Here is a 72,089-nt window from a genome sequence, read left to right as displayed (position 1 = left end):
TCCATAAAAATCTGTTTGCACCTGTAGCCTCAGATTCTATTTTTGCTTTCCTACTTACAACTTCTACCACCTGTGCAATTAAAATATGCTTGAATTCTCTCCAACCAATAAGACTTCACAACCGACTCAACAGAAAGCTTCATGTTTCTGAAAATTGTATTGAAGTCGCCTTCATTGTAAAAGTGGTATTTCTAGTACTCAGGTGTCAGGAAATTATGAAATGCATCCACCTCCCCATTTCTACCCCCTTTTCAGATCATGGGACAAGTCATGTTATTATTTAGGCCCAAAGAGTCAGTCAAAAGCATAGCATTACTTCACAATGAGGACATAAGTTTAAAAAAAAAAAAAAAGCAATTATGCTGGTCTAGATCATCACCAAAGACATGAAAAGATGGTCTCTCAGTGGAGGAGGGGTCTGCATGCTTAGAGGTTGTACAGACATTAATGAACAATGGGGAGGATGGAAGAAACTTGGGAATTTCCAAGCATCTATGATCCAGCAGGATTCATTACAAGCACCAGGCAGGAGACCCTATCAGAAAGAACCTGGAAGGCTAACAAATAACTTAAATTTCCCCCACATCCTAACTCTAGATTGTGCCCAAACCTCCATGTCTCTTCCCATGGGTTGTCCCAATGGGAGCCGCTATAGGATTTTCTTCTATAAGACTGTAAGCTACAAATAGAAAGGAAATTTTCAATCAGACAGCAATCTTGGTTCCCTTTTTGCTATGGCTGCCAGGAGTCTTAGAGGCAACATTTTCGGAAAGATTATCTTGGTGGCTTCTGTTGCTAATTATGTTACAGAACAGGGTTTGAAAAGGTAAAGCCAATGGGTCACGTCCAGTCTGACACCTACTTTTGTAAATAAAGCTTAATGGAAACACCATCATAACCATTTGTTTATGAATAGTCTATGACTGCTTTTATGATACAAGTGCAGAGCTAGTAGTAACAAAGGAGACGACATGACCCACAAAGCTTAAAATATTCACTATCTAGCCCCGGATAGAAAAAAAATCCCCAAGTTCAAAACATGGACAAATCCTGGATAAAATATTCAAAATACATTTCTAAATAAGGTCTGATGTGGCAAGAAAGTTAGCCAAAATTGATCAGAAAAAATAAACTCACAAAAATAGGTAAGCACTTAAGCTAGTGGATGATCCAAGATTATTCTCTTCTCTCTGAAGATAAAGTATCATCATGGAGTAGGACCTATAATCAGCGACCCCCACAAAATGCCTCACCAGGCACACCAGCAAAGAACCTATCCCAAGAAATATAAACCTAGCCTCTCTTAGTCTTGTTTCTGGGAAAGGGAAACAAGTCTCCCTCGAGAATTCATAACCACAATCAACCCCAGGCAAAGGCTCGAATTCACACTCACTTTGTAGCATGAAAATACCCAAAGCATGAATTTAATTTAAACTAGCTGGGACCGGAGTATCCCCATGGTTTGGAAAAAGCCAATGCATGTCCTCTCTGGAGGAATGTTCCTTACATACATAGAAGGCTTAAATGTCCAGTGACAATGTTTAAAGGAACACGAGCTCATAATCAAAAATTACTTAACACATGAGAAAAGCTTAGAGGTAGTCAGCAAAGCACAAAATCAGTTCTACAAGTAACAGCAGCAATAATAATACTAATAATAGCTAACACCTGTATAGATTACTCTGTGCAAGATATCCTAAGAACTTTACGTATATTTAATTATTTAATCCTTAAAGCAATCCATTGAGTAATAATTGCTTTTAAACCCATGTTCCAGATGAGGAAAATAAAGTACAATGTCTTCAGACTTAAAATGGTTAGAATTAGAATCCCCTAAAAAATATATGTATTACATTTAAAGAAACAAGTGATTGAGATTATAAGTCTCAAAAATGACCAGGCATTTGAAAGAAAGATTCAGGGGTGCCTGCGTGGCTCAGTCGTTAAGCGTCTGCCCTTGGCCCAGGTCATGATCCCAGGGTCCTGGAATCGAGCCCCGCATCGAGCCCCACATCTGGCTCCCTGCTCCATGGGAAACTTGCTTTTCTCCCTCTCCCACTCCCCCTGCTTGTGTTCCCTCTCTTGCTGTGTCTCTCTCTGTCAAATAAATAAATAAAATCTTTTTAAAAAAAAAAAGAAAGATTCAAAGGGAACTTATTCAAATGAAAAATATAATAAATGAAAATAAAAACTTAAGATGAAAGCTAACTAACAGGTTAGACAGAGTTGAAGCAAGAATTATTGAAATGGAAATAGTCCCAGAATGAAGAGAGAATTACTCAATAGGAAGATGAATGCAAAAAGTTTTTAAAAAGTAAAAATAGGGATGCCTCTGTGCCTCAGTTGGTTAAGTATCCAACTCTTGACCTCAGCTCAGGTCTTGATCTCAGGGTGGTGAGTTCAAGCCTCACATTGGGCTCTATGCTAGGCATGGAGCCTACTTAAATAAATAAATAATAAATAAATAAAAATTAAAAAGAAAAATAACAATATAACACAAAGATCAAAAGTATGAATCAGAGGTTAAGAGATAAAGAAAATAGAGCAATGAGATTGAAGACATGCCTAATTGGAATTTTAAAAGGAGATAATGGGCTGGTAGATGGATAATATTTAAGGAGATAATAACTCAAAATTTCCAGAATTGAGGGAAGGCATGAGTTTTCTCATCCCTAATCTGAGTAGGATAATTAAAAAGAACCCCACACTGAGATACAGAATCTGCCAAATACCAAGTAACAGACAAAGCTTTTCAAGGTACCCAGAGAAAAACAGCTTACCTCCAGTGTCATGGCACTTAGACTGATGAATGACTCCCAGTAGCAATAATGGGATCCATTTAAAGTGCTGAGGTAAAAGAGCTTTCAACTGGGAATTTTATAACCATCAAGGCAATATTTAAAGAATAAGGGTGAGATGAAGACAGCTTCAAACAAACAAAAACTGGCTTATTCTCCAACAGAACATTACCTAAAGGAGCTTCTAGAGTATCTACTTTAGAAATAAAAGAAAAATGATTTCAAACAGAAGATTGGATATTTAATAAAAATAGTGAGCAAGGAAAATGGTAAACATCTGGGTAAATCTAACAATATTTAACTTATAAAACAATGATAACAATGATCCATTTGTGTCATAAAATATGAACAAGATACAAAAGATTATTAAGTAATAATACTGTATTAATACTGAGAATATTTGGGAATTAAGTATTTTAAATTTCTTACATTTGGGGGAAGAAATCTAACTTATTGACTGATTTTAAACTTTGTTAAATATGTAGCAAAAATTTCTAGAGTAACAAACTAAATAATACAAATAGAATGGTAAACTTCCAAAATAATAGCAGAAAACTGATGGAATAACAAAGGGCAGGGAGACCTCACTCATTACAAAAGAAAAATAAATTCAAAGCTAGACAAATGAAAAGTGTAAAATAAAAGAATGGAAATAAATCCAAGTATATCAGTAAATACTATGAACAGAAATGTACTAACCTTACCAGTTTAAAGATAAAGATAGTGAGACTGGATAAAAATGTAGCTAAATCATGAAGGCAAAGAAAAGTTGTAAGATAGATTTATAATTTACAGAGCAAATACCATTGCATAAAATAGCATCACACAAAATAAAATTTAAAATAGTATTATTAATGATAAAGGTCATATAATGATAAAAAGACTTAATTCACTAAAAAATACAACAATTTCAAATTTGTATGCACCTAAAATACCAGCTCTGAATATAAAACTTAAATTTGACAGAACTACCAAAAGAATTAGACAATTCCATAACATGAGATTTTAACATACCCATCCCAATAATTGACAACAATGGGGGAGAAAGTCAGATAAAGAAGACCTAATGGACTCATGTGGAATGCTATGGCCCCAAATTGGAGTCCATACATTGTTTTCAAGAATGGGTTGGTTGACAAAGATACAAATGTAGGACCCGAAGGGGTACGTGTACCCCAATGTTTATAGCAGCAATGTCCACCATAGCCAAACTGTGGAAAGAGCCAAGATGCCCATCAACAGATGAATGGATAAAGAAGATGTGGTATATATACACAATGGAATATTATGCAGCCATCAAAAGGAATGAGATCTTGCCATTTGCAACGACGTGGATGGAACTGGAGGGTGTTATGCTGAGTGAAATAAGTCAATCAGAGAAAGACATGTATCACATGACCTCACTGATATGAGGAATTCTTAATCTCAGGAAAGAAACTGAGTGTTACTGGAGTGGTTGGGGGTGGGAGGGATGGGGTGGCTGGGTGATAGACATTGGGGAGGGTATGTGCTACAGTGAGCGCTGTGAATTGTGCAAGACTGTTGAATCACAGTTCTGTACTTCTGAAACAAATAACGCAACATATTTTAAGAAAAAAGAAAAAGAAGAAGATAACAGGAGAGGAAGAAAAGGGGAGTATGTCAGAGGGGGAGACGAACCATGAGAGATGATGGACTCTGAAAAACAAACTGAGGGTTGTAGAGGGGAGGGGGGTAGGGGGATGGGTTAGCCTGGTGATGGGTATTGAGGAGGGCACGTTCTGCATGGAGCACTGGGTGTTATGAACAAAGAATGAATCATGGAACACTGCACCAAAAACTAATGATGTAATATATGGTGATTAACATAACAATAAAAAAATTAAAAAAAAAAAAAGAATGGGTTGGTTGACAGCTAGATAGTTAGAGTGTATTTATTTGGTTGGCAGCCAGATAGTACAAGTAAGTCTATTTAAGAAGATGAACAGACAGTTCTCCTAATAAGACATACAAATGGCTAACAGACACATTAAAAAAATGTTCATCATCATTAGCCATCAGGAAAATTCAAATCAAAACCACATTGAGATACCACCTTACACGAATTAGAATGGCAAAAATTGACAAGGCAAGAAACAACAAATGTTGGAGAGGTTGTGGAGAAAGGGGAACCCTCTTACACTGTTGGTGAGAATGCAAGTTGGTACAGCCACTTTGAAAAGCAGTGTGGATATTCCTCAAAAAGTTAAAAATAGAGCTATCCTATGACCCAGCAATTGCACTACTTGGTATTTACCCCAAAGATACAGATGTGGTGAAAAGAAGAGCCACATGCACCCCAATGTTCACAGCACCAATGTCCACAATAGCCAAACTGTGGAAAGAGCCGAGGTACCCTTCAACAGACGAATGGATAAAGATGTGGTCCATATACACAATGGAATATTACTCAGCCATCAGAAAGGATGAGTACCCAACTTTTGCATCAACATGGATGGAACTGGAGGAGATTATGCTAAGTGAAATAAGTCAAGCGGAGAAAGTCAATTATCATATGGTTTCACTTACTTGTGGAACATAAGGAATAGCCTGGAGGACATTAGGAGAAGGAAGGGAAAAATGAAGGGGGGTAAATCAGAGGGGGAGATGAATCATGAGAGACTATGGAAACAAACTGAGGGCTTTAGAGGGAAGAAGGGTGGGGGATGGGTTAGCTCGGTGATGGGTATTAAGGAGAGCATGTATTGCATGGAGCACTGGGTGTTATATGCAAACAATGAAACATGGAACACTACATCAAAAACTAATGATGTACTGTATGGTGACTAACATAACATAATAAAAAAGAAGAAGAAGAAGAAGATGCTGAAAGTAATCCTTGTGGGCAGTTATGGTGGCCAGAATTAAAGTAGTGAAAATGGAGACAAGGAGAGGTGAGGAATTTTAAAAACATCAAGGAAGAATACTCATAGAACCTGGTGATTAATTAAATGTCGAGTGTGAGATGGGAGGAGGAGAGAAAGCTTCTCTCAAAAGACTCTACTGTCTGAGTTAGGGAAAATGGGAGAAGAAGAGTTGGGATGGCAGGGGTGAATTCCATATAAAATGTAATAATTCTGAGTTCCATAAGGTACAGCCAATTTTCAATAGGCAGTTGGTTTTATGATCAAGGAGTCAGAAGAACTATTTGATTTGGAGATACTCTTTCAGGAATTGTTAGAATATGGATGTTAACCTTGAAATGAAATATTCGGAGAAGAAGATATGTCACAACAATGTGTAGATTTTTTAAAAACACAAAAACTGAAGAAATAGGTAGAAGATTGTATCAGTTATCTGTTGCTACATAACAACTTATTGGTTTTTATTTGCATACAGTTTGCAGTTTGAGTTTGAGCTGGGTTCATCAAGATGGTTTTTCTGCTAGTCTCACCTGTGGTCATTCATATGGCTACAGTGAATTGGTAACTCAAATCAATGGACTGATCTAAAATATTCTCACTCACCCGTCTGGTCATCAGTAGGCCAGGGTATGTTAGTTCCCTTTCGTGTGACCTCTCCAGCAGGCTAGCGGCAGCTGATGCTGTGGGCTCAAAGTTCCAGTTATAGTCAGAAGAGGACAAGTCCCAATGTGCAAGCAATTTTTAAGACTCTGCTTGCTAATTTCTCTAAATCCTATTTGCTAATTTTCCTAAAGCAAATCATGAGACCATGCCCAGATTCACTGGAAGCAGAAATAAACTCCACCTCTTGACTGAGGACCAGCGAGGTTGCATTGCACAGGGGCAAGCACACTGGAATGGAAGAGATCGTTGAAGCCATTCTTGCAGTCTTCCAGAGACCCAGAAAAGAACAACTAATTTGGAGAGTGTTAGGCAGAAAGACTGAGAGTTTGTTGATGAATAATCCAAGGGAGCAGAATTTGGAGAATAATATAGTGGCACCCTATGTCAAATGCTATAGAAGCCTCAAGAGAGATAGACCTGAAAAGAGGTAACAGGACTTCTCAGCAAAGAAATTGCTCGTGCTCTTAGCAGGGACAGGTTTTTTTTTTCATGTATACAACTAACTTTTACTTAAATAGGTAACATGTTTTGTAATGAATATGTCACTTATCCCCAGCTTTATTGAGGTATAATCAGTATACAAAAAATATACATAAATGATGCATCTGTTAAGTTTGGGCATATACACTTGTGTTACCATCACCACAAGCCAGGTAATAAACATATTCATCATCTTCAAAAATTTCCTTGTATCCCTTTGTTGCTCTCTCTCTCTCTTTCTTGTGTGGTAAGAACACTTAACATGAGATCATGCAATGGAATGTAATTCAGCCTTTAAAAAGAAGGAGATTCTGCCATTGGTGACAACATTGCTGGAACTGGAAGACATGGCTGAGTAAAATAGGTCAGTCACTGAAGGACAAATACTCATGATTCCTCTTCTATGAGGCATCTATGGGAGTCAAAGATACAGAAGTAGAATAGAAGGAGATGGGGCTAGAGGGAACAGGAACAGCTTTGAGACTGGTGGGGGAAGAAATGGCAGAGGGCTGAGTTGGAGCTGGGCAAGAGATAAAAGGAGAGGACTCCTTCAGGGACACCCATCTTAAAGAAGGAAGAGCAGAATGTAGGACAACTGGACAGTTTGTCCCTTTGTTCTATGGGATATACACAAAACCAAGCATGTTTAAGATTTGGTAGGAGAGGCCAAGGAAGAGAAAGAGAAGATGTAGACTGAGCAAAGAGAATAAGGAAAATGATGGAGGGCTCACCACTAGACGGGAAAGAGGAAGACCTCTTCTGCTGTGACAAGAATAAAGAAGGAAACCATTTTTCGGAAGTGTAAAGGTACCAACAGCAAAGAAAGATGTGGCCACACACCCACTTTCCCACTGTCCTTTGCAGTAACCTAGCACAAATAGAATCCAGACAACGGAGCATGAGTTTAATAATGAGAACAAACCGGGGTCCCGATCCTGACTTTCACACTCAGTAACGGAGCAGTGTTGGGAAAGTAATTTAACACTTCAGATCACCTGTTTTCCAGTCTGTGCATGGAATCATGATCCCAGACCCATACTGCTTGTGAAGAGCACATGTGATAACATATACGCAAAGCTTCAATTCTCTCCTCTCCTGTGCAGGCCCCACTCACCCAATGGGCTGCGTGGCATTAGGGAAATTATGACACTTTTCTGAGTTCTAGGCTCTTCATCTGTAGAAGTGCAGACTGGACTAATGGACTCCTCAGGCTCCTTTGGGCTTTGATGTTCTAAATATCTATAGGCCTCAGGAATGATTCCAGTCCATGAGCTTTCAGGCATTTGAAAGGAGGACACGTTTGTACACTGGCAGAAAGAAGGCCCAGAGGAATATCCTGAAAGTTTGTGGGGATCTTGAACAATGTTGTTCACATGCCAAATGTAGAGGCAGGAATCACAGAGCCTATTGAAGAAAGAAGGCCGAGTGGTAACTTAATGGTGACCTTTCTGAAGGAAGTGCTTTTCTAGAAGCTTAACAATTCCTCTCCGGAGCTGAAAACCCAATAGGCTGCCAGAATGCATTCCTTCTCTCATTTGGAAAATATTTACTGAGTGCCTGTTTTATGCCAAGCACTCTGTTAGTATTGGAGACCTAACAGAGATCGAAATAATCAAACATCATTGCTTTGAGCAGCTAACATTCTAGTAAAATATATATATCATAAAGTAATCAGTGCTCTGGAGAAAACACAAAGGAGAGGAGAGGGAGAGCCTGTGGATGGATGCAGGTGTCATATTAAAAGGGCTGTCAGAGAAGGCTTCATTGAGAAGGCAGTACTTAGGTAAAGGTCTGAGAATAAGGAGGGTAATGGACTTGTGGAAATAGTAATTGCCAAGGTAGGAATGTGTCAGGTATGTTCAAACCCCAATTCAGGAACATTTGCCATGGATACAATGCACATCACTATATGAGACTCCTCTCCAGATATTTGCAGGGAGCTCAGTTAATAATGTAAGAAGATATTACAAATCAGATAGATTCAGGGTCCCATGTCCCTCACTCCAGCTGTCTCCTTGCCACATACAGCCATGGATCACCTACAGTAAACCCTGAGATCTATACTGAACTACTGAAAGCCCATGTAGCCTCTAGACATGGTCTCCTCAGCACCCATACTTTTCTTATATTTTACTAGTTTCCTTTTCTTTTCTACAGGATAAAACTATTAGTTGAACAATCTTTTTTGTTCTGCTGGAAGCCCTTTCCCTATTGGCATTATCCAAAACAGATTTTAAGATTAAAGCTTCTTTCTGAAGAGAATAAATTCTACAACTCAGCACTGCTATCCCATCACCAAGATTATTTATTCCTACGTAGCAATGACCCCATAACTTGCAGTTTCTCTCTCTCATTCTTTCTTATGCCCCTAATTTTATTTTTGCTCCTGGGTGACATATTTCAGGCAATCTTCTGGAGCCAAGAAGAAGCTAATTTTGAGAAAAGGATGTAAAAGTGTTAAAACACATTCATTATGAGCACAGGAGTGTCTATTTAAAATGCTGATGTTCTGTTACCCGCATGATGAAATTGAGAGGCTATAAATCTGGAATGGTGAATTTCCCATCAAATTCTCACTACACATTCTGAATTGATCAGCCTAACGTGGTTAATTCTTGCCTCCATCAGGAATTGGCATTTCTTTCCTACGGCTCTTGACAGTTTCAAAGCTTTTCCATATGTCTTAATTTACTGTCACATGGTTCCTTCCCTCACATTGACCTCCTAATCACTAAAGTCCATGACATTCTGGGTTTTCCCTAACTTTGGCCTACCTGCAGCATTTGATGCTCTCAGACACTTTTCCCAGACACATTCTCTGTTGTGCACTCAGCAATGTGATTCTATCCAGTTTCTCCCCATCATTCACCTTGCCAGGCCTCAGTAGGTGTCTCTTTCTCAACATACTCAAGTTTGGGTGCTCCCCAAGGCTCTGTTCCAGCCCTTTGCTGTGAGATCTCCAAACCCTCTCACTGGGTCCCCTGTTGTGCTATGCCAAGTTTTCCCCCACAGCCTCCAACTTGATCATTCAGTCCCTACTGATCTGACTCTGGCTGTCCAGTTGTCAGGAACACCTGTAGCCCCAACAGGTCCATTTCATAAGCTATTCCCTTTGCAAACTTATGCTCAGACATGTTCTCCGTAACCCTTGCCAAGAGGTCATCACCTTCTCTTTTATATCCTGCTTCAAATCATACAGACATGTATTACTGCATAAACATGCTACACTGTAGTATTTTTCTTGCACTAGGGTCTTTGAAGTCATTAATGGTTTTATGTTTCCCTTGTGCCTAGCACAGCAGCTCAATAAATGTGTATTGACTAATGGAAGGAAGGTAGGCAGGCAGGAAAGAAGGAGCAAAGGAAAGAAGGAGGGAGAGAAGGAAAGAGGGAAGGAAGGAGGAAACATTTGACCTTCAAGCCATTCGGATTTTACACATTGAAAAAACAGATTCAGGAAATGCAAAACTTGCCCAGATCCCACTGTTAGAAACTGCAATTCCCATACTCAGATTTCAAATAACCGGCACTTGCCCCTGTGCCACAGAAGCTCCAGCCACTTTTCCTTCAGTTGTCCTGAAAAATGACATGGGCACTCTTTTTTTTTTAAAGATAACCCAAGAAGGATAATTCCCTTGATCTACAGCTGGGACAGGGCTTTTCACCTTCTTTCACCCTGCACTTCCCCAGCTTGAGAGGCAAAAAGTGTGTTGATCTCACCAGTCAACAGAAAGTCATCAAAGCATTTCTCAGAAAAATCCTACAGGATTGGAGGTGCCAGACATACTCAATCCCATAATTGTTTCTAGTGTACAATTCCAGATGAATGAGTCATGAAAGACTGTGAGCATGGCTCACTCCCACCACCATGGTCCCTGGGGCTGCAGGCATTCTTTACTGCTTTCAGAGCCTTCTGAGCCTTGCGATCTTCTGTGCTATGGAGGCAACCCCATGGCCAGATCCAATGGACAAGAGGAAGGCACTGGCACATTCTGCCCACTAGAGCTCCCCTTGATAATGGGTGAGCCCAAGAGGATGAGAATGAGGACAGGAAGCGAAGAGGGGCCTCACTCTGCCCCACCTTCCTGGCTGCCCACTCTGGCCTGCTTCAATGTGTAAAATGTGTCTCATAAAGAGTTGGCCAGGACTCCCAGTAAGCTCAGTCCCTTGCTGGTCAGACTCCTGATTGGGGACTTTAGCTCCCCATTGGCAGGAAGTGGCTGGAAGGGGAAGGCAGGAGGGCAAAGCAGGGTGCTGCTAGAGGGTAAAGGCTAAATTTTTAGAGCTCTGCCTCCCACCAGGCTCCTCCAGCTGTGAAGCCTGTGGTAGCAGGGCAGGTTCAGAGCTAGCTATACCTTCTAGAAAGGGCTTGCCTTTTGGTGGCAAGGAATGCAGTCATCTGATGGCCTGCAGCTACAGAGCCTTCTGATTCCACCTCAGTTTTCAAGCCAAGGCCGTGCTCTTCCAAGGTGACCCCATGCATAGTAAGTGTCCCAGGTCTTGGGCATTGCAGTTCAAGTACAACCTCCTCTAGTGCACAATCCTTGTTCCAAAGCTACATTTTGGGTTGGCTGAGATGCTGTGAGAACTGCATTAGGGTCAGAGTCTTCTCACCCTTTACTCTTTCACAGACTTTATACTCCAAACCCAACAAAGCTCTTGCGTTCCTGACTCTGTCTCAGCTCCTGCTTCCAGAAGAACCCAACTGACACAGAAGTCTTACTTGGCCTCACCAGTGATTTGTATTCTCTTATTTTCTCTTTGATGAAATTTTTACTCTGTATATTTGATGATGTTGTTTATCTGTCTATTACTATATATCACTTAGAGGTGCCGTGTGGCATAATTGGGGAGAGATGTGATTTTCAAATGCAACCTTTGAATTTGTTTACTAGAAGAGAAATTACTTCACTAAGATCATCATTCAGACAAATGTTCTAAACTCAATACCCATTGTTTGGTTTCCAACTGTGCATGTGTGAACACAGGCCTGAGCTCCAAAGGGCTACCCTTACAATGCACTTCCAAATTTTCTAATTGTCAACCCTTCTAGCTCCCTCCTAGAAAAAAAATATATAAAAGGTTGGGCATTTAAATATTGGTTCTTAAGATGTTACTGACCCAAACAAATGAGATTAACTACAAGAGCAAGTGGTTTTGTTTTTCTTTCTTTCTCATTGCTAGCTGGTTAGATAGAAACTTTCAATCCACAGTCCATTCTCACAAGAGCATTCCTTTGGTGGTGAGAAAGTTGAAGGGAAGAAGGAGGATGGAAAGTATCCTACGGCAGATTCATAACCCACCATTGTAATGGATGCTGTTGGGATTCCTCCCAGCATCCTTTACCAAGCCATGCTCCCATCCCAGCTGAAGTGAGTATTGGCAGCTCCCCCCTCTGAAGAAATGTCATGGGCTGAACTACAGCTGCCCTACAACCAGCATGGGCTACCACTAATGACTTAGCAATATAGAGTGTGAAAACTGGTCCCCTTACCTACAGTAAGTTCTTTCCTCTGAGTCAGTTCTTTGTCTCCTATAAAATCTCCCTACAAAATAATATCTGTGGTAATGGCCATGCTATTGGCGAGACTAGTAAGAAAATATCATTAAGTCTGCCTTAATTCACTTCAGAAGAAATGTTAATTTGATTAATCTAACCATTTAAAATATATCTCTTAAGGTTGTACTCTCTTCATAAGGCTAGGCACAGTAGGAATGTCACACTGTTGCTGACTTCACATTGTTCCAGTTTTCTATTGCTGAGTGACAAACCCCCCCACACACAACTGGGCAGCTGGAAACAGTGACGTTGATTTTGCTCATGAATCCACAATTTGGGCAGAAGCTGGCGAGGACAGTGCATCTCTGTTCCATGTGGTATCAGCTGGAGCTGCACAAAGGCTGGGGCTTCTGTTGGAAGATTCTCATCCTCACAATCTGGTAGTTGATGCTGGCTGTTGGCTGAGCCCTCCCCCGGGGACCGTGACTGGAATGACTACACACAGCCTTTCCTTCGGCTATGCAGCTCCCTCACAGCATGGTGACTGGCAGTCCCAAAAGGACCAGGCAGAAGCTCTGTCATCTTTTATGACAGCCTCAGAAGTCTCAGAGCATCATTCTCACCACAGTCACTGGCTCACCCAGGTACAAAGAAAGGAAAGAGCATCACTGAGCATCACTGCTCAGTGGAGATATTTCATTGTGAAATATCATGTGGGATGAGATATATATGGATGCTACCAATTTTTAGAAAATACACTTTTCAACAAGCAGATAAGGTGCACAACCAAGGCCAGCTGACCTTTATAATCACTGCCAGAGGGCAATGTGAGTTTGAGCCAGAAAGCAAGCGTGGGAATGAGACCAGAGCAGTGGCCTACCACTATGCTTAGCCTACTTGAACTAGAGCAGAGGGCCAGAGGTATTGACATTTTCACAACAGTCCTGAAGATAAGATGCCCACTGGTGTGGCAGGTCTATCAAGAGCTGCTTTCTCTCTGCTTCTGCAAGCAGAACAGAAATGTAGTAGCCATGTGACTTTTCTTTCTTTTCTTTTCTTTCTTTCTTCCTTCCTTCCTTCCTTCCTTCCTTCCTTCCTTCCTTCCTTCCTTCCTTCCTTCCTTCCTTCCTTCCTTCCTTCCTTCCTTTCTTTCTTTCTTTCTTTCTTTCTTTCTTTCTTTCTTTCTTTCTTTCTTTCTTTCTTTCTTTCTTTCTTTCTTTCTTTCTTTCTTTCTCCCTCCCTCCCTCCCTCCCTCCCTTCCTTTTATATAGGACAAATATCAAGTAATATGAAATTTAATTAAGGATTTTTGAACAGACAGATACATGGACAAGAAAATTGAAAGCCTTGTGAGATTTCTCATTATAGAGAGGCAGTTGAGGTTACTCATTCCTCTAATTTCCAGGATTACCAAAAGGAAAGCATTTGTCATTAACCCTCATGTTTCTTCACTGAGCCTATTTCTCTAGGAAATCAGATCACAAGGATCTATTTGATCAGTTCCATCAGTCCTGATGTCTAGGCAGTAGGCAAAGGAAAGAGAAAATGATTAGAAAGGGCATTGTCCTCAGTGCCAACAGGACTTGGGTCATAGGTTTACTGGGGAACCCTGGGCAAGTTGCTTAACTTCTCTGAGCAACATTCAACAAATATTCATTGAGTGCCTATGTGAGTCAGGCAATGTTCTAGGCACTGAAGATGAAACAAAACAAACAACAACAAAACATAGTCCCTGTCTTTGCAGAGCACACATTTTAGAAGTAGAACAAACAAAAAAAGAGACTATGTCAAATGCTGATGAGTGGTATGAAGAAAAAATAATACAGGATAAAAAGTCAAAACACGATGGGTGTAGGATATCAGTCAGGCTTCCCTTATAAGGACATGAAGAAGGGAGGGTGGGAGCCACACAGATGTCTGAAGAAAGAACACTGCATGAAAGTCAACAAGTGCAAAAGACCGGAGACCGCCTTGTGCTTGTCATGTTGAAGCAACAGCAAGAAGAAACTCCACAGAGGTCAGTGAGACTGGGGTGGGCAGAGGCAGGAGATGAGACTGGGAAACAGGAGGGTGGCCAGGTCACAGAGGACCTCATGGACCACCATAAGGACTGTGGGCTTATTGCAAATCACATGGGAAGGCACTGGATGGCTTGTGCACAGGAGTGACCTAATTAGGCTTCAACATGTTTGGTGGATCATTCTGATCACTGTGTGGAGGAGAGTAGGGAGGTATGAGTGGAGGCAGGGAGGCCAGTTTGGAAACTGCTAAAATAGTCCAACTGGGAGATAGTGTGGCTTGGACCAATGGGCAAGTAGGGAAGTGGTGTAGGTAGGGAGGAGTGGCTTAATTCTGGTTGCCTTCTGAATATGAGAGCCAAGGAAATGCTGATAGCACCTACATGGGAAGGCTGTCAGGAGAATAAAATGAAATGTGTATGCAAAGTGCCTTGCACACTGCCGTATTCTCAGCCCACCTCTGCCCTGCACCCTACCATTTCTTCCAAGTAAAGCAAAATCTCTGGAGAATTCACACAATCTTTTGGGCTGAGTAGAGGGAAGAGAGGGGAGATGGGGTCCCTATGTCAGCCAGCATGTGCATGCCCACCTTCCCTGCCACCATGTTGCCAAGGCCCTCCATGCCCTGGAGGGCCCTGGCTGAAAGGAGACTCACAAGTAATCCATGAGGGTCCCCTAGAGGGATGACAGGTGTTCTCCCCCACCTTGGCCTTTGCATATGCCAATCCCCACCATCAATCCTCCTTTGCCTTTGTTCTTCATCTGAGTACCCACTACAGGTCTTGTAAGATTCAGCTTATTATGAGGCCCCTCTAGGCCTCCTCTCTTCATTCTGAGTCAGAGCCACCTCTGCAGCTTCCCAGCACACTGGAGCTTAGCATCACTCTAGACTTCACCACACTGAATTGTCATTGTGGTAGAGTAGAAAATCCATCCACATTACTCTTCTGCACACAACAATGTGGTTTCCTCATTCTGTCAATAACTGATCTGTTCTTCCTCATTGGTAAGCAGGAAAAAAAAAACTAAATTTGGTTTAGGCTGTTACTCTTGGGTCTGATTCTAAATTTAAAGAATTTAGTGTTTGGTCTATTTAGATGACAGTGCTCAGACTCAGACTTCTGAAGCCCCTCCCACACGCTCCATCTCATCCCCTCTTGGTGCACCATCAGTGGGTGGGCTGTGTATGGTGAGTGGAAAGAGTGGAGTGTCCCTGAACTGACCAGGTGCCCCCTGAGTCCTCTCTGACTTCAGCTGTGGAGAGGCAGAGCTGGTCATGCCCTGAAGTGGTATCTCTTGAGGAGATGCTGGTCCCACCCCAGTCATCCTGTCAGTACCTGCTGCTGCATCTCTGGTTGGTTTGAGCTGTGGACTGGCCTCTCTCATGTTCTTCAGCATCTGGTGGTGCTCTCTGTCTGCCTGGTCCTCATCTGGGCTCTCACTACTCTCATAGACCCTCAGAGTCTCTGCCTCTGTCTAAATCTACCCCTGCTGTAAGGTCACCTTTCCTCCCCTACAGAGCCACCCTATGGTGGGCTCTTTCTCTCAGCACATGTACCCTCCGTCCTTGATTCCCAGCCATGACTCTGGGGAACCAAAGTGACTCAGGGATGCCAACTGCAACCTATCTGCTTCTCTGACCATTTGTCTCCTCTGACCATATCTCCATTTCCTGTCTTCTTCCCACATCTGCCAGGACTAGAAAGAGTAGACTATTCCCCCTGTCTTTTTGATCCGCAGACTTCTGAATTCAAAATTCTTTGACCAAGTCTACCAGACCTACTTCTTGCTGTGTTAAATCAGAACTAAAACAGTTTAGAATATTAACCATCTCCACAAAGCCTGTCCTTCAAGCCTATATCTGTTAGCTATTGCTACAATTAATGCTGCATAACAAACAACCACAAAACCTCAGTGTTACTCTCAATAAGCATTTATGAGGCTCATGGGTCTGGAGGTTGACTAAGGGTCAGCTGGTTGAGGCTGGATTCCAACAGGATAGCTCATCTGGGGTGATTCTACTCCATTTGTTTCTCTCCCCTCTCCTGGGACAAGCAGGCCAACACTCTTCTCAAGGAAATGAAAGAGGGCAAAAAGGAAGCCCAAATGTGCAAGCATGTTTCATGCTTCTGCTGGCTTCAGGTTTGTTAACATCCCATTGGCAAAAAGGAATCACATGGCGTGGAGAAATATACTCACCTCAAATTAGAGAGCTGTGCAAAGTTGGGTGGGTAAGGTTGTTACTGATAAAGGAGTGAAGAACATGAAGGGAAATCTTAAATATTGACTACTTTAGAAAGACCATTTTAAGGCCCCATTCTCATATGCCACACTGAGGCTGATGATTGTCTTGGGCCAATCTGATTGGTTATCCCTATTATGGAATTATCTATTCATCTGCATCTTTCCATTAAAGCTGTGGCCTCCTTAAGGGCTGTATTCTGTTTATCTTTCTAAGCTCTAAGTGCCTACATGTAGTATTTGTAGTGGATGTTATAGTTGCCTCACCATCATAAAGCCCATCCTCCCCTGTTGCATGATGGTCATATGCTTTGGGTGACAATGAGCACACTCTAATTTTTAGTGGCACTCCCTCTAAAAGTTCATATGGGAATATACCAAGGCTTTGGCTAATTAATAAATGGCATTTCCCTAGACACAGGGTTCAGAGTCGTTCTACCTAAATGAAGCTGATGATTTCTGTTGCCTTGTAGAAACTAATGTCAATCTGCTGAATATAAATGAGAAACCACATAGCCCTGGTCCACCAGCAGCCAAATTGCTAACATGAGGGAAGCCAGTCTAGCACAAAGCAGATCTGAGAGAACCACAGATAAAAGACTATGGAGAGTGAATTGTGCCCTATTATCAACCCCAGTCCCTAAATTTGGTTTAGGCTGTTACTCTTGGGTCTGAATTTTTCAGTTTTCAGTTAAATGACGCAATGTGCCTATATCCCCGCCCTTTGGCCTTCTCTATGCCTTTCATTCCACATTTTTCCCCAAAGTACAGCACCTCTATGTGTATTTAGAGATGAACATATTTATCTGTTCATTGTCTACCTTCTCACACTAGAATGCAAGCTCCATGTGAGTTGGACTCATATTTACTGCTCTATCCTCCACATGTAGAACAGTGCCTGAAACATAAAAATGTACTCAATAAAAATATGTCAAATAGATAAATAGATGAGTGAATGAATGCATTAGTAAATAAATCCAATGTTTAAGTCAGTTTGAATTTTCCATTTATTACCACTAAAAGAATCGTGATATGTAGTTCTAATATATGCTTGCTGAGTGTATGTGTGGATGGAAGAGTCAGAGCAGGAGACACAAGAGCTGTCTTCAATTATTTAAAGGTTATGCTGTGAAGAAAGCATTTGATTCAATCTGTGTAGTTCCAGAAGTAGAAGTTACATTAAGACACAACATAAGGAAAGGCTTTCTAACAAGTTTTTCAAGATGGAATGCACTGATACAGTAGATAATGAGCTTCCTGTCACTGGTGGTATAATAGGTAAAGCCAAGCTAGTAACTTGAGAGAGTATTCTTACAACAATAACAGGCTAGATGCTGGATCATTTTTAATACTGAGAATTTTAAATCATTTTAACCTTCCCTCCTAGGTCTCCAAACTACACTGCATCTTAAAATCTCAACAGGTGGGGATGCCTCCTCATTAGATATTTGTCACTTGCAAAATTTTCCCCTATCTAGTCCTACTTTGGCACTTTATAGCTTTGTGACTTTGGGAAAGGTCAGTTCACCTCAGGGAGCCTCAGTTTACTTATCTGCAAAAGAAAGGGACTGGGGTCAATAAATTAAATATCTCAAGATCATACTTGTGAGCCTTTATCTGTGGCTTGATGCTGTGCTATGAGCTTTAGCTTTCCTTGGTTTAATGTGATTTTCATACTAACAGACAACTTTACACTAAAAGAGACACACACTACTATTACTCTCTTTGTGTAGATAATGAAACAAAGACTCAAATAGGCTAAGTAACTCTTCCAGGTCACAGGACAGGGAAATTCTGGAGCTTGGAATTTGAACTCTTAATCAGGACTCCAGCTTGTCAAAGTAGAGTTTATACATTATTCAAGGCTGAGAAAACTACATTCTATAATACCTCAGTGGGCTCTTTCAGCTCTGATGGTCTAAGAATCCATACCTTCCTCCATTGGGCCACAAACTTAGGATTTAAGTCTTCAAAATCAACCCAAGACAGCAAGGAAAGCAGCCTCATCCTGTCCTGCTGGGCTCTCTGAGCTGAATATCTCCATGTATCCAGGGAGCAAAAATGATCCCTAAAAGTTTTTGGTTCTCAAATCTTCCCTATTGTACCCCAACCCTTTAAGATTCCTTAACTCTAAAGAGGCAGAATAAAGAGTACGCGCTGAGTCAGACTTTTCCAGTTAGGCAGGCAGAACCCATGTGTGGGGGGGGAGCATATTTGTATGTGGTTGGGGGAAGGATAATATTATTAGCATTCCCATTTTACAGACAGAAAAGCCTAAGTTCAAAGAGGTTGTAGAACTTGTGCTAGATCACCCATACCTAATGACAAAGTCAGAACATTTGAGCTCAGCATAACTCAGTCCAGAAAGCCCATTCTTCCTTTATCTGCCTCCATGTATGTGTGTCTCTTTCTTTCTTTCCATTTAAGTATTGTCCTGGAAGAAAATACTGGTTCAATTGCACCCTATACATATTCTTAGAGGAATGTAGTTTATCCTCCTAATTTGAAAGTTGAGAAAACTATTAGAGCAACCATTTGTCTACCTTCTCTCTAAATATCCTTCCATGCCTACCCCTAATACGTGGCCAGAGAAAGTATTGTGCAGAAGTTATGTAAAGTCCCTATTCTGATCTTTGATTAATGTATCAGTTAGCTATTACTACAGTGGTGCTGCCTTAAAAAACACAGAAGCTTAAGACAGTTATCATGTACTGTCATGAGTATACAGGTGAGTTATGGTGGCTTGGCTTCAAACTACAGCAGCTTGGCATTGCCTGACTTAGACCAAGTTCAGCCCGGTGGCTCTGCTTCAAGCTGCAAGGCCCTACTCCACTGTCTCTCATCCTCCTTGGACCAGCTAGATGGAGCATGTCCTTCTCAGGCACTAGACAGCAAACCCTAACACCCATCTGTTGTTTAAGCTTCTACTCACATCAGGTCTGCTAACATTCCATTAACCAAAGTAAATCATATGAAGAAACCCAAAATCAAGGGATGCCAAAGTACACTCTACCCATAAAGGTGGTGGGGTGTATTTGTTTGCAAGGGCTGCCATAACAAAACGTCACATACTGAGTAGCTTAAACAACAGAAATTTAGTTTTTCTCACAGTCCTGGAGGCTACAAGTCCAAGATCAAGGTGTTGGCTGGTTTGGTTTCTCCTGAGGCCTCTTTCCTTGGCTGGTAGGTGGCCACCTTCTCACTGTGTCCTCACATAACCTTTCCTCTGTGCATGCACACCCCTCGTGTCTCTTCCTCTTCTTCTAAGGACACCAGTCCTATTGTATTAGGGCCCCGCCCCTATGACCTCATTTGACTTAATTGCCTCTTTAAAGGCTCTGTCTTCAAATACATCACACTGGAGGTTAGGACTTCGACATTCGGATTTGGGGATGGACACAATTAAATCTATAACACAGGGTTAGTGAATTTTTCTGAACAATAATGCCTGGTCTCATTTTAAGTTTTTCCATAACTTGGAGTCTGACTGACCATGATTTCAAATTCTGACTCTACCACTTAATAGCTGTGCAACCTTAGGAAGTTTACCTATATTTCCTCACTTGAAAAAATGAAATAATTACAGTAATTAACTCATAAGTTTGTTAAAACTGAATAAGACAATTCATAAAAAGCAAACACAAAGTAATTGCTCAATAAATATTGCTAGTGTTGTGGCTCTTTACAATTAAGAAGCTTTCACTTTACTCAGGGAGGCTGTATGGGCTGTGGCATCAGCCATATGCCTTCCCTTTCAGGACCTGATTCTATCCTAGAGCAAACTTTATTCTCTCAAATCCATCTTGCTTCAATCTGTTTCTGCAATATGGTGACTCTCTAAAAAAATCCACTTAACATTTCTCTGCCAATAAATTAGAGGCCAGAAAGAAAGAAGATGGCATACACTTGCCTTTCTAGACATTTTACAGATGGCTGACTGCCTTGAAGCCATGTCATGGCTTCTGGGGTCTCAGCTAAGTGTTTGGTTTTCATCTGCCATGTAAAAATCCTATCAGCACAGAGAAGGACAGCACAAGCATTAACTAGGGCCCTTTGAGAGTACCTCTTGGGAGACCTTTTTGGAGTTAATGATGCATAATCCAAAAGAACTTGTAGAACTTTGCAGTCATTTCTCAGAATCAGGTTGGTTAAGGCTAAGTGCCATGAAGACCTCATTGAAATATCTTCTGATGTCCTCTCAACACCTTCTCAAAGGAGTCAATCATCTAACCTCCCCAGGATTAATTCTTTCAAAAATTTCTCTTAATTGGTGTTTCAAGTGGCTTTTAAATTCTCAGATCCCACCCAAAATATCTGTAGCAAGTGGTGGGGCCAGGGAGCTCAGTGAAGAACACCCACATGCATTTTTTCCTATTCTGCATATAGCAACTTATTTAGTGATCACAATATCCCTGAACAGTAGTTAATGTTTTCTGCTTTATAACCTAAAACAAGATGTTAAAATTAAATTTTGAATAAGTCACCAAGATACAACAGGTGTACCTGCCAAAGTTAGATACCAGACAAAATGCTAGATTTTTTTTTAAAGGAATGTTTGAGAACCATTTCCACATTGCTTGGCTCTGACAGAAAATCACAGTTGTGAAAAGAGGTTAAGATACGGAAAGAAAAGAGGATTTCATGTGAAATATGTCTTCAGAGCAATGATATTCAAAATGTGGTCTCCAGACCAGCAGCATCAGGAACTTGGGAACTTAGAAATATAAATTATCAGGCTCTTCCCTAGACCCAGTGAGTCAGACCCTGGGAGTGGGGTCCAGTAATCTCTGTCTCAATTAGCCTTCAGGTGATTCTGATGCAGGTCAGAGTTTGAGAACCGCTGCTTCAGATAAAGCTATGTTCCAAATACCCCAGGAAACTTCCCTAGATTGCCAAGAGCATTATTTGAGACCATCCAGGGAATCAGCATCAATTTAACCAGGGGATGCCTCACTGTCAGCCAACTTCCAAGCCACTTGGGGGTCATTGTTACGCAAGGCAGGAAGTTTAGGGAAGACAGAAAGAAGACTAGGCTGTTTGTGAGAAAACTTCTGAATTTACTAAAGACAGTTAGACTGACCTCCCCTTCTATATATGCCCTAATAAAGCTGGTCACACTAACCCTTTCTATCCCTGGAAAAACCAGAGACCTCTTGGGGAAGTCCCTGAAAGGGCCTGAGAAAATAAACTGACAGACTGATTTCCCTCTATCACTCAAGCATGCAGACTCAAGTTCACTGATGAGAAATGGCTTTGCCTGGACCACTCAGTCTAATATGTATCTCCTGGGGTTTGTGAAACTCACTGGACTGAAATATGACTCTTGTCCCTCAAATTATGGAGTGCAGGAAGCATGATCTGGCAAGGTGATTTAGTGTCCTTTAAAGTTGAGTGCATTGGTATAAGTGTGAATTCCCAGACTTTATCAGCAGAAAGGATATGTGAGTGTTTTCCATAAGCCCAAGGCATATGGCCTGCATAAAAAAGCCAGCATAGCTCCTCTTAGGACTTGTATTAGTTTTCTAAACCTGTATAATAAGTTATAACAAACTTAGTCGCTTAAAACATCGCCCATGTATTAGCTCACAGTTCTGTAGGTCAGAAGTTCAGGCATGGCGTGACTGGGTTCTCTACTCAGGGCTGCATTCATTTCCAGAGGCTCTGGGGAAGAATTTGCTTCCAAGCTCATTTAGGTTGTTGGCCAAATTTGGTTTCTTGCTGCTCTAGGATTCAGACCCCCATTTCCTTGCTGGCTGTCATCTGGGGCCACTCTCGGCAACTACAGGCTACCCACATTCCTTACCACAGGGCCTCATCTATCTCAAAAGCCAGCAGTTGAGAACCCCTCTAACCCTCTAACATGTTGTCTGTGGCTTCCTCTGTCTCTGACCTCTTGACCCAGATTTAAAGGACATGTGTGATTAGGTTAGACCAATCTGAATAATCTCCCTTTTGATTAACTCAGAGTTGACTGATTTCTTAAGTAATCAGTACTTAAGAAAAAAGTCAACTGATTAAGTAACATCAACTGCATATGCAAATATCTCTTTCCATGTCATGTAATAATCACAGAAGTCATACCCATCATATTCTCAGATTCACCTACATTCAAGGGGAAGGAATTACGAAGGGAAAGGGATCATTAAGGGTCATCCTTAGGATTCTGCATACCAGAAATACTGTCCAAAAACCAGAAGGGTAAGGGGACCCCAGCAAGTGATCGATGAAAATGAGTGCCAGGTAGCTAAAGATCTTTTGGAGGTCAAGAATTTTACAAAAGAGGAATCCAAGTAAAAAGAACTTCCAAATAGCTCATCAGTGACCTGTGAGAGAGAAAGTGGGCTTGAAATTCTGGCAGTGTCAGAGAGCAAGGAGCCAGAAAGGATGCCCCACCTGTCAGTTATATAAGAACTTTCTTGTAAACTCTTTTCCCCTCCACTCTCTATCAACTTTAACCCAGGCAAGGGCAAAACATGTGTGTAAGCTAGGGAAAGGGTAAATGCTGATACAGGAAAGAAGAATCCAGCTATCACATCCTCTTCCCCAAAAGGCAGGTGGCCACCAAATACAGGTCTTAGCTAGATGGGAGAAGCCTCACATTTGTATGAAGACTAAAGTATCAATTAATTCCTAGGACTGCATATTTTTTTCCACAAAATTACAATTGTAACTTTTCTTTTGTTTTTATTCTTTAAAGTACTTAAAGCAGCTATAGGTTTCCTAAGAATGAACAGAAAAGTCATGGGGACTTCTGAGCTTTAATCAAGTGGTAGGGAAAAGGCTTTCTCCAAGGAATAAGGTTTAAAAGGACAATGGGAGACAAAAGAAAATGAAGATGAAGATGAAGACAAAGACAAAAAAGAAGGAGTGGGACACATTTTTATCACATCCTAAGTGTCATGATTGTTCAAAGTACTGGTTGCATACATGTAAGGCAACGGGGACCACAGAAGTGAAGTAACTTACCAGACATATACAAATAGGAAGCTAAGGAGTGACTGAGCTGGGGTGGGAATTCAAGTTGTCCAGACTCTAAAACCATTATTTTATTTCACTACCATGCTAAGTAGAAATCTTAACTATAGGAAAATCATGAATCTGGTGGACAGAAAGCCAGAGAGGAGCTGTATGGAGATAAAAACCCACTCCCACTGTGGGTAGGTTCTTACTACCTACTTTTTTCTTCACATGGGTACTGTTCAGGTTGCAGGATCCAACATGACTCTTCAGAGTAATGTGTCAGCACCTTAAAGAAGCCTAAACTGTTCTTCCAAGATAAAACTCCAGAGACTTAGACTTTCTTTTTCCAAGGACAAGAGGTAAGGACTCTGTTGTGGGAGGGACCTGGTACCTCCAGGATGACCAATCATTGTGGAGCTTCAGTTAACTTGAGATAACTATTTTAAGTCCTGGTGGGATGAAAAATATACAGCAGCCCCCGTTTCCCACCTTCCAGCCAAAAGAGCAGTAGAAGATTCCTAAGGTGACCAGACCCTGCTGCAGTGAGAGAGGAGGGAGGGGGAAGGAGAAAAACAAAATGTTTTCCCTGTGGCCCAAGTCTTCCCTTTCAGTCATAGGAGCAGCCTTCCATGAGGGATGACATGGAGGTCAGAGAAGGAAAATAACATGTGCCCATCCCTGCCAGCAGGAAATGAGGAGCCAAGGCTAAGCCCTGGGATGACATGCAGTTAAATGGGGCTCAATGAGGTTGAAGAGTGAGATCACAGACCATGGTGGAGAAGAAGGAATAGGGACATGGCAGCTAAACAGTTTGTGATTTGTGCCAACTCTGGGATTTTGCACATACTTAACAATCCTATCTGAATCTCTTTATTTCATCTGACAATGGACTCACAGCTCCCCAAGATTGCTCTGGGATGAAATGAAATTATATTTATAAAACACCTGACACATAGTTGACGTAACTGTTGGTTCTCTCTCTCCGGTCCATATCCTTTGGCCATTGCCCTAGGAAATTAAAATAAATTTTTAGAGAAATTCTCAATGTTTATACAAAAAATATAGTCAAAGTCAGTTGTGATACTTTTAACCCATGAGAACACCCAACCACACATCCATGAACTCATTCATTCTATCTGTAAAATAATGACACTGCGCTGTATGCCTAGCATCAGGTTTGTGGTCAGACCATGTTCCTCAGTGGGGAGACAGGCCCTCCTGCCCCCTTTTTCCTTCTCAGAACCAGAGTGATGGAGTTAATGAAGGAACATGAAGCAGGAATAATTACATTTTAACTTGGAACACAAAAGCCAAATGCTCTGCCAATATCTTCTACAGCTGAAAAGCTTCTAAGGGAGTAGAAAACTAAAGCAGAAACAACAGATGAAATTGTCAGCCAATGCCTGAGTGGCTGACTTTGGGGCCCCAGGCACATGAGGATCTTCTCACCCCACTGTCAGTGAAGGTGAAAAGGTGCATGCTGCCCTTACATGTGACGCCCTCACCTTTCCTTCTCAGCCACTGGATCTTCACTAGCTGGCAAGAATGTCAAGATACATAGAAAAATGGTCCTTATCTGTAAGGAATTCACAGGTAACAGGAATAACAGATGCTATATTAATCAAAGTAATTAATGCCTGCTTCCCCAACAGAGCCAATACTTCAGTAATTTAATACAAGTTTCTTTTGTGCTCACACCATATCCAAATGTGGGATAGGTGGCCTTCCTTTATGCTGCAGTTACAAAATCTGTAACTGGAGGGTCATGTGGGATGATTTCAAGTGCAGGCCTAGAAGCAGCACACGCCTGGTAGAACCCAGCCAGGTGGCCCCAGTCTAACTGCAACGGAGGCTGGGAAATCCAGAGGTGCACCCAGATATTTGCTGGATATTAACAGTCTCCACCACAGATGGACAAATAACAGCACTACAATGAGTTAAAGTACTCTGGTTTATGACATAGGTTTGGCAGTGGCACAATGAAGGCAGCTGCAAATCCTGTTTGAGCAGGTCTAGGAAAGTTTCGTGGAAAAGGAGACAATTGATATGGGTAAAATAAGATAAGGAGTTATGAGGCGCATTTTCAGGCAGATGCACGGATGCAAGAAACAACATGTCAAGTTTACAGACTGTACCAAATTTGGCATGTCCATGGAATAGTGTGCATGGGGGAGGCATGGAGGAGAGACTAGAGTGAGTGGGACCTAATCCTGAGGCTAGGAGGAGAATTTCAGGGCTATGATAATGCTGTGCTTGAACCTAAAGTCCTTGCCAGGCATCTGGAGGAAATCTGTATCCCAGGGTGTTGCCAAATACGTGAGCCAGGTGCTTGCAACCCTCAGCCAATAAACAAGGCCTCCTAAGTTTCCTGCTTTCATGACAAAAGGCAGCACCATACCAATGACCACTGTTGCAGCACCACACAGAAGAAGAGGGGGGTTTGAGCATCAGACACACCAGGGCTCAAATGCTTATTCCCCCACTACTGGGCAAGTTGCTCTTGAAGTTACAGTTTTTCTAGAATGAGAATAACAATGGCTATCATAGGAAACAGCATGCAGATGAAGGGGAACACTGTTTGTAGGGCCACAAGAATGGTAACTGGCAGTGGGCCTTCCAAACATCGCTAGCACCTTCCACCCTCTGTCAGGACTACTTCTTCCCCCCTCTTTCTAGAACAGGATTTGGTTGCACAATAGACTGATTTGGATTGCTTGCAGAGTGCTTTTTCTTTGCCCTGGGGTATCCTTGGGCTCTAGGTCCTTTGGAGTAAAGCTGCTGAGTGCCTTAACCCCCTGCTCCAGCACACACACTGGACAGAGTTCTTGCCTGTTCCTGGAATCAGGGGACCTCTGAGTCTCTCCTTGAAGCCAGTCTAACCTTCGAGTCTAGAATTCTTCTCAGATCCATGATCTCATTACAGATTGACAATATCATTCCCATTTTACAAATGAGAAAAACCACAAAGGGATTTGAAAGGTGAGGCCAAATGTATTCCATTTCTTTTAATACAATTCTAATATTCTCCCTGATGTAGAAAACAGACTACCCTTAATTGCTGCCTCAACGGGTAGTAGGAAAAGATGTAGGTATTTTGCCAGGAAATGAGATGGCTCTTAAAAAACAAACAAACAAACGAACAACAACAAAAAAAAAACTGTCTAACTAGTTTCCCCTGTAAATACCCCATAAAGGAGGTATTCTCAAAACATTAAGCAATAAACACCAAATTCCAGAGATAAAACACAGACGATACAGCAGACGTCGTTTGCTCTTGACTTGTACAGAACAGAAGTAAACTGGGCCCAGTGTTACCGAGTGAAATAGCGGGGCCCTGGCTCAGGCTGAAACCCTCTTTCTTTTTGGTTAGTGCTTTTTTTACTGAGAAATTACATAACTGATAAACATGTAAATACATAGGATGTACAAACACATGTATGTCCATGCATTTATACACATATAAACATACATTTACACACACATATACCCCAATTAACACAAACCAGACTTTATTCTAGCACAGGTGCTACCAGTAAGAAGGTGAGAGGGAGGATGCTCTGGATAATCCGACCCTCTCACCCTCCACTGAGGACAGTAAGCAAGAGTGGACAAGTGAAATGAGGCTGGAGTGTACAGCATTTCATGGCCAACACCCCTGAGCCAGAAGCTTCATGACCCACCCTATTTTTTCCATCGGCCGCCACAGTAGAAGGTTCCAGCCCCCTCTTCCCCACCCTGTCCTCTCAGCCCTCTTCGGTCATCTGCAGGTGGCTCCCATGTAGGCCACCCTCTGGTCAGGAGTGTGCTCAGCCCAGGCTCAGGACAGGTCAGAAGTGCAGGGAAAGAGTGCCTAAGAGTGTCCTCAACACTGAATATGTCGGAGCTGGTGGACAAACACCCCAGCTTCCTTGCCCTCTGCAGGACAAAATCTGGGTGTGCCCTATACAGCCTCTCTTCAGGGCTGGGCCCCAGTCACCCTCGGCAGGGATCTGCTCATCGATGTACCCTTACTGGCTTTCCCACTCAGGCCTGTCTGACTTCCCCATTCCCTTCCTCTGCTGCCCAAGGCCATTGCCCAGGCAAACTCCTTACCCAAATCCTTATTTCAGGGTGTGCTAGTAGGGGACCCAAACTACTTCCCCAATTCTAGTGCCTCCAAACCAGGTCTTCAACCCCTGACATCTCTGTCTACCTAGATGTCCTGGGCCCTGTTTCCCAGCCAGTTCCAGAGGAAATCATGGCTCCCTCTTCTGTGCTGTGACTGTTTACATTTTCTGTCCCCAGGTGGCCTGCAACAGGGATTCTGTCACACATCCAGGGTAATGTTGGGACAAAACAGGTGTTCAGTGACACGTCTCCAGTATGTCTTAGAGCTGCTGTGGAGCTGCCTGGCCTGGGATCTGGGAGCCCCTGGGGAAGCCCACTAGCTGGCTCTGGTAACATGCTTTTCTATAACTGCAAACAAGCAAATAGACACACTGACAGGCCTCTAGCCACTGGTGCCCTCTGTCAGTATGGTGTGTGTCTAAGAGGAACCTGCTTTGTTCTAGAGCAAAGAGATTAGCCATCAGTGGCTCCCGCAACCAGCTGTTCCCAGCTCCTCTTCTTGTAGCCTCCTTGAGTTAGACCCTGTCCCCACAGTGCTCCAAGTGGTTCCATAGAGCCCAGCCCCCAGTTCCTGCAGGGCAAGGCCATCCTGCTGCTGGACTCAGACAGCCACACTACATTTGCTGCCAACATGTCCAGTGATCAGGAAAGTCTCACAGATACCTCACCAGAAACCCCGCTACTCTTCACCTTCAGTGTGGACTGCCTGCCTCCCTGCTTTGCCTGATCACCCATCAAGCCCATTCCCTGCAACCCACCACCCTCCCCAAGCCTGAACTCCCACAGCAAGCTGGCACCATATGGGAATGTCTTTCCTGCCGGACTCCTTGAGAACAGGAAAGCCGGTTCATTCCTGTCCCTATTGCTGGCCACGGTGCCAATTACACAGAAAGAGCCTTCCATACCGGTGTTGGGGGGCGGGTAGTGCAATAGGCCTTAGAAAGGGGATACAGTGATAAAAATTCATTAAGAACATGGAGTCTCTGAAGTGTAAAAGGAGGGGACTCCCAAAGGAGGAGAGATAGGAGACCCATAAAGGCACGCTTTGCTTAATTCACATATCTTAGCCTGGGGAGGGGGGACAGAGCAAAATCTGCTTAGATAGTGCTGAGGAAGGGAGAGGATAGGACACCTCTGAGTGGAGCATTTCTTCGTATAGTTACAATTAAGAACCCTGAAGTCAGGCAGAATTTGACTTGCAGCCTAGCTTTTCTGTTATCCATGAAGGACTCTGAAAATGCCAACACACAGTAGCAAAGGAGCTTTAGAAATGAGCTCATGCCTGGTCGCATGTCTGATTTTTAGCCAGTCACGGTGTGGTTTATTTGAAGCCTGTTTGAGGCCAGTGGAGAAACGAACAGAAGGTCATAGTCACACTGGTTACCTTCCAGATGAAGCGTCCACAGTGAGGAGGGAGGTGATTTCTATCCACTGACTCAACTTAGAAAATTGTTTAGAAAATTTCCTGGCAATTATTAGCAGGGGCTGGATCTAGGTAGGGATGTTTTGATAGGCTTCAGAATAAACACCATAAAGGAAGTCATCATCACAGCTGGGGAGGGATGCTGGCATTCCAGCATTACCTGGTGAAGACTCAGCCTGGCCAGTGGCACACAAAGCTGGCTTGCACGCATGTGGGAGTCTCACCACAGATCCCACAGTGCTACAGCAGCTGCATTAGAGCCCTGGCCCAGGTGTCATGGACATAGTTTGATATGAAGGTTCATCCACAGCCTCCTAACCTACTGTGTGAACTGAGGTCCTTCACCCTTCTCCATCCATTTCCATATCTCCACATGGGAGATGATCCTCTTCCTTAAAGGAAGTGGGAAGTGCTTAGCACCCACTATGTGCCAGGTTCATTCTAGATGCTCCAGATGAATTATTTCATTTAGTCCTCACACAGCCTGAAATAGTTAGGCAGTGTAAGGTAGAGTCTATCTGTCAGAGTTCACTCAGGAGCATAGAAACCACTTCAGAGGGGCGTTAATACAGAGATTATTAAACATAGGACAGGGGAGCAAGGGCTGTGAGAATCTCTTCTGACTCTGAAGAATTGAGAAAATACTTGGATCATAGGAAGCCCCTGTCAGTGACCTCACCTGCATACCACATTGAAGCTCACGTGGAAGCCACTGCAAACCATCATGCCCATTTTATGTTTGCATGGCTACCACCAAGGCAGAGGGCAGAAATTCTTCTCTTCCTTTCTGCCCTCAAGTCTATATGAATACCTTGCAGTGGCATGATCCAAACCAGAGGGGAATGGAAAATGTAGTTTTCAGCCTTCGAGCCCCCACAAAACAAGGAAAAACTTAGAATCAACAGGCAACATGCTGAATAGGGAGGTACGATTCTGCTCATCTTATTACTGAAGCAACTGCAATTCCAAGAAGTGGAATAATTTTGCCTAAGTTCCCACTGCCAGTTTGCAGTTGGAAGGGCATATGAATAAGCCTGCCTCCAAAATCCAGAAGAGAATGGAATTCTGATGGATGTGGAGACATAAATTTGTCCACCTGAATCCTGAGAGGACATTTCAGTGCCGCGTACCCACCCACCATGCCAGCATGAGAGAGTTAAGAGTCTATTTTGTGTTTACCCCTAGTAATTAGGAAGAATCTAAGGCAGTAATATTAAAACTTGAAAAGATTTCAAGTGTTATCAGGGGAATACAAATCAAAACTACATCAAGATACTCTTTCACATCCACCAGTCCAGCAACGTGAAGGGTTGGCAAGAATGGAGAGCCTCGCCACCTCTTAGATACTGCTGGTGGACATGTAAATTGGTACAACCACTTTGAAAAATAACTTGGCATTACCTCTTAAATTTAAGTGTGTTCAGAATTTATGAGCAAGAAATCCTACTCAAAAAAAAGAAATTCTTTCATTTGTGCTCCATAATCATAAACACATAAAGAAATGTTTACAGTCTCATTGCCCTTACACTTCAAGCAAACCTAATGGCCATTAACAGGATGAATAAACAAATTGCATTATATTCATTCAATGGAATATTATAGAGCAATGGAAACAAATGAATCACAATTAGATTTAGCAAGATGTATGAAATTCAAAGTTTTGATGCTGACAGAAAATATTGTTACCAGAGCAGTATTTTTCCATTCCTATAAAAAAAAAACAAAACTAAATAACACACTGTGTAACTTGCATGCATTATGTCATAAAGTTATAAATAAAAGTAAGGTAAATATTAATTAAAATAGAGAATAATGGGCTTTTTAGAGGGAGACTTAAATGGAATGGTTCCCCTTTGGTCTTGAAAATTATTTGTTTCTAAGAGGGATAATGGGTTCAAAGATGTTTGATTGTTACACTTTACACTAAATCATATATGTTTTATACATTCTTTTATGTATATGACATACTTCACATGCAAAGAAAGTTGATCTCATAATGGGGACCTCCTATCCACCAATCTTTCTACAGTCCCATCTAACTACTGTTTCATACTAGGGGTAGTTAGTGTGTGGCCTGTCCAACCCTCTCTGGTCTTTCAAATGCAGCCTCACACATGCTCTGAAACAACATAAACTTTACTGCAGGCATATGAACTCCATCCCCAGAATTCCTCCTGACTTATTTGCCAGCTCCACAATGCAGAGTAATAAACTGAGATAGCTTAGAGCATGGATTTTTGGAAATTGATTTGAATTTTGAAACCTGATTTGAATTTCAGAACCTGGGTTTGAATCCTAGTCCTGCCACTCATTATCTGTGTGATCTTGGGGCCATTACACAACTTCCATGTATCCCAGTCAGTACTTTAGTACTTATCTCATGGGATGTGATGTGCTAACACATGTAAAGCACTTAGGAGAGTGACTAGCATACACTGAATATCACTCAATTGTCAATTTTTACCATTTATTTGAAGATTTGTTTATTTATTTGAGAGAGAGAGAGAGAGGGATATATATATATAGAGAGAGAGTGAATGAGAGTGGGGGGAGCGGCAGCAGGAGAGGGAAAGAGAAAATCCTCTAGCAGATTCCATGCCCAGCACAGAGCCCAAGTGGGCGCGATTCCAGGACCCCGAGATCATGACCTGAGCTGAAACCAAGAGTCAGACACTCAACCGACTGAACCACCCAGGTGCCCTGTCAATTTTTACCATTTCTTCCCATTTTTCCTCTGGAACACTTGTTGATCAACCCATCCTTTTTGTTTGAACCCACATTACAGTAATCACTATCTACTTGGTACCATTCTTAAATATCGGGGTCAGCAAAATATGTCCCATGAGTCAAATAGGGCCAACTGCCTATTTTATAACTAAAATGTTATTGGAGCACAACCATGTCCATGCATTTCTATATGATCTCTGACTGCCTCTGTGCCACAACAACAGAGCTGAATAGTTGCAACAGATTACCTACAAAGCCTATCTGGCCTTTTATAGAAAATTTTTGCCAAATCCTGTTTAAGAATATGGTTGAACTCTGCTCTTCTGGCTTTGATCTTGCCCCTGCTTCCATAACCTCCCTACCACAGACCCATGTCCAGATATCTGTACTCCAACCTCAGGTACAGTGACTGGTGAAGCCAACATAATCTTATGTCCTTGGGCTAGAGGGAACATGAAGTCAACTCTATTCTTAGTTGGCTATCTCCTATCATGGGTAGAAGATTGGACACATCAAATACCCAAGGCATTTCTGTCCAAGGCAAGGCATGTGAAAGTAGACTCTGACCCTAAGGTCTCACTGTCTCATATTAGAAATTTTCAACAAAACAGCATATAATCACCGGATTTCAAAATAGAACATGTAAAAACGTGGTAAGTGTGCCAATATTATGTATCTGTAAACCGTACAAAGATAAGTATTAACTATCAGCATGACCCAGCCATTAAAAATCTTTTAAAACTTAGGGGTGGAGCAAGATGGCAGAGGAGTAGGAGACCTGGATTTCGTCTGGTCTCAGGAATTCAGCTGAATAGGGATCAAACCATTCTGAACACCTACGAACTCAACAGGAGATCAAAGAAGAGAGTAGCAACAACTCTCTGAACAGAGAAGCGACCACTTACTGGAAGGTAGGACGTGCGGAGAAGTGAATCCGAGGCGATATTCGGGAGGATAGACGCCGGGGGAGGGGGGCCTCTGTCGGCCGCTTCTGGCAAGTGACAGAACCGCGGAGCACAAAATCGGAACTTTTAAAAGTCGGCTCCGCTGAGGGACGTCGCTCCAGTGGCTAAGTGGGGGGTGAAACCCTCACAGGACAGTGTGCTCTCAGGACCCTCAGGGTCACAGAAAGACCAGGGGTGCCTGAGTGCGGCAGAGCTCCCAGGTATCAGAGCGGGGAAGCCGGCTGCAGGGACAGAGCCGAGGTGCGGGCTCTCAGCTCGGGGTTGCCATAAACTGTGATCCGTGGCCCAGTCGGGCCACTGCTCCTCCAGCAGGGACCCAACAAGCGGCAGAGCTGGGCAGACTCCCCTTCCTTCCCTGGGAGGAGCTGTGCGGGAGCGCACCGCAGGGATCTGCTGGGTTTGGAGACTCCATACGGGGTCATGTGCCAGAGACAGAAATGCTCGGTCACAGGCCGGGTGAGCACAGAGTGCAGCCAGAGACCAGGGAGACGGGAGTGACTTCTTTTCTCTAGGGGCGCACTGAGGAGCAGGGTCCCGAGTTCTCAGCAACTCCGGGTGGAGATTGGGAGGCCACCATTTTCACCCTGGTCCTCCAAATCTGTACCAAGAGCTTGCAGGGAACAAAATCTCCTGAGAGCAAACCCGAGCAGCTTGCTTAGCCTGGACTCACAAGGGCGGGGCAATTCCGCCTCCGGCAAAGATATTTGGGAACCACGGCAACAGGCCCCTCCCCCCGAAGATCAGCACAAACAGCCAGCAAGCCAAGACCAAGTTTACTGATCAAGGAGAACGGGAGAACTCCAGCGCTAGGGGAATACTGCACATAGAATTCATGGCTTTTACCATAATTCATTAGTTTTTTAAAGTTAATTTTTTTAACTTTTTTTAAATTTTTTTCCCTTTTTCAACCATCATCTTATCAATCCCTTTTTAAAAAAAACATTTTTTATTTTTCATTTTTAGAGTCATATTTTTATCCCAGCATAGTAGTTACCTTTATTTTTGGCATATATATATATATATATATATATATATATATATATATAAAGTTGTTCTCTCTTTAAAATTTTGAGATACAGTTTCTTCTAACAGATCAAAATATACCCTAAATGACTAGTGTATGGCTTTGTTCTAGTCTCCTGCCTGATCACATTCTCTCCCTTTTTTTTTTTCTTTTCTTTTCTTCTTTCTTTTTTTATTTAAATCTTCTTTCTTTTTAAAAACAACTCCTTATCTTATCAATTCCTTTTATAAAATCTTTTATAATTTTCAACTTTACAGCCATCTTCCATCCCTTCATTGTGTCAATGCTTATTTTGTACATATATAAGTCTTTCTTCCTTTAAAATTTTAGCAGGCACTTTCTTCTAACAGACCAAAATATGCCCAAAATCTAGTGTGTGGCACTGGATCTATGCACTAGCCTGATCATATTTGATCATATTCTGGGGTTTTTTTTCTGTTTTGTTCTGTTTTTGTTTGTTTTTATCTTTTTCTTTCTCCTTTTTTTTCTCTTTCTTCTTTCTTTCCATTTCTTGTCCCCTGGTTTCAGGTCTTTTCTGATTTGTATAGAGTATATTTGCTGGAGACGTTGTTAACCTGTTAGCATTCTGTTCTCTCATTCATCTATTCTCCTCTGGACAAAATGACAAGACGAAAAAAATCACCTCAGCAAAAAGAACAAGAGGTAGTACTGTCTGCCAGGGACCTACTCAATACTGACATTAGTACGATGTTGGACCTAGAGTTCAGAATCATGACTTTAAAGATACTAGCTGGGCTTGAAAAAGTGTGGAAGTTATTAGAGAAACCCTTTCTGGAGAAATAAAAGAACTAAAATCTAACCAAGTCGAAATCAAAAAGGTTATTGATGAGGTGCAATCAAAAATGGGGCACTAACTAAAAGGCAGGAGAGAGAATCAGCGATATAGAAGACCAAATGATGGAGAATAAAGAGGCTGAGAAAAAGAGAGAGAAACAACTACGGGATCACGAGGGCAGAATTCGAGAGATAAGCGTTACGATAAGACGAAACAACATTAGAATAATTGGGATCCCAGAAGAAGAAGAAAGAGAGAGAGGGGCAGAAGGTATATTGGAGGAAATAATAGCAGAGAACTTCCCTAATGTGGGGAAGGAAACAGGCATCAAAATCCAGGAGACACAGAGAGCCCTTCTCAAAATCAATAGAAATAGGTTAACACCCCGACATCTAATAGTAAAACTTACTATTATTACTACTCTAAAACTACTAGTCTCAGAGACAAAGAGAAAATCCTTAAAGCAGCTCAGGAGAAGAGATATGTAACCTACAATGGTAGAAACATTAGATTGGCAAACATTAGATTGCACAGAGACCTGGCAGGCCAGAAAGGACTGGGATGATATCTTCAGAGCACTAAACGAGAAAAATATGCAGCCAAGAATACTATATCCAGCTAGGCTCTCATTGAAAATTGAAGGAGAGATAAAAAGCTTCCAGGACAAACAAAAACTAAAGGAATTTGCAAACACAAAACCAGTCCTACAAGAACTATTGAAAGGGGTCCTCTAAGCAAAGAGAGAGCCTAAAAGCAGCATAGATCAGCATAGATCAGAAAGGAACACAGACAACGTACAGTAACAGTCACCTTACAGGCAATACAATGGCACTAAATTCATACCTTTCAATAGTTACCCTGATTGTAAATGGGCTAATTGTCCCAATCAAAAGACACAGGCTATCAGATTGGATGAAAAAACAAGACCCATCAATATGCTGTCTGCAAGAGACTCATTTTAGAACCAAAGACATCCCCACATTGAAATTGAGGGGGTGGAAAACCATTTACCATGCTAATGGACACCAAAAGAAAGCTGGGGTGGCAAACCTTATATCAGACAAATTAGATTATAAACCAAAGACTGTAATAAGAGATGAGGAAGGACACTATATCTTACTTAAAGGGTCTATCCAACAAGAAGATCTAACAATTGTAAATATCTATGCCCCTAACATGGGAACAGCCAATTATATAAGCCAATTAATAACAAAAGCAAAGAAACACATTGACAACAATACAGTAAGTGGGGGACTTTAACAACCCCCTGACTGAAATGGACAGATCATCAAAGCAAAAGATCAACAAGGAAATAAAGACTTTAAATGACACGCTGGACCAAATGGACTTCACAGACATATTCAGAACATTCCATCCCAAAGCAACAGAATACACATTCTTCTCTAGTGCCCATGGAACATTCTCCAGAATAGATCACATCCTAGGTCACAAATCAGGTCTCAACCGGTACCAAAAGATTGAGATTATTCCCTGCATATTTTCAGACCACAATGCTTTGAAACTAGAACTCAATCACAAGAGGAAAGTCGGAAAGAACTCAAATACATGGAGGCTAAAGAGCATCCTACTAAAGAATGAATGGATCAACCAGGAAATTAAAGAAGAATTAAAAAAAATTCATGGAAACCAATGAAAATGAAAACACAACTGTTCAAAAGCTTTGGGATACAGCAAAGGCAGTCCTGAGAGGAAAGTATATAGCAATACAAGCCTTTCTCAAGAAACAAGAAAGGTCTCAAATACACAACCTAACCCTACACCTAAAGGAGCTGAGAAAAAAACAGCAAAGAAAGCCTAAACCCAGCAGGAGAAGAGAAATAATAAAGATCAGAGCAGAAATCAATGAACTAGAAACCAAAAGAACAGTAGAACAGATCAACGAAACTAGGAGCTGGTTCTTTGAAAGAATTCACAAGATTGATAAACCCCTGGCCAGACTTATCCAAAAGAAAAGAGAAATGACCCAAATCCACAAAATCATGAATGAAAGAGGAGAAATCACAACCAACACCAAAGACATACAAACAATTATAAGAACATATTATGAGCAACTCTATGCCAGCAAATTAGAGAACCTGGAAGAAATGGGTGCATTCCTAGAGATGTATCAACTACCAAAATTGAACCAGGAAGAAATAGAAAACCTGAACAGACCTATAACCACTAAGGAAATTGAAGCAGTCATCAAAAATCTCCCAACAAACAAAAGCCCAGGGCCAGATGGCTTCCCAGGAGAATTCTATCAAACATTTAAAGAACAATTAATACCTATTCTCCTGAAACTGTTCCAAAAAATGGAAATGGAAGGAAAACTTCCAAACTCGTTTTATAGGCCACCATTACCTTGATCCCAAAACCAGACAAAGACCCCATCAAAAAGGAGAACTACAGACCAATATCCTTGATGAATATGGATGCAAAAATTCTCACCAAACTACTAGCCAATAGGATCCAACAGTACATTAAAAGGATTATTCACCATGACCAAGTGGGATTTATCCCTGGGCTGCAAGGTTGGTTCAACATCCGCAAATCAATCAACGTGATACAATACATTAACAAGAGAAAGAACAAGAATCATATGATCCTCTCAACAGATGCAGAAGAAGCATTTGACAAAGTACAGCATCCATTCTTGATCAAAACTCTTCAGAGTATAGGGATAGAGGGTACATACCTCAATATCATAAAAGCCATCTATGAAAAACCTACAGCCAATATCATTCTCAATGGGGAAAAGCTCTCAGCTTTTCCCCTAAGGTCAGGAATGCGGCAGGGATGCCCACTCTCACCACTGCTATTCGACATAGTATTAGAAGTCCTAGCCACAGCCATCAGACAACAAAAAGAAATCAAAGTCATCCAAATCGGCAAAGAGGAAGCCAAACTCTCACTCTTTGCAGATGATATGATACTGTATGTGGAAAACCCAAAAGACTCCACCCCAAAATTGCTAGACCTCATACAGGAATTCAGTAAAGTAGCAGGATGTAAAATCAATGCACAGAAATCAGTGGCGTTCCTATACACCAACAACAAGACAGAAGAGAGACAAATCAAGGAGTCGATCCTATATACAATTGCCCCCAAAACCATAAGATACCTAGGAATAAATTTAACCAAAGAGGCAAAGGATCTGTACTCAGAAAACTATAAAATACTCATGAAAGAAATTGAAGAAGACACAAAGAAATGGAAAAACGTTCCATGCTCATGGATTGGAAGAACAAACATTGTGAAGATGTCAATGCTACCTAGAGCAATCTACACATTCAATGCAATCCCCATCAAAATGCCATCCACTTTGATTTTCAAAGAACTGGAACAAATAACCCTAAAATTTGTATGGAACCAGAAGAGACCCCGAATAGCCAGAGGAATGTTGAAAAAGAAACGCAAAGCTGGTGGCATCACAATTCTGGACTTCCAGCTCTATTACAAAGCTGTCGTCATCAAGACAGTATGGTACTGGCACAAAAACAGACACCTAGATCAATGGAACAGAATAGAGAGCCCAGAAACGGACCCTCAACTCTATGGTCAACTCATCTTCGACAAAGCAGGAAAGAAAGCCCAATGGAAAAAAGACACTCTCTTCAACAAATGGTGTTGGGAAAATTGGACAGCCACATGCAGAAGAATGAAACTGGACCATTTCCTTACACCACACACAAAAATAGACTCCAAATGGTTGAAAGACCTAAACGTGAGACAGGAGTCCATCAGAATCCTAAAGGAGAACACAGGCAGCAACCTCTTCGACCTCAGCCGCAGCAACTTCTTCCTAGAAACATCGTCAAAGGCAAGGGAAGCAAGGACAAATATGAACTATTGGGATTTCATCAAGATAAAAAGCTTTTGCACAGCAAATAAACAGTCCACAAAACCTAAAGACAACCGACAGAATGGGAGGAAATATTTGCAAATGATATATCAGACAAAGGGCTAGTATCCAAAATCTATAAAGAACTTATCAAACTCAACACCCAAAGAACAAATAATCCAATCAAGAAATGGGCAGAAGACATGAACAGACATTTTTCCAAAGAAGACATCCAAATGGCCAACAGACACATGAAAAAGTGCTCAACATCGCTCGGCATCAGGGAAATCCAAATCAAAACCTCAATGAGATACCACCTCACACCCATCAGAATGGCTAAAATTAACAAGTCAGGAAACAACAGATGTTGGCAGGGATGCGGAGAAAGGGGAACCCTCCTACACTGTTGGTGGGAATGCAAGCTGGTGTAGCCACTCTGGGAAACAGTATGGAGGTTCCTCAAACAGTTGAAAATAGAGCTACCATACGATCCAGCAATTGCACTACTGGGTATTTACCACAAAGATACAAATGTAGGGATCCGAAGGGGTACGTGCACCCCAATGTTTATAGCAGCAATGTCCACAATACCCAAACTGTGGAAAGAGCCAAGATGTCCATCGACAGATGAATGGATAAAGAAGAGGTGGTATGTATACACAATGGACTATTATGCAGCCATCAAAAGGAATGAGATCTTGCCACTTGCAACGATGTGGATGGAACTGGAGGGTGTTATGCTGAGTGAAATAAGTCAATCAGAGAAAGACATGTATCATATGACCTCACTGATATGAGGAATTCTTAATCTCAGGAAACAAACTGAGTGTTGCTGAGTGGTGGGGGGTGGGAGGGATGGGGTGGCTGGGTGATAGACATTGGGGAGGGTATGTGCTATGGTGAGTGCCTTGAATTGTATAAGACTGATGAATCACAGATCTGTACTTCTGAAACAAATAATGCAATATATGTTAAGAAAAAAAAAGAAGATAGCAGGAGAGGAAGAATGAAGGGAGTAAGTCCGAGGGGGAGATGAACCATGAGAGACGATGGACTCTGAAAAACAAACTGAGGGTTCTGGGGGGGGGATGGGTTAGCCTGGTGATGGGTATTAAGGAGGGCACGTTCCTCGTGGAGCACTGGGTGTTATGCACAAACAATGAATCATGGAGCACTACATCAAAAACTAATGATGTAATGTATGGTGATTAACATAAAAATAAAAAATTATTTTTAGAAAATTATTTAAAACTTCAATATTACCTATTTTATTCTCTTAAGTAAGACAAAGCCATTAAGATAATAATTATGAAGCCATATGATTTTCTCAGTGGGTCTTAGGAGGAAATAAGTCAATGTGAAACAAGCATCTTTTTTTACGTTGTCTCTACTCCATTGACTTGGTCCACATGACCTCACCCACCCAAGACAATACACCAATTTCGCAGTTCTAAACGAGAAGTCCTCTAACAAGGATGAAGGATGACACAAAGACAAAAAAACCAGAACGGATGCAAAGAGAAGGAGTTTCAGCAAATTACCCTTTCCCACCCAGGGAAGGAAAGAAACAGGAGTGCCCTCCTCTGTGTGCTATTTTGGTCACATATGATTAATAGCCTGTCACACTGTCAGGAGAACTCAGACTCCATCAAATCGACACACATGGCAGCTCTAGGCACCAAAACAGGGCATATTTCTGTGCAAAATGTGCCGGGGGATGCACTGTATGTGTATATATATAGAACACATACCTGCCACTTGCATCCCTTGATCCTGAAATACTGCTGAAATTTCTCTCCACACACACTCCCAAACTGTGTGTATATGTGTGTTTTCCCATTACATTCAGCAAGCAGCTGTGAAAGCTATTATACTGCCTATATAGCAACAGAAAAAGATCTGGTAAGTGTTTAATGAGGGGGAGGGGTGATAAAAGGGATAGGGCAGTTAAACTGGGTAACGTGGGAAATAATAAGGTAACGGATGTTGTTGCCTTGGAAACCAGGTCATAGTCTATAATCTAATACTGCTCTATCACATTCAATATTCTGAGAAATGGGCAAATCCGATTTGATTCACTCATGAATATTATCTTTATAGTGATATTAACAGCCTAGTCAAGGTACTTGATTTCCCCACCCATTAGTGAAGCAATACATAAATGAGATAGGAAGTATGACCTCTAGAACAAAAGAATGCAAAACCTTTTGTGAACCCTAAAAGGACTCTCTATAATTTATTTTTGTTCCTTATTAATTTGGCTGTCATATTTTTCTTTACTTTCCATAAATATCCTATCTTACAAGCCTGCTCTTTAATAAACTATGCATGCATTAACATACAAGAAATTGATACTTTTCTGTAAAATTTAGCCTCAAAAGCAAATGAGCCCCAACTTCCTATATCAAAAATCTCTTCCAGGAGGAGTAGGAGACCTGGATTTCGTCTGGTCTCAGGAATTCAGCTGAATAGGGATCAAACCATTCTGAACACCTACGAACTCAACAGAAGATCGAAGAGGAGAGTAGCAACAACTCTCTGAACAGAGAAGCGACCACTTACTGGAAGGTAGGACGTGCGGAGAAGTGAATCCGAGGCGATATTCGGGAGGATAGATGGCGGGGGAGGGGGCCTCCGTCAGCCGCTTCTGGCAAGTGATAGAGCCGCGGAGCACAAAATCGGAACTTTTAGAAGTCGGCTCCGCGGAGGGACATCGCTCCAGTGGCTAAGCGGGAGGTGGAACCCTCACGGGACAGTGTGGTCTCAGGACCCTCGGGGTCACAGAAAGACCAGGGGTGCCTGAGTGCGGCAGAACTCCCAGGTATTGGAACGGGGAAGCCGGCTGCAGGGACGGAGCCGAGGTGCGGGCTCTCAGCTCGGGGTTGCCATAAACTGTGATCTGCGGCTCAGTCGGGCCACTGCTCCTCCAGCAGGGACCCAATAAGCGGCAGATCCGGGGAGACTCCCCTTCCTCCCCCCGGGAGGAGTGGCACGGGAGCGCACCGCGGGGATCTGCTGGGTTTGGAGACTCCACATGGGGTCGGATGCTAGAGATAGAAACGCTTGGTCACAGGCCAGGTGAGCACGGAGTGCGGCCGGAGACCGGGGACACGGGAGTGACTGGCTGCTTTTCTCTGGGAGCACACTGAGGAGCGGAGCCCCGAGTTCTTGCCTCCTCTGCGGCGGAGATTGGGAGGCCTCCATTTTCACTGTCGTCCTCCAAAGCCGTACAGAAAGCTTGCAGAGAACAAAATCTCCTGAGAGCAAACCCAAGCAGCTTGCTTAGCTGGGACCGACAAGGGCGGGGCAATTCCTCCTCCGGCAAAGACATTTCAGAACCATGGCAACAGGCCCCTCCCCCAGAAGATCAGCACGAATAGCCCGCCAAGACCAAGTTTACCGATCAAGGAGAAAGGGGGAAACTCCAGCGCTTGCGGAATACTGCACATAGAATTCATGGCTTTTTTTTACCATGATTCATTAGTTTTTCAAAGTTAATTTTTTTAACTTTTTTTTCATTTCTCTTTTTCCCTTTTTCAACCAACATCTTATCAACCCCTTTTTTTAAAAAACATTTTTTATTTTTCATTTTTAGAGTCATATTTTATCCCTTCATAGTAGTTACCCTTATTTTTGGCATATATATATATAAGTTGTTCTCTCTTTAAAATTTTGAGATACAGTTTCTTCTAACAGATCAAAATATACCCTAAATCACGAGTGTATGGCTTTGTTCTAGTCTCCCGCCTGATCACATTCTCTCCCTTTTTTTTTAAATCTTCTTTCTTTTCTCAAACAACTTCTTATCGTATCAATTCCTTATATAAAATCTTTTATAATTTTCATCTTTACAGTCATCTTCCATCCCTTCATTGTATCAACCCTTATTTTGTACATATATAAGTCTTTCTTCCTTTAAAATTTTAGGAAGCACTTTTTTCTAACAGACCAAAATATGCCCAAAATCTAGTGTGTGGCACTGATCTATGCACTAGCCTGATCATATTTGATCATATTCGGGTTTTTTTGTATTGTTCTGTTTTTGTTTCTAATCTTTTTCTTTTTCTTTCTTTCCCTTTCTTTTCCCCTGGTTTCAGGTCTTTTCTGATTTGTATAGAGTATATTTGCTGGAGACGTTGTTAACCTGTTAGCATTTTGTTCTCTCATTCATCTATTTCCTCTGGAAAAAATGACAAGACGAAAAAAATCACCTCAACAAAAAGAACAAGAGATAGTACCGTCAGCCAGGGACCTACTCAATACGGACATTAGTACAATGTTGGACCTAGAGTTCAGAATCATGACTTTAAAGATACTAGCTGGGCTTGAAAAAAGCGTGGACATTATTAGAGAAACCTTTCTGGAGAAATAAAAGAAATAAAATCTAACCAAGTCGAAATCGAAAAGGCTATTAATGAGGTGCAATAAAAAATGGGGGCACTAACTGCTAGAATAAATGAGGCAGAAGAGAGAATCAGTGATATAGAAGACGAAATGAGGGAAAATAAAGAGGCTGAGAAAAAGAGAGAGAAACAACTACAGGATCACAAGGGCAGAATTCAAGAGATAAGCGACACGATAAGACAAAACAACATTAGAATAATTGGGATCCCAGAAAAAGAAGAAAAAGAGAGTGGGGGCAGAAGGTATATTGGAGCATATAATAGCAGAGAACTTCCCTAATGTGAGGAAGGAAACAGGCATCAAAATCCAGGAGGCACAGAGAACCCCTCTCAAAATCAATAAAAATAGGTCAACACCCCGACATCTAATAGTAAATAGTAAAACTTACGAGTCTCAGAGACAAAGAGAAAATCCTGAAAGCAGCTGGGGAGAAGAGATATGTAACCTACAATGGTAGAAACATTAGATTGGCAACAGACCTATCCACAGAGACCTGGCAGGCCAGAAAGGACTGGCATGATATCTTCAGAGCACTAAACGAGAAAAATATGCAGCCAAGAATACTATATCCAGCTAGGCTGTCATGGAAAATAGAAGGAGAGATAAAAAGCTTCCAGGACAAACAAAAACTAAAGGAATTTGCAAACAAGAAACCAGCCCTCCAAGAAATATGGAAAGGGGTCCTCTAAGCAAAGAGAGAGACAAAAAGCAGCAGAGATCAGAAAGGAATACAGACAACGTACAGTAACAGTCACCTTACAGGCCATACAATGGCACTAAATTCATACCTTTCAATAGTTACCCTGAATGTAAATGGGCGAAATGCCCCAATCAAAAGACACAGGCTATCAGATTGGATGAAAAAACAAGACCCATCAATATGCTGTCTGCAAGAGACTCATATTAGACGCTAAGACACCCCCAGATTGAAAGTGAGGGGTGGAAAACCATTTACCATGCTAATGGACACCAAAAGAAAGCTGGGGTGGCAATCCTTATATCAGACAAATTAGAATTTAAACCAAAGACTGTAATAAGAGATGAGGAAGGACACTATATCCTACTTAAAGGGTCTATCCAACAAGAAGATCTAACAATTGTAAATACCTATGCCCCTAACATGGGAGCAGCCAATTATATAAAGCTATTAATAACAAAAGCAAAGAAACACATTGAGAGCAATACAATAATAGTGGGCGACTTTAACACCCCCCTCACTGAAATGGACAGATCATCTAAGCAAAAGATCAACAAGGAAATAAAGACTTTAAATGACACACTGGACCAAATGGACTTCACAGACATATTCAGAACAGTCTATCCCAAAGCAACGGAATACACATTCTTCTCTAGTGCCCATGGAACATTCCCCAGAATTGATCACATCCTAGGTCACAAATCAGGTCTCAACCGGTACCAAAAGATTGGGATTATTCCCTGCATATTTTCAGACCACAATGCTTTGAAACTAGAACTCAATCACAAGAGGAAAGTCGGAAAGAACTCAAATACATGGAGGCTAAAGAGCATCCTACTAAAGAATGAATGGGTCAACCAGGAAATTAAAGAAGAATTAAAAAAAATTCATGGAAACCAATGAAAATGAAAACACAACTGTTCAAAAGCTTTGGGATACAGCTAAGGCAGTCCTGAGAGGAAAGTATATAGCAATACAAGCCTTTCTCAAGAAACAAGAAAGGTCTCAAATACACAACCTAACCCTACACCTAAAGGAGCTGAGAAAAAAACAGCAAAGAAAGCCTAAACCCAGCAGGAGAAGAGAAATCATAAAGATCAGAGCAGAAATCAATGAACTAGAAACCAAAAGAACAGTAGAACAGATCAACGAAACTAGGAGCTGGTTCTTTGAAAGAATTCACAAGATTGATAAACCCCTGGCCAGACTTATCCAAAAGAAAAGAGAAATGACCCAAATCCACAAAATCATGAATGAAAGAGGAGAGATCACAACCAACACCAAAGACATACAAACAATTGAAGAACATATTATGAGCAACTCTATGCCAGCAAATTAGAGAACCTGGAAGAAATGGGTGCATTCCTAGAGATGTATCAACTACCAAAATTGAACCAGGAAGAAAGAGAAAACCTGAACAGACCTATAACCACTAAGGAAATTGAAGCAGTCATCAAAAATCTCCCCACAAACAAAAGCCCAGGGCCAGATGGCTTCCCAGGGGAATTCTATCAGACATTTAAAGAAGAATTAATACCTATTCTCCTGAAACTGTTCCAAAAAATAGAAATGGAAGGAAAACTTCCAAACTCATTTTATGAGGCCAGCATTACCTTGATCCCAAAACCACACAAAGACCCCATCAAAAAGGAGAACTACAGACCAATATCCTTGATGAACATGGATGCCAAAATTCTCACCAAACTACTAGCCAATAAGGTCCAACTGTATATTAAAAGGATTATTCACCATGACCAAGTGGGATTTATCCCTGGGCTGCAAGGCTGGTTCAACATCCACAAATCAATCAACGTGATACAATACATTAACAAGAGAAAGAACAAGAATCATATGATCCTCTCAACAGATGCAGAAAAAGCATTTGACAAAGTACAGCATCCATTCTTGATCAAAACTCTTCAGAGTATAGGGACAGAGGGTACATACCTCAATATCATAAAAGCCATCTATGAAAAACCTACAGCCAATATCATTCTCAATGGGGAAAAGCTCTCAGCTTTTTCCCCTAAGGTCAGGAACACGGCAGGGTTGTCCACTCTCACCACTGCTATTCAACATAGTATTAGAAGTCCTAGCCACAGCAATCAGAAAACAAAAAGAAATCAAAGGCATCCAAATCGGCAAAGAGGAAGTCAAACTCTCACTCTTTGCAGATGATATGATACTGTATGTGGAAAACCCAAAAGACTCCACCCCAAAACTGCTAGAACTCATACAGGAATTCAGTAACGTAGCAAGATATAAAATCAATACACAGAAATCAGTGGCGTTCCTATACACCAACAACAAGACAGAAGAGAGAGAAATTAAGGAGTCAATCCCATTTACAATTGCACCCAAAACCATAAGATACCTAGGAATAAATTTAACCAAAGAGGCAAAGGATCTGTACTCAGAAAACTATAAAATACTCATGAAAGAAATTGAAGAAGACACAAAGAAATGGAAAAACGTTCCATGCTCATGGATTGGAAGAACAAACATTGTGAAGATGTCAATGCTACCTAGAGCAATCTACACATTCAATGCAATCCCCATCAAAATACCATCCACTTTTTTCAAAGAACTGGAACAAATAATCCTAAAATTTGTATGGAACCAGAAGAGACCCCGAATAGCCAGAGGAATGTTAAAGAAGAAACGCAAAGCTGGTGGCATCACAACTCCGGACTTCCAGCTCTATTACAAAGCTGTCATCATCAAGACAGTATGGTACTGGCACAAAAACAGACACCTAGATCAATGGAACAGAATAGAGAGCCCAGAAATGGACCCTCAACTCTATGGTCAACTCATCTTCGACAAAGCAGGAAAGAATGTCCAATGGAAAAAAGACACTCTCTTCAACAAATGGTGTTGGGAAAATTGGACAGCCACATGCAGAAGATTGAAACTGGACCGTTTCCTTACACCACACACAAAAATAGACTCCAAATGGTTGAAAGACCTAAACGTGAGACAGGAGTCCATCAGAATCCTAAAGGAGAACACAGGCAGCAACCTCTTCGACCTCAGCCGCAGCAACTTCTTCCTAGAAACATCGCCAAAGGCAAGGGAAGCAAGGACAAATATGAACTATTGGGATTTCATCAAGATAAAAAGCTTTTGCACAGCAAATAAACAGTCCACAAAACCTAAAGACAACCGACAGAATGGGAGGAAATATTTGCAAATGATATATCAGATAAAGGGCTAGTATCCAAAATCTATAAAGAACTTATCAAACTCAACACCCAAAGAACAAATAATCCAATCAAGAAATGGGCAGAAGACATGAACAGACATTTTTCCAAAGAAGACATCCAAATGGCCAACAGACACATGAAAAAGTGCTCAACATCGCTCGGCATCAGGGAAATCCAAATCAAAACCTCAATGAGATACCACCTCACACCCATCAGAATGGCTAAAATTAACAAGTCAGGAAACAACAGATGTTGGCAGGGATGCGGAGAAAGGGGAACCCTCCTACACTGTTGGTGGGAATGCAAGCTGGTGTAGCCACTCTGGGAAACAGTATGGAGGTTCCTCAAACAGTTGAAAATAGAGCTACCATACGATCCAGCAATTGCACTCCTGGGTATTTACCACAAAGATACAAATGTAGGGATCCGAAGGGGTACGTGCACCCCAATGTTTATAGCAGCAATGTCCACAATACCCAAACTGTGGAAAGAGCCAAGATGTCCATCGACAGATGAATGGATAAAGAAGAGGTGGTATGTATACACAATGGACAATTATGCAGCCATCAAAAGGAATGAGATCTTGCCACTTGCAACGACGTGGATGGAACTGGAGGGTGTTATACTGAGTGAAATAAGTCAATCAGAGAAAGACATGTATCATATGACCTCACTGATATGAGGAATTCTTAATCTCAGGAAACAAACTGAGTGTTGCTGAGTGGTGGGGGGTGGGAGGGATGGGGTGGCTGGGTGATAGACATTGGGGAGGGTATGTGCTATGGTAAGCACTGTGAATTGTGCAAGACTGTTGAATCACGGATCTGTACTTCTGAAACAAATAATGCAAGATATGTTAAGAAAAAAGAAAAAGAAGAAGATAGCATGAGGGGAAGAATGAAGGGAAGTAAGTCGGAGGGGCAGACGAACCATGAGAGACAATGGACTCTGAAAAACAAACTAAGGGTTCTAGAGGGGAGGGGCGGAGGGGGATGGGTTAGCCTGGTGATGGGTATTAAGGAGGGCACGTTCCGCGTGGAGCACTGGGTGTTATGCACAAACAATGAATCATGGAACACTATATCAAGAACTAATGATGTAATGTATGGTGATTAACATAACAATAAAAAAAATTTTTTTTTAAATCTCTTCCAACAGTCATTCCCGGAAGTTTCTGGGCTGACTGATTCTCCAGAGCAAATTTAGCATATGGGAATTAAGGTGACTTTAAAACACATATCACAATACTGAAACAGAAATAAAAACAAAAATTCAGGACTCAGAAACATAAATCTAAATGAAAGATCAGCATGGGAGAGAGAGCAGTGCAGTCCATATTTGTAGCCCTTAATGTCCTAGCTGTGCTAGTTAAACCAACAATTTGACTGAGCTCCCTGGGTGTCAAAGCAAAAGAGAAAGTATGAAGACAAATAACTAAATGAATACAATATAGCATCCTTCAAAATAAGTCAAGCTTTTCCTAAAACTCAGTATTGAAAGAAAGTTCTCACTTGGAGGTCCATATATGGACCACTGAGAGATAGTGTACATAGTAACCCAATTGCAAATGCAGTGATGGATTTCATTAGGACCTCTCATGACATGAAACCAAAGTGCAGTCCTCTCAAAGCAGTCTGGAGTGGTAGGGAGAGAGAGAGAGGTAATGAAGGGGTAGAGGAGGGAATAATATAGAGGATCTACAGAGCATGTAGATTTGTCTTGCTTGATCCAAGAATTATAAAATTTTCAAGAACTCCCACACACCTGTTTCCATATAGTCCTTATTTCAACCAATCTTTAGGTAAGAATTGGAAATCAGACTTTTTGAAACCAGTATTACACTATATGTTAACTAACTAGAATTTAAATAAAAATTTGGGAAAAAAAGGAAAGCCTACTTTTTCTTTTTCTTTCTTTTTTTTTTTAATTCTCTGATCTAGAATGCAGGTCTACTCTGGGTATTACTAGTAGTAGTAGTAGTAGTAGTAGTAGTAGTAGTAGTAGTAGTAGTACTATTATTATTCCAGATTGACAACCTTTTATGAAAAGGGTGGAGTGAGTTTGATACTCTCCAACCAATTCCCACATGAAGGTATTACTGCAAAGGCATTACTACAATAGAACAAACTCTGAAGAAGGTTCTTAAAAGTTAACAGTGCAACGGTATCGTCTTGAAGACCTTGGTCCCAGTCATACTCTGTCAAAGACGGAGACCAGTCATGCTCACCAGATCTTCATGGGCTTCTCTCCATTTCCCAATCTCCTTTGCAGTCAGGTTAGGCTATCTGGCTAAGTTCTAACCAAAGGAATGGGGGCAAAAAATGATATAAGCCACTAAAAAAATCCAAAGTAACCCTCCAACATACTTTCTTCCCTTGCTATGGCAACCTTAGAGGCCATATGTTCCATATGGCATGGTTACATCTAGCTGTGACATGAGCAAAAAATAAACTTTAATCTTCCTAAGCCACTGAGATTTCAGGGTTTACCTAGTATGGGAGTGAATATTGATTGCCTGGACAACGAATACACAGGCCAACAAACTGCCTCCACCACACTATTTGTCATTTTTTTAATTAAGTTTTATTAATTTGATTATAGATGTTATATATTTTTGCTTAACTATTCTTGCTAAAAATTTAGACTTAAAATTGCACAAGTTTTAACTACTGCACTATCTTTGAACATAATTCTGTCTCTTTCTCTCCACCTACCTAGGCTTTCTTAACAGAGACATAAAAATACAGTTAGAAAGAAAGATATAAATGGGGGGTGACAGATATAAATAGTGGGACAGCCAGATACAACACTTAGATGGGCTTGGGTAAGTTTCAGATGGGTGTGGCTTTCATATTTACTTCAACCAGTGATTGAATAAAGGCTACCCCTGTTAATTTATAAATGTTGGCTGTGAGTACTGAGAGGTAGACTGAGATTAGCAGTTAGTGGGAGAGAAGTGTTTTAACTCAAATAGTCCTATTCGAGAGCCTGCATCTGAATTACCACTCTGTCTACTGCCCTAATTGATTATCTTTCATTCACTCAGTCACCTTTTCCAAAACCAAATTTTGCTTCACTTATAAGATTAGTGATAAGTCATTGTTGTTTTGTTTCCTGACAACTTGTGTTTCATTTTTTATAGCTGCCTGTTTTCTTTAAGGACATTTATCTATTTATTGATTTGTAAGAGCTCTTCAAAAATTAAATTTAAAATACCTTAAATAAAAGATATTAACCTTGCACCTGTCATTTTGTTCACAAATATTTACCCAGTTTTCATTTTTCTTTTAACTTAAGGTGACTTTATTTCCTTTTAAATTTTCTTTTATGATTTCCACCATGGTTGTAAAGTTCTTGTTTACTCCAAACTAACATAAATAAGTGATTATATTTTCCATGTATGCTAATAGTTTCATTTTTTTTCACCTTGACATCCTTTGTCTGCTTAAGAGTTATGCATACAAAAGACTTTGCATCCTCCTTAAATTTGTTTCCCTGAGTGTTTTATTTTTCACAGTCAGTTTTCCCAATAATATTTACAAATTTCTATGCTTTATCCTGTTGATTTAAAGCACTTTACTATACGTTAGATCAGTTGTGGTATAATGGGGAGAGCAGACAATCTTAACTTGTAATGAGAATGGCTCTAATGTCTGCATTTTAAGCATGATGCACATGTTTCGGTCACATATGTTTTCATTACATACAAGAACTATTCTTCAAGTCCTATTTTACTATAACTTTACATCAGGAATAGTCATTCTTTTTTCTGTTACTAACATAATGGATTATCATAATATATATATTTTTATCAATGAGCCATCATTAAACTCCTGGAATAAAACTTACTTACTCATAGCACATAATTTCTTTAATATACTTGGTTTCATGCAGCCATCATACATTTAGAATTTTGCATTTCTATTTCTAAGAAAGATTTCTCTGCAGTTCTGTACAGTTATGCTAACAATAAGTAAAAGAAAGGAGAAACTTGCCTTTTTGTGCTTAAATATTTCAAGTGGCACAAGAATTTTGTGTTCTAAAATTGTTTGAAAGAACTCATTCCTCAAACCATATGGGTCTGACATTTTTCCAGTGGTTATTTTTAGATGTTTCTCATAATTTCTTTCAGGTTCTATTCAGTTTTTCCATATTTCTCCTATAAATAGTTGTTTTTTATATTGTCCCGTAAAATTATTCTTTCATCCATGTATTTATCTGTATTGGCATGCATTGATAAAGAATTCTACTTTTTCTGCTATGTGTATATAAGCATATATAAATGACTATTTAATTACACTCCCTTGATCATTTCTAAAAAAGTGTATAGCTATTTCTTTTTATTTCCCTGATCACCTTTATGAGAGTTTTGTCTCTTTTATTGGCCTTGATTCAAAGAAAGAAAGAAAGAAAAAGAAAGAAAGAAAGAAAGAAAGAAAGAAAGAAAGAAAGAAAGAAAGAAAGAAGAACAAAGTCTCTAGTGTTTATCATTTATATTATTTTTATACATATTAATTTCTATTCATATTTTCATTTGCTTCTTCCTTGGAGAGGACACAATTCCAAATATAACCATAAATAAAGTCCCACAATCTTATTATTGATTTCTCTACATTCTGTTATTGATTCAATATTTAAAGTATTGCTTCCTGCTATTTCCTTGAGTTTTTAACTTCTCTTTTTTAATTTATATATTTTTATAATCCGTTACCTAAAATTTTATGATTATTATATTTTTATTTGTATTTTACCATTAGCAATTTAAACTATTCCCTTTTTTACATTTAATATTTTCATGTAATTTTACTTCTCCTGATATTAACCTGATTCCTTCTGTTTAAAATTACATATATCTTCATCCCCTCATTTTTAAGCTTTTGTTTTGTTTTAATTGAATTATAGTTGTCATGCAATTTCATATTAGTTTTAGGTATATGACATAGTGATTTGACAATTCTATACATCACACAATTATCACCATGAAAAGTGTAGTTACAATCTGTCATCATACAAAATTATTACAATATTATTGACTATATTTCCTATGCTGTACTTTCCATATCTGTGACTTAATTTATTTTAGAACTGGAAGTTTGTAGCTCTTAATCCCCTTCACCTATTTTGCCAATCTCCCCACCAGTTTGTTTTCTGTATTTATGAATTTGTTTCTGTTTTGTTTGCTTGTTTGTTTGTTTGCTTTTTAGATTCCAAATATAAGTGAAATCATATGGTATTTGTCTTTCTCTCACTTATTTCACTTAGCATAATATCCCCTGGATCCATCTATATTGTAGCAAATGGCAAGATTTCATTCTTTTTTTATATCTGAGCAATATTCCATTATATATATATGCCACATCTTTATCCATTTGTTTATTGATGGACACTTTGCTTGCTTCCATGTCTTGGCTATTGTAAATAATGCTGCAATAAACATAGAGGTGCATGTATCTCTTCAAATTAGTGTTTCCATTTTCTTTGAGTATAATTCCAGTAGTGGAATTACTGGATCATATGGTAGTTTTTTTTTAATTTTTTGAGGAACCTCCATACTGTCTTCCATAGGGGCTGCACCAATTTACAAGTGCACACGGGTTCCCTTTTCTCCACATCCTCTCTAATACTTGTTGTTTCTTGTCTTTTTTACGTTAATCATTCTGACAGGTTTGTAAGCTTCATTCTTTCATTTTGTTGAGGGGTGCCTACTGGTAAACTCATGCAGTTGGATTTCATGTTATTCTAGTGTCTTTCACATTTACATAACAGATTTAATGTTCCTAACTATCTTTTTCCTTCCTTATCCTGCAAGACAATTTTAAAATGTGGGAAATGCCAATTAAATTCAGAATGGGAGTGAACACGCATGTATGTGTGCAGTTGTGCATTTGTGTGTGTGTGCAAGCATGTGACATGTGTGCATCTGAAGCTGAAGAGACCAAAAGTTGACCACAACAGACCAAGAAAAAAAAGTCCAGGAAAAAAAAATGGAACTGGATCTCAAGAGTTGCAGTGCCACATAGCAGCCCCATAGCCAGAACCCATAAAATATGGTGCACTATTATATTTTCTCTGAAGGCAGAGGCATCTAGGTAGCATGGGGATACGAGATCAAAAGATTCAAGAGGACAGGTGAAAGCTAATTTAAATAAAAGGATGAAATCAAGACTTAATTAATGACAGGGTAACACTTCCAGGAACTGCAGAATGTTGTTTTATATCCTTATCCATATCAGTCTCTATAGTAATATTTGAGCAAACAATTACAGCTTGCCTGAGTCTTTGAATAATCAAATTTATAGCAGTGCTGTGATATTTCTATCAACTCCTTTCAGGATCTCAGAATACTTCCTTCATGTTTAAAGGCTCATGCTGGCTACCTCTCTGGACTTCCTAAGCCCCACATAACCCTCCCCTCCAAATGACCCCTCTCACCTATTCCAAGTGAGCTAGCTAATTCATCAGAGGTGGGGACCAAAGAGGGTCCTGGCCCATTGCCTGCTCCTGGTGACCGGGCTGGATCAATCTTCTGTTTTTAGCAAGAGTAGCAAAGATCATGCCCTGCCAAAGAGAAGAGGCAAAATCTGAGCTCTCTGAAATGTGTTACTGAAACATGCTGTTTGGGAATTCACTATTCCATGGAGGAATTCTCTTCCCTTCCTGAGAGGAGTCCAGTTATCCATAACAGTAAAGAGACTAGCAGCTAGAACACACTTGCTCTCCACTCATTTATTCAAAATTAGATACAAAAGAACTATATGATTTTTTTCTCCAGCAAAGTATAAAAATATGTCTCATTTAAAGGACAACATTTTAATAACGGCCCTGGGATATTCACACAGGTTTTTGAAAGTGAGTTTAATTCACTGCCCTCATTAGGAAGCATTTGCATTTCTTGGGCATCCTCTCCTCTGCCTTTAATGGTCTGCAAGTTGGGCTCACCTGTTCAATCAACCTAGAGTCATGGGTATCAGGAAGAAAAAATGCTTAAATACATTTCAGATGGAAATGGGCATCTAGGGAGAGAGCATCACAAGTAAAGAGCCATCCTCACACACCTGTGGCCTCCTGAGGGTTATTGCTCCCATGCAGTCCACTGTGACCTTGTCGACAGGTGACCTGACAGTCTACAAGAGGACACACATTGGCACTGGTCCATCTCGCCTGCTTCATGCTCTTGGCAGCTGGAGGGTGTTATCATCCTACTATGGCCTAGTTCCTAAACGTCCCCTAAATACTCTATCAAGAACCATTTTACATACCAGTCTCTTTTGTCTTAATTGTTTTATTATGTACACAATGTAGTCAATATGAAAACTAAGAAATATGATAAACAAAGACTGAATGAGGCACAGGTGTTCCATGCAGGTCTCATCAAAGCACAATAAAACCAACCCACTAAAGAGGTTTAGATGCATTGCTTTCTCCCTCAGCAGATTTTTATGGCTCCCTGACACCCATATTCACAAAATAGAAAGGAATGGGAAGTCACATGTGTGTTCCCTAATCCTACCTGGCTAACAGGCCCTGGAGGAAGAAGGGGTTGTGTTTTTTCCAGGACAGTAGCCGAAGACACTCTCCTTTGTCCTTTTCCCAGTGAGGTTGTGAGCAGCAACGCCATATATCAAAAGTGCAGACAATGACATTGCCAAATGTTTCACACAAAACTTGATTTGCTCCCTGTGTTTGTGTTCTCATCCCTCTTCTGAAGTTACACAGAGCCCACTCAGAGCTAGACAAAGCCCTTCTTGCTTCCTTGAGCCTCAGGCCCTGGACAATCCTGACATGTAGTTTTCTCTCAGCTTTGAGACATGGGGGTCAGTTTGAGGGGCACCTGGGCTCATTCGGTTAAGAGTCTGACTCAGTTCATGATCTAAGGGTCCTAGGATGAAGCCCCGTGTCGGTCTCCCCACTCAGCAGGGAGTCTGCTTCTCCCTCTGTTCCTCCCCCTGCTCATGGGTACTCTCTCTCAAATAAATAAATACATCTTAAACAACAACAACAGACATCGCATGATAAAGCTGGGCCTACACAGGAAATGCACATGGCCATTTCCCTCATCCATTCTGCTACCCATGGCTATTTAGAGTGTCAGGCCAATGAGGCCATTGGCACCCCCATTCCCACCTCCGAGGAGTGTCAAGAGAGATTGCTGGTACAGGTCTCTAGGACTTATAAGAAATTTCATAGGGTATTTAACATAAAAACTCCAGGGGAACATTTGCACATCAGTTAGAGGACTCAAATATTTCAAGCTCAATGTCCGTACACCAGGATGCTACCAAAGCACTGACCTACAATGAATCCATCAATCTCTCCACAGAGCCTATTTCTCCATCTTGCCTTAAGGGACCAAGATAGAACAACATAGGTAGGTCAGGTAAAAGTGAACTAGAATTCAAGTAACTAAAATAGGTAATGAAAAGTTTTACCTCCTCTCTAGTCTTGGACGATGGGACATTTCCTTCACACAGAGACCAAGATAGTGAGAATTTATGATTCCCCATCTTCAAAGTCCATCACTCAAAATTACCTCTGAAAGGGAACCTCCATGAATGAAATCTTGAGTCACGACAGTCAATAATAGTCCTTGTTTCAGGCATGAATGAGATCACTATATAAATTTTGCTACTTATAAAAAAAAAGCAGAGCAAAAACTTGGTAGACTCTTCTTTATTGTTACTATGATCAGTAGCAGTATCAGCAATGAGTGAGCTTTGAAAGTAACATTAATGTAGGAAAATATAAATAGCCAGAGTCATTTTCAACCAAGGAACAATCAAGCAGCAATCTCCTGACATTGTACAACCCCAGGATTCCCAGATTTGCCAAAGAGAAAACTGATTATTTGCCTTTGGGAGACATTCTTTCCGTTTGAGAAGGAGCCATAGGATAATCATTACACAGCTCTTCGGAGCCTCGAACAGGCTCTCTCTATAGCTTAGTTGTGTCTTGTATACACAGCTCCTCTGTGAAGGTTAACAAGAAGGTATAAAATGGTACTATGCACAGCCCTATGCACCTCAGTATTTGGGAAATCAAAGTACTCAATGGTAGAAGAGGCACAGAAAGAAAATGAGAGGCATTTGCAACGGTGTGGATTCAAACTCTGACATTGACACTCTGCTCTTACCAGCAATTTTTTTAGATCAAATTTGAATCAAAGAAAATAGTGCACTTAAAGTTCATTTAATGATACTGAGTGATCAGTATTTCTAGAATGACCCAACAAAATGCTCTGTCCTCTGTGCAAACTGCAGTGTTGCTTGCCATTTCCCCAGGCTGTCTTAGAAAAAGAAGTCAGAAACTACAGGTTGAGTTTCCTTGGAAGGGAAGTTGCATCATGATCCTTAATCACACACACACACACACACACACATGCACACATGTGCACACACAACTATTAGAGAAACCTATAAAGAGAACTTTAGATATATAGTGAAAAGGGAAAATATGCCACTTAGAAATGTGTTTGCCACTATTTCAACAATCAGGATGGGGTACCAAGGTCCAGATAAAAAGAGGTCTTGTACTAAGGGATACAGACTTAAAGCCCTTAGAAATCCAGAACACAAACTAGAAAGAAATTAATAAAGTTGGTTAAAAACTCATTCACCAGGATGGCTAAAATGAAAAAAAAAAAAAGAAAGAAAGAACTATCACCAAATGAAGGTAATGTTGTGGGAAAACTGGAATTCTCATAGCATATGCAGCTGGTGGGTGTGTAAATTGGTACTACAACCACTTTGGAAAACTGCTTCACAATATCTGTAAAGCTACACACATGTCTATTCTATGACCCAGCAATCCCACTCTTAGGAAAGTATACAAAAGAAATATATAAACATGTTCACTAAAAGACATGTGCTAGAATATTTTTAACAGCATCATTCACAACAGCCCCAAACTGGAAACACTCCAAAGTCCACCAAACAGAGGTTAATAAATTGTGATATAGTCATAAATGGAGTACCATGCTGTACCCATACAAAATAAACAACCACATAACAGCAACAAGGATGGAACTCACTTATGTACTGTTGAGTAAAAGATGAAACAAAAATTATATACCATGTGATTCCATTTATACAAAGTTCACAATCAAATATAGCTAATCTATGCTGTTGGAAGTTAAAATCGTGGCTAATTTTGGAGAGGACCAGGAGTAGGCAGAGTCACAAGACAGGCTTTTGGAGAGGTTGAATTTCTTAAACCGAGTATTACATGGATGTGCTCAGTTGGTGAAAATTCATGACATTAGACACTTAAAACTTGAGAACTGTTTTGTATATATGCAACACTTCAATAAGATGCTGATTTTTAAAATTTATTATTAGAGATGGTAATGGATACAGAACAAACAGAAGAAGAAAAAAATTTCCAGATGTAAAGAAAGAATTGAATTTGCAGGTGAAAAGGACAATGACTTTCCCTCCCCTCAAAACAAATAAATAAATAACAATGAAACCATAATCATATCCAAAATCATTGAAATTCAAAGTTACAGAACCCTCCTGGGGAGTTCAGCTTCTCCTAACGGGGGCCTCTGTAATTCAGAACAACCCTTCCGTGGAAGGCAACTAGTGGAAAAGCTGAACGTAATGCTTTTCAAAAATATTCTGGAAGGCACTGAAAAGCAGACTTTTCAGCAAGCGGTAAGAATTACTATCACAAGATTTGAGGAAAGTAAAAAATACATGGAAGTGAGCCCTCCATGAGAAGCCACTTTTCTTCTAAGAATTTTGTGAATCCAGAGAAGGCAGTGGATAGTCAACATTCTATTTCTTGATCTGGGTAAGGGACACATAAGCACTCCTTTTGTGTGTTGTGGATTTTTCTATATGTGAGTTGTAGTTCAAAACACAATAGCTAAAAGGGAAATATCAAACCAGCATTGCAGAAGGAAAACAAACAAACAAACAGACCAAAAAAAAAAACAAAAAACAAGAGTTGATCTCAGATTTATCCAAAGTAATACTATCAAAGCCAGAAAACAGTAGACAAGTAGTTCAAATGTTCTGAGAGAAAAGTACTCCACAAGTATACCTTCAAGTAGAAAGTATAAAAGCAATAAACAGACATTCTCTAGTATGCAGTAACTTAGAAAAGACCGCACTTGTGAGCCTCTTTTATAAAAATTATTGTAAAGAAATCTATCAATATACACAAAAGGAAAGAAGAGTAAAACAAGGACTGGTAGTTGGCACTGAATTCATTTAAATATAAAATTTAGTCTAAGCGACTTGAGAATTAAAAGATCACTGGCTCCTTTAATTTCACTGTGAATTTATCTCTACTAAATTAAAGAAGGATTATGTTTAATACTGTCAGTAAAAATAGCATGTGTTTTATGAACCTTATCTTTTACCTCTCCTCTCTCTCAATATCTCTGTATCTAAATCTCCTTCTATCTATCTATCTATCCATATATATCAATAAAAGGATATCTGGAATTATGTTTACCAAGTTTTAAAAACAGTTGTTCCTAGGTAATGGGGTTTCGGGTCATTATTTTTTCCTTTTGACGTGCCCCATTTTACTTCATTTTTATTTTACAAAATGAACATTTATGTTTATGACAAGATAATAGTCATTATTCTTTCAAAAAATAAAGTGGGAACAATATAAACAAAAATAAAGTCTACACACACAAGTCAGGTACAAAAGTATGTTTCCCCTAGCAACATTGAAGGAGATATTTAAACATAGCATTCGATGAACACATAATTTAGCAATCAACAAAATAACTGACAGCATGTAAATTATTCATATTTTAATTTTTCAACTGTTTACTCTTTTAAATTTTTATTTCTCCCTTTATAGCACACACATTTATTCAGGAGTCTAAAGTAAGAAAAGAAGAAAATTTTGTATCAAGCTGGTTTTAAATTACACATTGAAAATTTCGGTTCAGCAGAAGAAAGAAGCTTCATAGAAAAAAGTCAAACCTATCTTAAATACTTGCAGTACTATTTGCTTTATTAAATTCAACTCCTATAAAACCACCCTACAGTTATTTCTGCCCCCATATTTCCACTCCTAGCACACACAGTCTTCTGAAGCAGGCCAAAGCTTCTGGCTCTTTTGTTCTTTCCTGTGTTGCGGCATGACATCCAGTCAGGGGTGGCTATGACTCCACCTCCGAAAAATCAGACAGTCTCTAATCCACACATTCCCATTGTCTCCAAAGTCAAATCTGTATACTCTTGCATCCAGACTGGGGGCCTTACCTGGACTCTCACCATATTCATTCTCTAGTTCACTTACAGAACCTACCATGAGCAGGCACTGAGCTGGCCACATGAATGAGTCTCCTGCCATCAGCTGGGCTACACGCCCACAAGGAGAAGGACAAGCAACAGATGTCTATGACACAGTGTGATAGAAGAGAGGAAAGCAACCGCCCTCACAGTGGGTATTGTCCCGGCTGGGGAAGCCAGATTGGTGGGGCTCCCCCAAGAGGTGACAGGTGAAATAAACCTGAAACATGACTGCCAAGTGCAGAAAGGGGTACTCCAGGAAGAGAGAGTTTGACATGTTTGGGGAAATGTCTAACTGTCCATTTACCCTGATGTGTTCATGAAGAAAAATGGAGAGAGGAGGCAGGGGTTGTGGTGGTGGCCCATAGACCAGAGCAAGGCCTGGGCCAGTCTGCGGAGGCCTGATGGGACTCCACCTGGATAGCATGGCCAGATAACATTTCCAAAAATGTAACTCTGATTTCTCTCATTCCCTTGCTTAAAATCTGTCCGCTCCTCAATTAAGTATAAGCACCTTTAGAATAAATGACAATTGTCTTCTCATTTTGCAACAGATTGGTTGCTACTACTCCACAGCCTAAGCATATTATTCATGATGATAACGAAGGGAAGGTAAGAGAAAATATTAAGAAAAAATGTGAATTACCATTGTGGCTCCTTCGTATGCCATGTTAAACTCAAAGTCCTAGACTTAAACTTTCTCTCAGGGGAGGATGGGCCCTCATCATGTCTGAGTGCGTATGACAATTAATGAAAGAAAACGGAATAAGAGAAAAAAAACCTGAAATATGGACCGTTTTTCAAGACATAACAAAACATAACTTCCAATTATGAAAAATGATCAAAAGAATGTCGATAAAGCCTTGTAGACGTATTTATTGTAATGAACTGATATGTATGTACATAATGAAAATAGTTATTTAACTAAGAAAATTAATGTCTCAGAATGACAGAAGTATTTACAAACACTTTCGTCTTTAGTAGTTAAAGAACTGTATTGCAATTTTATGTCTTACATCAATTCTGACAAAAAAACTTGCTCTTTTTTAGGTATCTATGATCTTTCTTTCTTCTTTCTTTCTTTCTTTCTTCTTTCTTCTTTCTTTCTTTCTTTCTTTCTTTCTTTCTTTCTTTCTTTCTTTCTTTCTTTCTTTCTTTCTTTCTTTCTTTTTCTTTCTTTCTTTCTCTTTCTTTCTTTCTTTCTTTCCTTCTTTATTGATTTAGTGTTCCATGATTCATTGTTTGCATATAACACCCAGTGCTCCGTTCAATATGTGCCCTCTTTAATACCCATCACCAGGCTAACCCATCTCCCCACCCCCCTCCCCTCTAGAACCCTCAGTTTGTTTCTCAGAGTCCATAGTCTCTCATGGTTCGTCTCCCCCCTCTGATTCCCCCCCCCTTCATTTTTCCCTTCCTACTGTATTATTTGTTTCAGGGGTACAGGTCTGTGATTCATCACTTTTACAAAATTCACAGCACTCACCATAGCATATACCCTCCCCAATGTCCATCAACGAGCCACCCCATCCCTCCCACCCCCCTCCACTCCAGCAACCCTCAGTTTGTTTCCCAAGATTAAGAGTCTCTTATGGTTTGTCTCCCACTCTGATTTATTTTGTTTCATTTTTTCCTCCCTTCCCCTATGATCCTCTGTCATTTCTCAAATTCCTAATATCACTGAGATCATATGATACTTGTCTTTCTCTGATTGACTTATTTCACTTAGCGTAACACCCTCTAGTTCTATCCACATGATTGCAAATGCCAAGATTTCATTTTTTTGATGACTGCATAATATTCCATTGTATATATATATACCACTTCTTCTTTATCCATTCATTTGTCGATGGACATCTAGGCTCTTTCCATAGTTTGGCTATTGTGGACATTGCTGCTATAAACATTGGAGTGCATGTACCCCTTCGGATCACTACATTTGTATCTATGGGGTAAATACCTGGTAGTGCAATTGCTAGGTCGTAGGGTAGCTCTATTTTCAACTTTTTGAGGAACCCCCATACTGTTTTCCAGAGTGGCTGCACCAGCTTGCTTTCCCACCAACAGTATAGGAGGGATGCCCTTTCTCCACATCCTTGCCAACATCTGTCATTTCCTACTTGTTAACTTTAGCCATTTTGATTGGTGTGAGATGGTATCTCATTGAGGTTGTGATTTGTATTTCCCTGATGCCGAGTGATGTTGATCAGTTTTTCATGTGTTTGTTGGCCATTTGGATGTCTTCTTTGCAGAAATGTCTGTTCATGTCTTCTGCCCATTTCTTGATTTGATTATTTATTCTTCGGGTATTGACATTGGATACTAGCCATTTATCTGATATGTCATTTGCAAATATCTTGTCCCAGTCTGTCGGTTGTTTTTTGGTTTTGTGGACTGTTTCCTTTGCTGTGCAAAAGCTTTTTATCTTGATGAAGTCCCAATAGTTCTTTTTTGCCCTTACTTCCCTTGCCTTTGGCAATGTGTCTAGGAAGAAGTTGCTGCAGCTGAGGTGGAAGACGTTGCTGCCTGGGTTCCCCTCTAGGATTTTGATGGATTCCTGTCGCACATATAGGTCTTTTATCCATTTTGAGTCTATTTTCTGTGTGGTGTTAAGGAAATGGTCCAGTTTCATTCTTCTTCTGCATGTGGCTGTCCAATTTTCCCAACACCATTTGTTGAAGAGACTGTTTTTTTCCATTGGACATTCTTTCGTGCTTTGTCAAAGATGAGTTGACCATAGAGTTGAGGGTCCATTTCTGGGCTCTCTATTCTGTTCCATTGATCTAGGTGTCTGTTTTTGTGCCAGTACCATACTGTCTTGATGATAATAGCTTTGTAATAGAGCTGGAAGTCCGGAATTGTGATGCCACCAGCTTTGTTTTCTTCTTTAACATTCCTCTGGCTATGCGGAATCTTTTCTGGTTCCATACAAATTTTAGGATTATTTGTTCCATTTCTTTGAAAAAAGTGGATGGTATTTTGATAGGGATTGCATTAAATATGTAGATTGCTATAGGTAGCATAGACATTTTCACAATATTTGTTCTTCCAATTCATGAGCATGGAACGTTTTTCCATTTCTTTGTGTCTTCCTCAATTTTTTTCATGAGTATTCTCTAGTTTTCTGAGTACAGATTCTTTGTGTCTTTGGTTAGTTTTTTATTCCTAGGTATCTTATGGTTTTAGGTGCAACTGTAAATGGGATCGACTCCTTAATGTCTCTTTCTTCTGTCTTGTCGTTGGTGTATAGGAATGACACTGATTTCTGTGCATTGATTTTATGTCCTGCCCCTTTACTGAATTCCTGTATGAGTTTTGGGGTGGAGTCTTTTGGGTTTTCCACACAAAGTATCATATCATCTGCAAATAGTGAGAGTTTGGCTTCTTCTTTGCCAATTTGGATGCCTTTGATTTCTTTTTGTTGTCTGATTGCTGTGGCTAGGACTTCTAGTACTATGTTGAATAGCAGTGGTGAAAGTGGACATCCCTGCTGTGTTCCTGACCTTCGGGGGAAAGCTCTCGGTTTTTCCCCATTGAGAATAACATTTGCTGTGGGTTTTTCATAGATGGCTTTTATGATATTGAGGTATGTACCCTCTATCCCTACACTCTGAAGAGTTTTAATCAAGAAAGGATGCTGTACTTTGTCAAATGCTTTTTCTGTATCTATCAAGAGGATCATATGGTTCTTGTTCTTTCTTTTATTAATGTATTATATCACATTGATTGATTTGCGGATGTTGAACCAACCTTGCAGCCCAGGAATAAATCCCACTTGGTCATGGTGAATAATCCTTTTAGTGTACTGTTGGATCCTATTGGCTAGTGTTTTGGTGAGAATTTTTGCATCCATGTTCATCAGGGATATTGGTCGGTAATTCTCCTTTTTGATGGGGTCTTTGTCTGGTTTTGGGATCAAGGTAATGCTGGCCTCATAAAATGAGTTTGGAAGTTTTCCTTCCATTTCTATTTTTTGGAACAGTTTCAGAAGAATAGGTATTAATTCTTTAAATGTTCAGTAGAATTCCCCTGGGAAGCCATCTGGCCCTGGGCTCTTGTTTCTTGGGAGATTTTGGATGACTGCTTCAATTTCCTTACTGGTTATGGGTCTGTTCAGGTTTTCTATTTCTTCCTGGTTCAGTTTTGGTAGTTGATACATCTCTAGGAATGCATCCATTTCTTCCAGATTGTCTAATTTGCTGGCATAAAGTTGTTCATAATATATTTTTATAATTGTTTGTATTTCTTTGGTGTTGGTTGTCATCTCTCCTCTTTCATTCATGATTTTATTGATTTGGGTCTTTTTTCTTTTTGATAAATCTGGCCAGGGTTTATCAACCTTAGTAATTCTTTCAAAGAACCAGCTCCTAGTTTCGTTGATCTGTTCTACTGTTCTTTTGGATTCTATTTCATTGATTTCTGCTCTGATCTTTACTATTTCTCTTCTCCTGCTGGGTTTAGGCTTTATTTGCTGTTTTTTCTCTAGCTCCTTTAGGTGTAGGGTTAGGTTGTGTATTTGAGACCTTTCTTGTTTCTTGAGAAAGGCTTGTATTGCTATATACTTTCCTTTTAGGGCTGCCTTTGCTGCATCCCAAAATTTTGAACAGTTGTGTTTTCATTTTCATTTCTTTCCATGAATTTTTTAATTCTTTAATTTCTTGCTTGACCTATTCATTCTTTAGTAGAATGCTCTTTAACTTCCATGTATTTGAGTTCTTTCAGACTTTCCTCTTGTAATTAAGTTCTAGTTTCAAAGCATTGTGGTCTGAAAATATGCAGGGAATGATCCCAAACTTTTGATACCAGTTGAGACCTGATTTGTGACCTAAGATGTGATCTCTTCTGGAGAATGTTCCATGGGCACTAAAGAAGAATGTGTTTTCTGTTGCTTTGGGATGGTATGTTCTTAATATATCTGTGAAGTCCTTTTGGTCCATTGTGTCATTTAAAGCTTTTATTTCCTTGTTGATCTTTTGCTTATTTGATCTGTCCATTTCAGTGAGGGGGGTGTTAAAGTCCCCTACTATTATTGTATTGTTGTCGATGTGTTTCTTTGATTTTGTTATTAATTGGCTTATATAATTGACTGCTCCCATGTTAGGGGCATAGATATTTACAATTGTTCGATCTTCTCGTTGGATAGACCCTTTAAGTAGGATATACTGTCCTTCCTCATTTCCTATAATAGCCTTTGGTTAAAAACCTAATTTGTCTGAAATAAGGATTGCCACTCCAGCTTTCTTTTAATATCCATTAGCATGGTAAATGGTTTTCCACCCCCTCACTTTCAATCTGGGGGTGTCTCTGGGTCTAAAATTAGTGTCTTACAGGCCGTGTATCAATGGGTCTTTTCTTTTTTATCCAGATACCCTGTGTCTTTTGATTGGGGCATTTAGCCCATTTACATTCAGGCTAACTATTGAAAGACATGAATTCTGTGCCATTGTATTGCCTGTAAGGTGACTGTTACTGTATATTATCTCTATTCCTTTCTGGTCTATGTTAGTTTTAGGCTCTCTCTTTGCTTAGAGGACCCCTTTCAATATTTCTTGGAGGGGTGGTTTCGTGTTTGCAAATTCCTTTAGTTTTTGTTTGTCCTGGAAGCTTTTTATCTCTCCTTCTATTTTCAACGACAGCCTAGCTGGATATAGTGTTCTTGGCTGCATATTTTTCTCATTTAGTGCTCTGAATATGTCATGCCAGTCCTTTCTGGTCCTCCAGGTTTCTGTGGATAGGTCTGCTGCCAATCTAATGTTTCTACCATTGTAGGTTACAGACCTCTTGTCCTGAGGTCCTGCTTTCAGGATTTTCTCTTTGTCTCTGAGACTTGTAAGTTTTACTATTAGATGTTGACCTATTTTTATTGATATTGAGGGGGGTTCTCTGTGCCTCCTGGATTTTGATGCCTGTTTCCTTCAAATTAGGGAAGTTCTCCACTATAATTTGCTCCAATATACCTTCTGCCCCTCTCTCTCTTTCTTCTTCTTCTGGGATCCTAATTATTCTAATATTGTTTCGTCTTATGGTATCACTTATCCCTCGAATTCTGCCCTCATGATCCAGTAATTGTTTATCTCTGTTTTTCTCAGTTTCTTTATTCTCCATCATTTGGCCTTCTATATCACTAATTCTCTCTTCTGCCTCATTTATCCTAGCAGTTAGAGCCTCCATTTTTTATTGCACCTCATTAATAGCCTTTTTGATTTTGACTTGGTTAGGTTTTAGTTCTTTATTTCTTTATTTCTCCAGAAAGGGATTCTCTAGTATCTTCCATGATTTTTTCAAGCCCAGATAGTATCTTTATAATCGTCATTCTGAACTCTAGATCCAACACCTTACTAATGGCTGTATTGATTAGTTCCCTGGCAGTCAGTACTGCCTCTTGCTCTTTTTTTTTGAGGTGAGTTTTTCCATCTTGTCATTTTGTCCACAGGAGAATAGATGAATGAGAGAACAAAATGCTAAAAGGATAACAATGACCCCAGAAAAATATACACTAAACAAATGAGAAGAGACCCAAAACTGGGGGGAAAAGAAAGGGAAAGAAAAAAAAAAGAATATAATCAGGCTGGTGAATAGATCAGAGCCACACACTAGATTTTAGGTGTATTTTGGTCTGTTAGAAGAAACTGCCTCCTAAAATTTTAAAGAAAGAAAAACTTATATATGTACAAAAATAAGGGTAAATACAATGAAGGGATGGAATATGACTGTAAAGATGAAAATTATAAAAGATTTTATAAAACGAATTGATAAGACAAGTAGTTGGTTGAAAAAAGAAAGAAGAAAAATTAAAAAAATAAAAAGGGAGAGAATGTGATCAGGCAGGAGACTAGAACAAGGCCATACACTAGAGATTTAGGGTATATTTTGGTCTGTAAGAAGAAACTGTATCCCAAAATTTTAAAGACATAAAAACTTATATATATACAAAAAATAAGGTTAAGTACAATGAAGGGATAGAATATGACTCTAAAAATGAAAATTTAAAAAGATTTAAGAAAAAGAATTAATAAGATATTGGTTAAAAAAGGGGGAAAATTCAAAAAGTAAAGGAAAAAAGAAAAGAAAATTTTAAAAATTAACTTTGAAAGACTAAAGCATCATGGGGAAAAAAAGCCAATAATTCTATGTTCTGTATTCCCCTAGTGCTGGAGTTCTGCAGTTCTCATTGATCCAGTACACTTGGTCTTGGCTGGCTGTTCTTGCTGATCTTCTGGCAGGGGGAGCTTGTTGCAGTGGCTCAAATGTCTTTGCCTGAGGCAGAACTGCACCACCCGTGTCAGCGGCCGGGCTAAGTAATCTGCTTGGGTTTGCTCTCGGTAACTTTTGTTCCCTGAAAGCTTTCCATACAGCTTTGGAGGATGAGAATTAAATTAGTGGCCTCCCAACCTCCACCCTGGAGGACTGAGAACTCGGGGCCCCACTCCTCAGTGAGCCCCCGGAGAAAAGCAGTCAATCACTCTTGTCTCCCCAGTCTCCAGCCGCACTCCATGCTCACCTGGCCTGTGACCAAGCGTTTCTATCTCTGGCACAGGACCCCATTTGAAGTCTCCAAACCCAGCAGATCCTGCAGTGCGCTCCCATGCAGCTCCTCCTGGGAGAGGAAGGGGAGTCTCCCCGGATCTGATGCTTGTTGGGTCCCTGCTGGAAGAGCAGTGGTCCGACTGTGCGCAGATCACAGTTTATGGCAATCCCATACAATGAGCCCACTCCTTGGCTCCATCTCTGCAGCTGGCTTCCCCAATCCAATACCTGGGAGCTCTGCCACACTCAGGCACTCCTGGTCTTTTTGTGACCCTGAAGATCCCGAGACCACACTGTCCCAGCGAGGGTCCCACCCCCCCCCACCCTCCACTTAGCCACTGGAGTGACATCGCTCAGTGGAGCAGACTTCTAAAAGTTCTGATTTTGTGCTCTGCTGCTTTATCTCTTGCCAGTAGCAGGCTGAGGAGGCTCCCTCCCCCCCATGGTCTATCTTCCCAAATATTGCCTTGGATTCACTCCTCTGCATGTCCTACCTTCCAGGAAGTGGTCGCTTTTCTGTTCATGGAGTTGCTGCTATTCTTTTCTTCAATCTCCTGTTGAGTTCGTAGGTGTTTAGAATGGTTTGAAAGCTATCTTTCTGAATTCCTGGGACCAGAAAAAATTTAGGTCTCCTACTCCTCCGCCATCTTGCTCCTCCCCATCTATGATGTTTCAAGATAGTGACTGTCCCTGGGGGAAAAAAAAGGCTTAAATGTGCCCCACCCTTTCTGGAGCTCTCTATAGTCAATCCACCAAAGTTCCACAAATCCTGATTCAATGAAATCAAAATAATTAAGCTGTAGTTCACTATGCAGCAGTCTTTCCATTAATTCATTTGCTGAAGACACAATGATGAACAGAAGACAGTCCTAGAATCCTAAGAGAGACAGACATGAACAACAACAGAAATCTGATTAGAGCTCTAATTAAGATTTGCACAAGGCACTGTGGGATCCGAGCTGGTGCATCCTATATCTGTCTGTGGGTATTCTGAAAGGTGTCCAAGGAAGATAGGAACTGGGCAGGAAGTTGAAGGATGAATGGGTTTCTCAGGCAGGCAAGGGCAAGAGAGCACTCAAGTCCATGCTCAAGAGTTTGAAAGGCAAAATACAACCTGCCTTGACCACAGGATGCAAGAGACAACAAGCATCTGACAAATGCATGAAAAATCAAATTATAAACCCCAGGAACATTTTCACTATTGTCTTTTGAAATGTTCACTCTGGCAAGACTGTAGAGTCTGAACAATAAGGGAGGAGACTAACGGCAGAGAAACAGTTAAAAAATGTCCACATAAACCCAGTGAAAAATGATGAGGACTTGAACTCCTTTCTTGGAACTGGCTTTTTTGGTTCAATTCTCTCTCGGTAGGACTTGTCCATGTATTTGACTAACCTCAGAAGTCATCAAACACAGATCATCTGACTCCAAATTTCAATTCTATAATTTCTGGGTCCCCTTCTCAGACAATGAGCCCTGGTGGGGCAGAAGGGAGGCTTTGATGTCTATGGCTCTGGTAAACACCACAGGGGTTGCTAAGCTGTCTTAAGTCAATTACTTCTAAAACCTGATGAAAGCTATGGATCTTTTAACTCAGAAATTACATATACACAAATTTTAGTGCCCAACATATGTCCAAGAGTGACTGAGACTCAGGCTTTTACATTTAACTAGATTTGGTAGATATTGTAGGGAATAGTATTTTAAGTGCTTCCAAAGATTTAAGGTTTCACCCAGTGAGGAATCACTGATCTAGGTGTACTTAAAAACAGCTATATTTTATTTGAAATACAGATGCCTGCTTTTTAATTATTAAGTAAGCTTTGGTTATGTTGCTTCATTAATAAATCATGTGTTCTAAAAGGTCTCAAAATTTAGAACTAACTCAATTATTATTATTCAGTGGGGGACACACTGTATTGGATTCAGCATGGCATGGGATTATACAGAAGATGATTTACTAATCACAAAACTAGATTCTATGTTAATGAAGCCATAATAAAAGGCTCTTTTATTGAGACCAATAGTAAGTGGTCAGAATGTGGCTGTTGCCGCTTTTCTCCTGGTCCAACGATGAACCTGACACTGCCCCCATCGTTAGCTACAACACTAAGGCTTTTTCAAGCCACCCAGGAAGTAGCAATGACACTTGCCCTGACCCGAGAGGTTTATACTCCAATGCAGGTCTCTGTGGACCAATATAACATGAAGAAAAGAGATGGGAGTAATAATTCCAAGTTTTACTTATGTGTCCTCTGTGGTGTTCATAAATCAGCACACATTTCCTGAGTGTCTGCTCTATGCTTCGCAGTGTGGTAGACACAAAGGCTACAGCAATGGGAAGAAAGAAGGAGTATGCACAGTATAGCAGAAGGAAGACACTCCTGTAGCACAAGTCCCAGAGAGATGAGGAAGCATCTCCTGCACATGCTCATCTTGGAAATGCAGACTAGACATATCAGTGAAGGATGGATAGATGGAAACTGATGTGCTAGCTCTCCAAACCAAAAGTACCAAGTAAACCAAACATTTACTTCCAAGGCAGTATTCCAGAAGGGAAAGATCTTCGTCTTGGGGGGGAGGTAAACGAGCTAGGTCTGTATGATGCACAAGAAAGAGAGGTTATGCTTACATACAAATGTGCCTGCATATGGCAACAAAAATAACAGGCTTAAACTAGATAGAAGTTTGTTTTTCTTTTATATAAAAGTCCAAGCTGGTAAGAAATTTCTATTTTTGCAAATTCATCTGTGACCCAGGCTCCTACTATCTTATTGCTCTGGCATCCCTGGGATGTTTTGTTCACATAAAAGCTGGCTTATCGGACGGCAGAGCAAGATGGCGGAGGAGTAGGAGATGGATTTCATTTGGTATCAGAAATTCAGCCGAATAGGGATCAAACCATTCTGAACACCTATGAACTCAAAAGGAGACCAAAGAAGAGAGTAGCAACAACTCTCTGAACAGAGAAGTGAACACTTACTGGAAGGTAGGATGTGCGGAGAAGTGAATCCGAGGCAATATTCGGGAGGATAGATGGCAGGGGAGGGGCCTCCGTCGGCCGCTTCTGGCAAGTGATAGAGCCACGGAGCACAAAATTGGAACTTTTAGAAGTCAGCTCCTCTGAGGGACGTCGCTCTAGTGGCTAAGCTGGGGGGTGGAACCCTCGCGGGACAGTGTGGTCTCAGGACCCTCAGGGTCAAGAAAGACCAGGGTGCCTGAGTGCAGCAGAGCTCCCAGGTATTGGAGGAGAGAAGCCGGCTGCAGAGAGGGAGCCGAGGCGCGGGCTCTCAGCTCGGGGTTGCCATAAACTGTGATCCGCGGCCCAGTCGGGCCACTGCTCCTCCAGCAGGGACCCAACAAGCAGAAGGTCCAGGGAGACTCCCCTTCCTCCCCCGGGAGGAGTGACGCGGGAGCACACTGCAGGGATCTGCCGGGTTTGGAGACTCCACACGGGGTCAGGAGCCAGATATAGAAACACTCTGTCACAGGCCGGGTGAGCACAGAGTGCGGACGGAGACCAGGGAGACGGGAATGACTACTTTTCTCTGGGGGCACACTGAGGAGTGGGGCCCCGAGCTATCGGCTCCTCCGGGCGGAGATTGGGAAGCCACCATTTTCACTCTGGTCCTCCAAAGCTGTACCTAGAGGTTGCAGGGAACAAAAGCTCCCGAGAGCAAACCCGAGCAGATTGCTTAGCCCGGACCGACAAGGGCGGGGCAATTCCGCCTCCAGCAAAGACATTTGGGAACCACGGCAACAGGCCCCTCCCCCAGAAGATCAGCACAAACAGCCAGCAAGCCAAGACCAAGTTTACTGATCAAGGAGAACGGGAGAACTCCAGCGCTAGGGGAATACTGCACATAGAATTCATGGCTTTTTTACCATGATTCATTAGATTTTCAAAGTTAATTTTTTTAACAGTTTTTTTTTTAATTTTTCTTTTTCCCTTTTTCAACCAACATCTTATCAATCCCTTTTTTAAAAAAACATTTTTTATTTTTCATTTTTGGAGTCATATTTTATCCCTTCATAGTAGTTACCCTTATTTTTGTCATATATATATAAGTTGTTCTCTCTTTAAAATTTAGAGATACAGTTTCATCTAATAGATCAAAATGTACCCTAAATCACTAGTTTAGGCTTTGTTCTAGACTCCTGCCTGATCACATTTTCTCCTTTATTTTTTTCTTTTCTTTTTTTATCTTCTTTCTTTTTTCAAACAACTTCTTATCTAATCAATTCCTTTTATAAAATCTTTTATAATTTTCAACTTTACAGTCATCTTTCATCCCTTCATTGTATCAACTCTTATTGTGTACATATATAAGTCTTTCTTCCTTTAAAATTTTAGGAGGAACTTTCTTCTAACAGACCAAAATACGCCAAAAATCTAGTGTGTGGCACTGATCTATGCACTAGCCTGATCATATTTGATCATATTCTGCTTTTTTTTGTTTTGTTCTGTTTTTGATTGTTTTTATCTTTTTTTTTCTTTTCTTTTTTTTTCTTTCCCTTTCTTTTCCCCTGGTTTCAGGTCTTTTCTGATTTGTATAGAGTACATTTGCTGGGGATGTTGTTAACCTGTTAGCATTTTGTTCTCTCATTCATCTTTTCTCCTCTGGACAAAATGACAGGACAAAAAAAATCACCTCAGCAAAAAGAACAAGAGGTAGTACCGTCTGCCAGGGACCTACTCAATACGGATATTAGTAGGATGTCGAACCTAGAGTTCAGAATCATGACTTTAAAGATACTAGCTGGCCTTGAAAAAAGCCTGGAAGTTATTAGAGAAACCATTCCTGGAGAAATAAAAGAACTAAAATCTAACCAAGTCGAAATCAAAAAGGCTCTTAATGAGGTGCAATCAAAAATGGGCGCACTAACTGCTAGAATAAATGAGGCAGAAGAGAGAATCAGTGATATAGAAGACGAAATGATGGAAAATAAAGAGGCTGAGAAAAAGAGAGAGAAACAACTACAGGATCACAAGGGCAGAATTCGAGAGATAAGCGGTATGGTAAGATGAAACAACATTAGAATAATTGGGATCCCAGAAGAAGAAAGAGAGAGGGGCAGAAGGTATATTGGAGCAAATTATAGCAGAGAACTTCCCTAATGTGGGGAGGGAAACAGGCATCAAAATCCAGGAGGCACAGAGAACCCCTCTCAAAATCAATAAAAATAGGTGAACACCCCGACATCTAATAGTAAAACTTACGAGTCTCAGAGACAAAGAGAAAATCCTGAAAGCAGCTCAGGAGAAGAGATATGTAACCTACAATGGTAGAAACATTAGATTGGCAACAGACCTATCCACAGAGACCTGGCAGGCCAGAAAGGACTGGCATGATATCATCAGACAACTAAACGAGAAAAATATGCAGCCAAGAATACTATATCCAGCTAGGCTGTCATGGAAAATAGAAGGAGAGATAAAAAGCTTCCAGAACAAACAAAAACTAAAGGAATTTGCAAACACGAAACCAGCCCTCCAAGAAATACTGAAAGGGGTCCTCTAAGCAAAGAGAGAGCCTAAAAGCAGCATAGATCAGAAAGGAACACAGATA

General features: G+C 40.6%; 1 long non-coding RNA gene across 1 annotated transcript; it reads right to left on the bottom strand.

Moving 5' to 3' along the window:
• Nucleotides 1-24,429: 24,429 nt before the first annotated feature.
• On the bottom strand, nt 24,430-59,055 carry LOC113918696. The gene is made up of 4 exons (XR_003518658.2): nt 59,009-59,055; nt 53,168-53,293; nt 48,963-49,031; nt 24,430-24,550 (listed from the first exon to the last, which is right to left on the bottom strand). It is a non-coding gene; the product is annotated as an uncharacterized LOC113918696 (long non-coding RNA).
• Between the last annotated feature and the right edge of the window lie 13,034 nt (nt 59,056-72,089).

Source organism: Zalophus californianus, chromosome 1, assembly GCF_009762305.2.
Source record: "Zalophus californianus isolate mZalCal1 chromosome 1, mZalCal1.pri.v2, whole genome shotgun sequence".
NCBI classification, from domain to species: Eukaryota; Metazoa; Chordata; class Mammalia; order Carnivora; family Otariidae; genus Zalophus; species Zalophus californianus.
This window is presented reverse-complemented; position numbering and strand designations above follow the sequence as displayed.